The 67302-nt window shown below is 49.0% G+C and overlaps 9 protein-coding genes, 1 non-coding gene and 2 pseudogenes across 11 annotated transcripts in view; 5 read left to right on the forward strand and 7 right to left on the reverse strand.

Annotated features, from left to right (window-relative positions):
* Positions 1-6807: 6807 nt before the first annotated feature.
* LOC111257104 (sulfated surface glycoprotein 185-like) lies at positions 6808-8279 on the reverse strand. Its single transcript, XM_022826181.1, has 2 exons — positions 7497-8279; positions 6808-6966 (listed from the first exon to the last, which is right to left on the reverse strand). The coding sequence occupies exons 1-2, from the start codon at positions 7795-7797 to the stop codon at positions 6902-6904; spliced, it is 366 nt and encodes a 121-aa protein (XP_022681916.1). The 5' UTR covers positions 7798-8279; the 3' UTR covers positions 6808-6901.
* Positions 8280-9467: 1188 nt separating this feature from the next.
* Positions 9468-11659, forward strand: LOC101761219 (eukaryotic translation initiation factor 3 subunit G). The gene is made up of 2 exons (XM_004964473.1): positions 9468-9990; positions 10903-11659. Exons 1-2 carry the CDS (start codon positions 9654-9656, stop codon positions 11439-11441), a joined length of 876 nt encoding a protein of 291 aa, XP_004964530.1. The 5' UTR covers positions 9468-9653; the 3' UTR covers positions 11442-11659.
* A 3688-nt stretch (positions 11660-15347) lies between these two features.
* LOC101761607 (uridylate kinase) lies at positions 15348-18647 on the reverse strand. Its single transcript, XM_004964474.3, has 7 exons — positions 18413-18647; positions 17761-17908; positions 17604-17657; positions 17294-17385; positions 16603-16829; positions 15839-16015; positions 15348-15733 (listed from the first exon to the last, which is right to left on the reverse strand). The coding sequence occupies exons 1-7, from the start codon at positions 18583-18585 to the stop codon at positions 15588-15590; spliced, it is 1017 nt and encodes a 338-aa protein (XP_004964531.1). The 5' UTR covers positions 18586-18647; the 3' UTR covers positions 15348-15587.
* A 343-nt stretch (positions 18648-18990) lies between these two features.
* On the reverse strand, positions 18991-25709 carry LOC101762019 (carboxypeptidase SOL1). Of its 2 annotated transcripts, XM_004964475.2 has the most exons (15): positions 25538-25709; positions 24838-24895; positions 24629-24724; positions 24064-24094; positions 23926-23982; positions 23192-23287; positions 22684-22806; positions 22464-22568; positions 22327-22373; positions 20972-21097; positions 20775-20877; positions 20620-20682; positions 19985-20068; positions 19810-19873; positions 18991-19465 (listed from the first exon to the last, which is right to left on the reverse strand). In XM_004964475.2, exons 1-15 carry the CDS (start codon positions 25638-25640, stop codon positions 19167-19169), a joined length of 1455 nt encoding a protein of 484 aa, XP_004964532.1. In that variant the 5' UTR covers positions 25641-25709; the 3' UTR covers positions 18991-19166. The 2 variants fall into 2 exon arrangements, with proteins under 2 accessions (XP_004964532.1, XP_022681898.1); XM_022826163.1 differs by lacking the exon at positions 24064-24094 and having other exon boundaries at positions 23926-23963; positions 25538-25620.
* A 109-nt stretch (positions 25710-25818) lies between these two features.
* TRNAG-GCC lies at positions 25819-25889 on the forward strand. The gene has a single exon. It is a non-coding gene; the product is annotated as a tRNA-Gly (tRNA).
* A 160-nt stretch (positions 25890-26049) lies between these two features.
* LOC101762438 (translation factor GUF1 homolog, mitochondrial) lies at positions 26050-31496 on the reverse strand. The gene is made up of 12 exons (XM_004964476.2): positions 31065-31496; positions 29936-30674; positions 29600-29756; positions 29439-29493; positions 28962-29029; positions 28786-28890; positions 28616-28687; positions 28418-28531; positions 27794-27934; positions 27442-27501; positions 26516-26792; positions 26050-26406 (listed from the first exon to the last, which is right to left on the reverse strand). Exons 1-11 carry the CDS (start codon positions 31374-31376, stop codon positions 26618-26620), a joined length of 1998 nt encoding a protein of 665 aa, XP_004964533.1. The 5' UTR covers positions 31377-31496; the 3' UTR covers positions 26050-26406; positions 26516-26617.
* Positions 31497-32691: 1195 nt separating this feature from the next.
* Positions 32692-34557, forward strand: LOC101762835 (annotated as a pseudogene).
* Positions 34558-37778: 3221 nt separating this feature from the next.
* On the reverse strand, positions 37779-39420 carry LOC101763247 (pectate lyase). Its single transcript, XM_004964477.2, has one exon. The coding sequence runs from the start codon at positions 39265-39267 to the stop codon at positions 37951-37953; it is 1317 nt and encodes a 438-aa protein (XP_004964534.1). The 5' UTR covers positions 39268-39420; the 3' UTR covers positions 37779-37950.
* A 6606-nt stretch (positions 39421-46026) lies between these two features.
* On the forward strand, positions 46027-48587 carry LOC101764053 (anthocyanin 5-aromatic acyltransferase). The gene is made up of 2 exons (XM_004964478.3): positions 46027-46996; positions 47705-48587. Exons 1-2 carry the CDS (start codon positions 46265-46267, stop codon positions 48404-48406), a joined length of 1434 nt encoding a protein of 477 aa, XP_004964535.1. The 5' UTR covers positions 46027-46264; the 3' UTR covers positions 48407-48587.
* A 1820-nt stretch (positions 48588-50407) lies between these two features.
* LOC101763653 lies at positions 50408-52181 on the forward strand (annotated as a pseudogene).
* A 352-nt stretch (positions 52182-52533) lies between these two features.
* Positions 52534-54386, reverse strand: LOC101764459 (anthocyanidin 3-O-glucoside 6''-O-acyltransferase). Its single transcript, XM_004964479.3, has 2 exons — positions 53501-54386; positions 52534-53413 (listed from the first exon to the last, which is right to left on the reverse strand). Exons 1-2 carry the CDS (start codon positions 54239-54241, stop codon positions 52700-52702), a joined length of 1455 nt encoding a protein of 484 aa, XP_004964536.1. The 5' UTR covers positions 54242-54386; the 3' UTR covers positions 52534-52699.
* A 10773-nt stretch (positions 54387-65159) lies between these two features.
* Positions 65160-67302, reverse strand: part of LOC101762450 (AP2-like ethylene-responsive transcription factor AIL5) — a 2274-nt gene continuing 131 nt past the window's right edge. The window contains exons 1-7 of the mRNA XM_022825885.1: positions 67108-67302; positions 66919-67001; positions 66722-66819; positions 66231-66304; positions 66044-66094; positions 65637-65931; positions 65160-65564 (exon numbers count right to left, since the gene is read on the reverse strand). The exon at positions 67108-67302 is cut by the window's right edge and continues 131 nt beyond it. Coding sequence (XP_022681620.1) covers positions 65160-65564; positions 65637-65931; positions 66044-66094; positions 66231-66304; positions 66722-66819; positions 66919-67001; positions 67108-67302 — 1201 coding nt within the window. The remainder of the gene's footprint in view (positions 65565-65636; positions 65932-66043; positions 66095-66230; positions 66305-66721; positions 66820-66918; positions 67002-67107) is intronic.

Here is a 67302-nt window from a genome sequence, read left to right on the forward strand (position 1 = left end):
ATTCCAGGGTATGGCCGTATGGGTTGCACCTTTTGTGACGTGCCTCTGCCTCCTCGATGGGCAAAGCACTTGCCTACAGGCTACAGCCTAGCCTAGCTGCCTGCAAGCTACACAGTTCTCCCTCAGGCCTCGTTCGTTTTCACCGGATTGGCCCGGAATGAGGTCCATTCCGGGTGGTTTGAAGTGGCCCGGTTTGAAACCAGATTTGCATTGAAAGTGTTGTTCGTTTTAGTCTTGCCTGGAATGAAAACCGACCTGGATTGGAATCCTTCTACATTAGATGGCCCGGATTGAAACCATACCTCCTCACCCCTGGAATGAATCCTGGCCGGATTGAGTGACACGGGTGGAATCACTCAAATCGGATCTGGAAGTAATCCTGGCTGGAATCCAATCCTGATGAAACGAACGAGGCCTCAGTCGTGCTTCATATCAAAGAGGTCGATATGCATAGAAAAACTATTTGCATAACAAATAGATATGCATACACAGTTCTCCCTCACTCGTGACTCTGCCTCCCTCTGCTTATTACTCACATCCTGCAAAGAGTGTCCTTTAGGCTTATCCTAAGTTAAACTATTTTAAATTTGATCAAGTTTACAATAAAGAGTCAATATTTATAATACTAAATAGGTATGCTATGAAAATATATTTCATAACAAATCTAATAAAATTTATTGGACATCAAAAGTATTAATATATTTTTATATAAATTTGATCAACATAACATGGTTTGACTTAGGACAGAAGGGACCCTCTTCTCGGAACGGGATTGCAAGCTGCTGGATATGCAGAGATATTTTGCTGCAGGGTGCGGTGTAATGCGACTACTGCATGCGAGTGTGTCACTTGTCGCTGCCAACAGCTTTCATTATTCCTTGCGAGGTTGTGATGACGATCAGCGAGCATATTGCTGCGTCTGTCAGCCAGGGCCCATGACGATGGGACTAGTGTTGTGGCCAGTGACGACCCGGTCTTCTCTTTCTTTTCTGTTGCCGCCGGCCGGGGAGAACTGGGCAGGCTCGATCCTGTCAGCTGGCTGGAGAGCTAGCTGGGGAATATATACGACGACCTAGTACAAAGCAGAGGGAGTGAAAGGGGAACGAGATGACGGTGCAGGTAGGCTTACAGATCGACCAGACGGACATCGCGCTCATCATGGCCTGCCAAAGCTTTTTCATAAACAATATCGCGCTCGGCCCAATGGAGAATGGGCTCTAAGCAAGATGGCGAGGAGAGCACAGCCGATCGATGTGTGGACCTCCGTATCGGGCCGGGCCGGGACTTCGTTGGCACTGGCTGTGACATGCGGCCCATTTCGGCCAATCGGCCCCCTTTCTCTGTGAAGATTGATTTGCTTGACCGATTAGATTGCGGACGTCAAAACATACGTGCATTATTCATTTCTTGTAGCTGATGAAAAAAAAATCTCAACGTATTTTGTCAAAACATACGAAATTCCCCTTTTGATACAGCATCACCTCAAGTAAATAAACATATTCAAAATAAACCTGGTAGAAAGAACAGTTAGCATAATAACAGTACTACATGCAGATAACAAGTGCCATGGAGGAACACTACGGATAACTAAGCTGGGTTTGATTACATCGCATCATCAGCGGGGAACAACCAAGTTGGACGCCACAGACCACCACGATGCTGCGGCACAGCTACGCCCTCTGACAACAGGGGTGTGATGATCCCATTCCTCATGTTGTACGCATCAGAATCATGAAGAGGATCAACAGGATGGTGACGTTAGTCGCACATGAAGTATATACAGTCCTCTTGAATCCCAGTGCACCCTCCAGCAGGGAGCGACTTGGAGCAATGCTTCCCAACAAAGAGCGCTTGCTGGCCACCCAAGTTAGAGAGACATCTCCATCAGCCTGGTTTTGTGCTCAAATCTGCCTCACAGACTTCAAATGTGGCGGTTCTCACATCGGACTCAATCCATCGCGTCACCATTAATAGTCTACCACAACATTCAACTAGATAGTTCTGGATCAAGTATGACTTCCCACCGGAATAGGTGTTGGGAAAGACAACTCTTTTACTAGGTCTCTAGTTATGCATTCGACGCCTGATATCTTTAGTTTACCATCAAGGCCATAATTCATCTCAAATACTGAGAGTTGCGTGTCCGTGTGCTTGCCACTACCAAGACCATACATCTTTCCATTGAAGAAGGCGATATCAGCAAGCATGTTGAACCAAGATAGGTGCCCCGTCCCTATGGACAAGCTGGATGCAATTGTTGGTGGCTGGCACATACGAACTATCCCACCATTGACCAAGATCATGGCAATAGCGATGATTCCGGTTCTAGGGGCGAGGAAACCACCATCTTATGGAAACTAGAACCAAACATGGGGCTTGCATCGAACCACTTGACGCTTACCTTGGGAAGGTCCAGTGTGGCCTTGGAGAAAGGGTTCACCAGTGAGCACCTGCCATCACCATGCACAAAGAACAACGAGCTATCAACGGAACCGCAGTAGAAGGCACCATCTGGCGCCGGCATTTTGATGAGTTTCCTGTCGGGGATGCTTAGGGAGGTCCCGTCGAGGAGGGAGAGCCACGGTAGCGGAGGGGGCAGCGCTGCAGCCGAGCGTTGGAGCGCCATGATCGGCACACTGCCCAAAGTCGAACACGGTCGATTAGGGAGGGAAGCCGCAGGAGGACAAGTCCCAAGAGTTCTGGCTGGAGGTTTGGCCAGGACGAAGATCATGCCTGCCTCTTCATCGTGCAAATTGCGCGCAGGTAGAAGGCGCCGAGTAGGATCAGGGTGCCCGGAATTAGTGCCCCCGGTGGCTCGATCTTCTCCGGCGACGGTTAAAGTGCCGAGGATGCGTGGCGCTTGTCAGACCTTGTGGGCTTCATGTTGGTCTAGACTAATACAACACCATTCCTTCGATATATATAAAAGCGGAGCCCATGTACTCACCCAGCTAGGACTAGGAGTCCTTTCTCTTATTTGCCTTCCGTGTCTGGCGGCTGGTCCGGTTGGGACTTCTTCAATAGTTCGGTTTCCTCCTCTTCAAGACTTCTTCAAGGTTCTCATAGAGATTTCCAATCGGTTCTACAACAGCTAGTACATCCAAGTCTACCGGTGAAAGTTGCATCCATTGTTCCATCACCAATGATCAGGAATTTCCGTCACTAGCAGCGATGTTTCTGGTAGCATGTGTGGATGAGAAATCAAGTACTAAAGAAGTTAAAAGTGTAGGAGGACAATCACAAGGATGCTTTTATGCAATTCTGGTGTTTTAGAAGGCACCCCTGCGAATTTTGCCTCCAAGGTGAGGTTAATGGCATCTACACCAGACCTGAAAGAGACCCATCTCTGCCACAGGTTATGACACAACACCTCTGAAAATGGCAAAGATATCAGCTCGTGCAAAGTTGTTCACCAATAAAGGGTGCAAGTAGTATGTATGGAGCTTGGAGAGAATCAAAGTGCTAGCTACTGATGGCGATGATGAGTAACTGAGTTTTCTTCCACAAAATCTCAATTTCTCCTTCAATCCATAAGTCCTTGCCACTATGACTACAAAGGCTGAAACAGGTTCCAAACCTTCTCATAACTGCTCAGCTCTGATAATCAATCTCACCATAGTACTGGGGAAATAATATGGCACACATCACAGATAATAAGCCACGAACCATAAATAAAGTGGTTCTAAGCATGACAATCAACAGATTGAAATTGCCAAAGAAAACATTAAGGATAAAACATTTTGATTTCAAGAGTTACTGAGTTTACATGTAACATGTGAATGAAAAACAAAGCATATACTCAGATAAAAGATGAAACCTGATGTAAAGCAACACTTGCCTAGTAAACTATATATATGTAGATCCCATGCGGATCATACTTGTCTTTGAGGCATATATATAGTAGCATTTGACAACTAATCACCAAAACACAAAGAGGCAGCCTCCAATTCAGAATTATATTTATGAGAAATCCGAAATAACAAATTAAAGCATATTTCAACGGACAGCATATTACATAGATTCAGTTGGGAAAAACCATGTTCAACAACTCGGTCTGACTCCTTGTGTCTGCACCACCACGGTCTCTGGCAACAACAGGGTGATCGTCCCATTTCTCATATTGAACACACCAGAATCATGGAGAGGATTTACAGTGGGAGTTGACTCGTCATAGTGAGAAATGAGGTAGACACAATCCTCCTGAACCCCACATTCAGCAGCAGGAAGGGACTCGGAGCATTCACCAACAAAGAGTGCTTGGCCTCCCAAGGTACTGACACTTCTCCACTTCCGGCATGAATCTGTTGGCACTTCCGGCATGAATCTGTTGGTAAGGTCTGCCACCTCAAAGATGTCAAATGAATGAGTACGCGCACACAACACATGCTCAACTGGAGTCAAGTATACATCTGATGGCTGATATTTATGACTAACCTTTGTGACCTTTGTCAATCTCCATGACATATAGATGTGTGTGTAAGTTGAGAACATACAGCTTTCCATCAAAGAATGCAACATCAACAATGTTCTTAATATCTTTGTTGCTGACTGTGTCAGTGGCAAGTGGGGGCTGGCAAATGCAAATTGTACCAAGAAAAATGATATCCGTGATCAGCCCCACAACAAGGGAATCTGGTGTCAAGCTCACTAATGAGGGTACCACAACTTATAAAAGAGTGAATCTCTAGTGTAGGCATACTTCATCTCATGATGCCAAGTAGTGGTCAGGTTAGGAAGCTGTAACGCAGCCTTGGAGAAAGGATTCATCAATGTGCACCCATCGTCATTGTGCACGAAGAAGAGCCAGTTGTCCATGGAACCATGGCAAGAAGCATCATCCAGTAAAGGCATGTGATGAATCTCACCATCTGCAATGCTAAGAAAGGTTCCATCAAGGAGGCCCACCCATGTAGGTGGTGGGGGGCAGGGGCTCAACTCGAGCATTGTAGCGCCATGGCCGGCATAATGCTCGGAGTCGAACATGATCAGCTAGGGAGGGGAGCCTCCTGAGGACAAGGCCCAGAAGTTCTGGTTGAATGTCTGGCCAAGGTGAAGATCGTGCGGTTGTCATCATTCAAGAATGCATGCCTAAAAGGAGGTGACATAGGATTCAGATTTTAGAGATTTAACAAATGTTAACAGTAAACAGCAAAAGATACCATTTTTGTGTTACCGGTTTGGTAATAGTTAAGCAACAAACACAATTAGGCAAGGCAATTGCAGCTACACTTAGGCCCAGTTTGTTTGAGCTTCTGCTTTTGGATTTTTGGTTGGAAAGCTGGCTTTTTGGTTGCTGACCTTTTACTATTGGCTTTTGTAATAAATTTTTATCTTCTCAACACACCAAAAGCCAGGAAAAACTCCTCTCAACCAGCTTTCTACCTTTCAGTTCATTTTTGAAGCGTCCCCATATAAGTAGAGACTAAATGTGATACAAATATCAGTCCCAGGAGGCTGATAACACATTTATTCAACAGATGGTTAAAAAACCGTACAACTCCCGAAGGAGCAGGCGGGCAAGCTACATCCAAAGGATAACTAAACCAACAACGATACAGATCCAAGTTGCAGTCCAGTCGGACTCTGGGCTGCAATCGGAACTAAGCGACAGTGGAAGCATTCTCCAAAGGCCAACACCACAGGCAGCGTTGGGTGCGGAAACGACCTCCTACTCGAAATCCTCGGCGACGAAGTCCGGGCCTTCCTCTGAAGTAACAAAACAAGGGTGGGTACAGAAGTACTCAACAAGTCCAACCCCAACCATGAAGGGGAAAATAATCAAGAATATGCACAGGATATATCAAGGATAAGGTTAAGGTTTATTTGCAATAAAGCTAGATTTTCAACACATGCAAGGGTTCATTTTTAAAAGAGTTTTCGCAAAGCATTTCTTTTAGTAACCGAATCATTAAGTGGGGTTGATCCTACACAAAGGATCCAAGTTTTAATGCTACCGGACTCCCCGTCCGCAGTAGCTCACGGCACAACTGTCGGACACTTCCAAAATACAGCACACGCCATAAAAATCATCCATTTCGAATTACTAGTTATGTGACCAAGCCGCAACTCGTCCAATGCCGTGGACATGGCTACCCGGATAGGTTTTAATTTTGCAGAGGTTGTACACTTTTCCCACAAGTAGGGTACCGCAACACGATCCCCTTAGTGCCGGTGCAGATCCTAACAAAGCCATTACCCACCTTAGCTAAGACTAAGTAGTCAACACGGAAGCAACCAAGGGGTTAACGACCTACCAACGAGGTCTTAACCGGGACCTAATTCACAAAGATCTTACTCCTTTTCCATGGTCTCCCGCTGCTCACCAGCTCTTCTAATGACTAGCAGACTAGCTAGTGAGATTCCTGCTAAGCCGTTGCCGCATACAACGGTCGAGTGGTTGCACGATGGTTGGGTTAGGCAAGATGACACAACAACTTGGTCCTTAATTTGTAACAAGATGGATATCTCCCAACCTTGCTCAACCACAAAGGTACGAGCCCAACTTATTGGCATTTCACACAAGAAACACCCATCCATCTCATCTAAGCATGTCTTTCCTTCATTTCCGAAAACCTATTTTCCCTTTTTAAAACACTCACATCTTTATTCTTTAACAAAACACATTGTAGTCATGGTTGAATTGAGTAACAAGGTCCTAAGCATTCCAGCAGTAATTATCATCCAAACAGAGCAAATCATATTTAGCGATAATTATAGGACAAGCAAGGAATAATCATAACCATCAAGGGGTGGCTATCCAACCATGTTTCAGCAGTAAAACAATATACGATTGATACAACAGGCCAATAGGTTGTGTTTGAAAATTTAGGATAAATATGCATCAAAGGGCGAGATTGGACTTGCCGTCCTCAAAACCTTCCGGGAGTTCCTGCTCGCGGTGCTAGTCCTCGGGCTCGAGCTCACGGTCAAACTCTTCCTCGTGCTCCTCCTCGGGTACTCCGCGATCTACGGCACACACAATCGAGCACACAATGAATAAAAGAAAATTAAAGTTTTACCCGTTGAGCTTCGAACAGAGAACGCGAACGGAAAATAGAAGGGATGAATATTTTCATGAAATTTGGAGATGATTCAGCGGATGTATGTTGGAGGATGCCGTGGTCGAATTTGGGATTAATTGGAGGAAGTTTGGCGCATGAAATGATGAGATAACCGTGTATTAGGGGCTTAAAATGAGGTTTAGGACTAAACTGCGAGAACCAGGGGCCTATTTGTAATAATTTTTGGGAAGTGGGAGGGCTGATCTGTGAAAAGAGTTTGAGAGAGGTGGGAGGGTTATTCCGTGAATAGGAAGAAGTAGGGGGTTAGATCGAAATTGAATGGAAGTTTTCCCTTCTTCTTCTTTGACTCGGTACAGGAGGTGTGTGTGTGTGTGGGAGGGGGGGGGACGGCCGGCGGCGGGCCAGCCGGCCTAGCTCGCCGGCAGTGAGGCCGGGCGGCGGGGGAGGGTGTGGGGGACCCATTTTGGCCCTCACCTTGGGCGGATGGTGATGGGAGAGGGGGTGCCGGCGGTGGACAGGGAGGCGGTAGCGGCGTTCCTGGTGGCGGCGCGCAGGGGTGGTGGAGCAGGGGGCAGCAAGCTGGGAGGGCGGCGTTGGTGGTGTGGAGGAGCGGCGGGGGCTCTTCCCCTTTTATAGCCGGCGGGGGCTCGATGGCCGGCGGGCCTTCAATGGTGGCCGGGAATCTCGACCGGTGGCATGCCGGAGCGGAGCTCCGCGTGAAGGGCATGGCGGGGCCGGCTCGATCAACGAGGAGCACAAGGGCGACGACCGGCATGGGGAGGCGCGCCGGGGAAGGGGCGGCGTGCAGCGGCCGGCGCGCGGTGCGGGACGACAGCGCACAGGGGCCTGGTGGTGTACAGCAGGGGGCGACCAGGCGAGCGATGTGGGGTCGGGCGGGCCAGCGGGCGCGCGGGGCCGGGTGCGAGGTGGCCTGGGCGAGCGGCGCCAGGAGATGCGGGCGCAGGGGCGTGCGCCAGAAAGAAAGGAGGGAAAAGGAGGAAGAAGGAAGAAGGAGAAGAGAAAAAGAAGAAAAAGAGAAAGGGGAAAAGGAGAATGGGAAAAAGAAAAGAAAAGAGAGGGAGGGTCGGCGAAAAGTGCGGAAAGCAGTTGGGCACGCGTGACAGATTTTGACGGGCACGCGGCGAAATTTGCGGAGGGAGAAAAAGATGACTGTCGGCGTTGGGTGTCGGGACGGCGGGGTCGCCGGGAAGGAAAAGATTTTGGGGAGCTCAACGGTTGAAAGATTTTTGAAAATAAATTTTTAGTGGGTGATTTGAGTTAGTAGATTTTACGAACGTTACAATTTCCTAAGAAGCTAGCTTTCCAGCTTTCCGAAAGCCAGTTTAGCAGTTGGACTATTTGTTTTAGCTTTCCAGCTCCTGGCTACCAAAAGCCAGAAAGCTAACCCGAGAAGCTGAAACAAACAGGATTTTAGTCTTCTGTTAAAACTTAGGGTGCATGATTAAATAAAATTGTGACATAGGAGGTGCTGGTGTACAGACTTAGGATCTTGTTTACTCGAATTTTGGGCTTTTTTTCTTTATATAAAGATATAGCTACTTCTTCCTAGGTATTCTCGTTTTATTTGACATAAAAGGGGGATTATATTGACAAATCAGTAGCAGAAGGGCAAGTTTAAAGTTTACGGCAGTATTATAAAAGAATTGGCGTTCTTTTCCCATGTTTGTGATGTATTTGGGGCACTGGAATTTTGCAAGATCCTTAGAGGATTTCTACCTTTTTCTTGAAGAATTAGAATCCCATCGAAATTTCTATGTTACAGACAGGGATTTAACAAGTAATGACCTGGATACCCAGCAGTGGTATACTACGCCTAATATCAGGATTTGATATCAACCGATTTAAACTTTCTTTCTTTTTTCAGAAAAATACCGGAGCAACGAGAATTGTCGTCCTATGTCAATCAAACCCACACCAAATTAATTAGATGAACTCAGAAGGAGACAGAATTTTCTAAGGAAGGAGAAGGGAGTAGGGGCTAGGACTCGGGAGACTGACAGGAACACGGGGAAGGGGGAAACCGACTCGTAGAGACCTGCCGCGGCCGCGTGCTCGTGGCTGACTGTGCAGCTGCCTAGAGAGAGTTTTCAAAGGACAGGTAGACGGCCGTCGAGGAGAAGCAGGGTGCCGGATCGGAGATTCGATGACTTTCCCTGCAGGGATGGCAGTCGGGCGGGTTTGCAACTGAAACCTGTGGGTTTTGGACCCGGCAGGAGCGGGGGCGGATTTATTTTTGCACCTGCAAGTCTGCGGGCTCGGGGACCCGAAATAGGGTGGGGTGGGGCGGGTTTTAACTTTCCCCCGCGGGTGCCCATTGGGGTCCGAAGTTTATTTCTAGCCCACTGGAAATGCAGCCCAACCCACGTAAGAAACCTAAATATATAAACCGGAACCTCCCCGTCTCTCCCGTCTCCACCCCGCGCCGCCCCCGCCCTCTCCCTCGGTTCCTCTCTCCGCCCGCGGCCCGTCCGCCCCCGCCCCCTCCCTGTGCGGCCGTCCGCCGGCCCCTCCCTCTCCGCCCGTCCCCCGCCCCCTCCCCGCACCGCCCCCTTCCTCTCCGCCGGTCCGCCGCACCCTCCCCGCGCCTCCCGAAACCCTAGCGCACGCACCATGGCGGCGGCGGCGGCGCAGCAGAAGATCCGGTGGGGGGAGCTCGAGGAGGACGACGGCGGCGACCTCGACTTCCTCCTCCCTCCCCGCGTCGTCGTCGGGCCCGACGAGAACGGCTTCAAGAAGGTCATCGAGTACCGCTTCGACGACGACGGCAACAAGGTCAAGGTCACCACCACCACCCGCGTCCGCAAGCTCGCCAAGGCCCGCCTCTCCCGCAGCGCCATCGAGCGCCGCCAGTGGCCCAAGTTCGGCGACGCCCTCAAGGAGGACGCCGGCTCCAGGCTCACCATGGTCTCCACCGAGGAGATCCTCCTCGAGCGCCCCCGCGCCCCTGGTATGGATCCCCCCTCCACTCCTCGATCCGCCGCCTCCATTTCTGATCTGTTGCATCATGTTTTTGTTCGTCACCTGTTCTTTCTATTGCTAGCAACTAGGCGCGATCGGTATCTCGAATATTTCGATTCATTTCTTAGTTCTGTAATTGCAGATAGATGCAGTTGCTGTGAAATTGGGGGCCGTTGGATGGCTTTGTGTACATGTTCGTCTATTCTAGATAGACAGGGTTCGCGGTGTCGAACATTTCTAATTAGGCCTTGTAGGAGCAACAAATTTCGTCATGGTTCTATTCATCCCATTCCAATCACCTCTTGAGTGATGCGATAATTGTGTCACGGAGCACTTAAAATTACCATTTCATTCTGGCTGATCATCTTTGTCATACTGGTGATTCCTGCTGTTGTTTTAACTGAGCTACAATTAGCAGCCATTCAATAAAATTTTGGCAGATCTATTTTTGTTTCATATCAAAGACTCGAATTGCATTCCATATTTCATTGATTGCGATCTCCATTTGATGCAGTTGTACCACTGACTGCAAGTTATCTCAGTATGAAGAATTATTTGTTATGTTACAACTTACATGAGCTCCTGAATGCTCACATGCCGCAAAAATAACACACCATTTCTTCTTGATGTGCTTACTATTTCTCTTTCCAGCATTCACAAATTCAGGCATAGTTAAGTTACATTTGTCTATCAATCTGCCAAAGCATTTTTCAGCTAAATAGTGTACATCTTACGGTTACAGACCTGTCAGTTAGCCATTGTAAATGCTCTGCTTAATGTATTCATCATCTTTTTTTTTGTGGGTTATGGGGCCTCTAAACTCGCCTGTATTAAACTTTGGTAATCTTATTATCTTCATGCCTTGTGCTTGCATATTTGCTAACTGCCCACTCATTTGTAGGGAGCAAAGCTGATGAACCAGCTGCATCTGGTGACCCACTGGCTGTGGCAAGCAAGGGAGGTGCTGTTCTCATGGTTTGCAGAACCTGTGGCAAGAAGGGCGACCACTGGACCTCAAAGTGTCCCTACAAGGACCTTGCGCCACCGACTGAAAGTTTCTCGGACAGGCCTCCGACGTCCGATGGCCCTCCTGCTGCAGGCGGTCCTGCGAAGGGAGCATATGTTCCCCCTACCTTGAGAGGTGGCGCTGATAGGAGTGGTGGAGATTCGATGCGCCGTAGGAACGATGAGAACTCAGTCCGTGTCACCAACCTCTCAGAGGACACCCGTGAGCCCGACCTCCTCGAGCTGTTCCGCGCGTTCGGCCCTGTCAGCCGTGTCTATGTCGCGGTGGACCAGAAGACTGGGTCAAGCAGGGGGTTCGGCTTCGTCAACTTTGTTCACAGAGAGGACGCGGAGAAGGCGATCAGCAAGCTCAATGGTTATGGTTATGATAACCTTATCCTCCGCGTTGAGTGGGCGACGCCAAGGCCCAACTAGTTTTTTCGCTGCTACCTACTTACTAGAGTTGCATATTTTCGCAAAGAAGTGCTACATTGGTATGTTGTTTGGAATAGCACTTGTGTCATGCGCATATGCTGTGTCGTAAAAACCTGCTGTTAAGTGTTAATTTTGGTTGGACGTGGATAATTACACTCGCTGCTGTTTTGTTCTGCTGTCTCTGCTGTCTTTATTCATTTTGTTTGGTGCTCGGTGCAGTCAGAAAAAGGTTTGAGGATGGGCAAGGAATTGGTGTTCACATGACGGTGCCCGAATGCATTGCTTTCACTCTAGTTTCGTTTGGTTAGGATAGGATGAAGATAACTTTTGGTTTGCCAATACGAGTTATGCTATATGTGTGCTTCCAAATACAAGTTTGCATTTGGGACCAGTAGTAATCGGATGTCTTAGCGCATTCAGTTGTTGAGGGAACGCATAAAAAACATGCAAATAATAACATTCAGTTGTTGAGCGGATTATTCTTTGTTTTGGATAGTTTTTGACAGATTTCATCAGAAATTTGCTAAAACTTTCTACGTATGAACTCAACACAAGATGAAACAGGCAAGCCCCTGTAACCAGTATCATGATGCCTAATTAGAAGTGATGGTTGCCGTTGGTTCGGATCAGACAGCAAGACTGGCGAACTTGGCAGCTGAAAACTTGTCCAGTTACATCACAAATGGAACCCATCCGCCAATTGATCACAGTTTCGTGCCACGTGGAGATGCATCAATTCAAACATTCAGGTTCCAATCGTGCAAACATTCAGGTTCCATGTGGAGATGCATCAATTCAAACATTCAGGTTCCAATCGTGCAAACATTCAGGTTCCATGTGGAGATGCATCAATTCAAACATTCAGGTTCAGTAAGGAGATGATGAATCGATAATAGACTTTCAGGGTTCCAATCGTGCACCTGGAACAGCAACAGAAGCTGTTGGCCATAACCATACACAAATAAAATCTATGATGCAGGACTAATCACTCTCCTAAACTTGTGCTAAGTCTTTGATGGATCACTTAAGCATTTTTGGTGGCTTGTATGTGTTCTTGATGAGTCTTAATCTTCAATGCATCTCTAGACACTCCAGCAACTCCAAATGGGTGAGTGGTGGGGGTATAAATAGCCCCAAGGGCTCAAAGAGCTGTTGCTCCAACGGCTAGTGAAAAATTATACCATCGGATGTTCCGATGATATATTTTTTAGTCTGCATCGTAACATCCAAATTCTCCAGAAATTCATCCGACGCTTTATCCGATGCCCTCATCGGATCATTCGGTGCCACTGGCCACGTCACATAGCCATTGGATCCCCTGACGTAATTGCTCCGACACTTCCTCCGATGATGCCATCGGATCATCTAGTGATGAAGACATTCTAGCCAAAATCTTCTGTCAAGGATCAAAGAAAACATGTTTTGTCCGACGCTGCTTTTGTGCATACCATCGGATCATCCGGTGCTATTGTATTTTCTTTGTCTTCCAAGCCTGTCCCTCAGAATTCATCCGACGCTACTAGAAAAGTGACCATCGGAACATCCGATGGTTGACTTTGCCTGGTTTTCTCCGTAGCGTACCAATTACTCTGACGCTTGCTCCGACACTTTCTCTGGGGGGCCATCGGAACATCCGGTGCTGAAGATATTCTGGCCAAAACCTTCTGTCAGGGATCACAGAAAATATTCTTTGTCCGACGCTGTTTTTATACATACCATTGGATCATCCGGTGCTATTGCATTTTGTTTGTCTTTCAAGCCTATCCCTTAGAATTCGTCCGACGCTACTAGAAAAGTGACCATCGGAACATCCGATGGTTGACTTTGCCTGGTTTTCTCCGTAGCGTACCAATTACTCTGATGCTTGCTCCAACGTTTTCTCTAGGGGGTCATCGGAACATCCGATGGTAGATGGTACTATTTTCTTTGATTTATTTGTTTCCATGCAAGCACAAAAGATACCGTCACTTGGATATACCTATGTCTAGATTAGAAAAATCAAAATGAATAGTAACTTGTAATGGATGGAGTAGAAGGGAAGATAAGCATTTGGATGTGCGATAATATATTGGGATTGGGAGAGGAGCTAGGGCAGTAGATCAAAATCGAGAGGAGTAATGCCACTAGAGCGGCTGTATCGATAGAGCAAAATTGGTACAGGAGAAATCGTACCTGGAGCAAATTTCACGCGTGTGTAGAAGACGTGCATACGTGTATGCGTGTGGAGCAGCAGGGTACAGTGTTTACATATTTTTAATTACTATAATCTTAAAAATAAATTCTTTAGAGCTTTTCAAAATTGTGAGATGGCTAATTTTAAAAAACACCAGAGTGACCAAGCCACCATCTGTGGCTCTTTCGGTAAGTTAAGTCGGTTCGAGACCCAATTCGATGCTCAAAGCCCACGGAAGATCTGATGCAAGCCCATAAAACCAATTCGGGCCACCCTACCCATTTCCCAATCCCCATTTACTTCCACCGAGCTGCATCTGCCACTGACGGCCCATTAGACTCCCCTCACCGTCGAGCAGGGAGGGCAGTCGGGCGGGTTTACACCCGAAAGCCGTGGGTTTTGGACCCGACAGGGGTGAGGGTGGGTTTATTTTTGCACCCGCGGGTCCGGGGACCTGAAATGGGGCAGGGCGGGACGGATTTTGACTTTCCCCCACGGGTGCCCATTGGGGGTTTGAAGTTTGTTCCTAGCTCAATGAAAATGCAACCTAACCCACGTAAGAAACCCTAAATATATAAACCGGAACCTCCCTATCTCTCTCGTCTCCAACCCCGCGTCGCCCCCACCCTCTCCCTCGGTTCCTCTCTCCCCGCACCACCCCCTCCTTCTCCCTCAGTTCCTCTCTCCGCTCGCAGCCCATCCGACGGCCGCCCCTCCCTCTCCACCTGTCCGCCGCGGCCCATTCGCCGCCGCCCCCTCCCCGCACCGCCCCCTTCCTCTCCGCCCATCCGCCGCACCCTCCCCGCGCTACCCATCCACCGCCCCCTCGGCCGCGCGCGCCGGCCGCACCCCTCGCCCACGGGTGTCGGGGATCCGCTAGGTTTCGGGCACCCACGAGTTTTTGGGTCGAGGCAGCATTTCCACCCGATTGGTGTTTCGGGTTTGGGGTGGGTTTACTGTTCGGGTTTCGGGGGTGGGGAATCAGTGGAAGCTTCACCCGCCGGCTCCAATCCGCCCCGTTGCCATCCCTATTTCCCCGGCAAGGTTTACATCACCGAGGACGAGCACGCGCAGCGGGTGGCGAGGGCTGGTGGAAGGAACAGAGAGACTGTGAAAGGTATTATTGGGCCGGGCCGTGAAGGGTTACAGCCCAGTTCGTTGTAAGGACTGGCCCATGCCTCGTCCAGCTCACTCACCATCACAAAACCTGTTCAGTTTTGGTTGGATTCCAACTTCTTCCGTTTGCATTTCACATGCAGCATCGGGATCCATTAGTTTTCATCCCAGAAGGAATTCAATGCAAATCTGCAGAGAACTCAACCGAATTTTGGGACAAAAATCCCGTTTTCATGCTGTAGCTGCACAGCGTACCAGATTTAACAAACAACAGCTATGACTCTAGAAGTATACCGAGCAAAAAATCGTCAAAATTCATCTATACTATAAAGCATTAGTGTCTAAGAAAATGTTTTTCACCCAAATGAAATAACACGCACGCAACGAGGGAAAGCGATACGAGCAGATTACAAGAATGCATGCATAATTGCTCCCAAAAGGCAGAGATATCAGGAGATGCCAAATAGCAGCAGCATGACACTTACCGGACAGTCTCAGAATTGGCCATTATGATTGGTACCAGCAATTATATAAACTTGAATGTTTCTACTAGTTTGAGAAAGAATGCCACACTGAGCCACTCACCGGTACTAGGAGCTGTGAAATGGTTCTTCACGTGCAGCCACATGCAATCCTCATCAGATTTAGTTTTATTATGTGATCTCATTAAGTCTATTGTACATAGGATAGCAGCACTTGACCGTGAAATTTTTATTCGAGTGTCTTCTTCCAAGGTTACAACTATCATAATTTTTGTAGCTAATCTAGCCTAATATCCAGCACCAGCTCCCTAAAACCTCCTACACGTAAACTAAATAAGAAAAGAAGGGGAGCCCCAGCTCATGCAGCTGTTCAGCTCACACCTCGTTAACCAATCTTCTTTCTTCACCCATTGCATTGCCGTTTTGTTCCTGATTTCTTGTGCAACCAATAAAGGTACCAACCTTCTCACCAACAATAGCCTTTGCAATGTTTCCTGGCTTTTGCAAGTTAAACACGACAACTGCAAAATGACTTGCCAGATTAAAAATTTTAAATAGGAAATAAAATGCAGCACAAAGTGGAGGCTGGGATCTAAAATAGTATAAAAAAATGATAGCATCCTTACCAGGAATGTTGTTTTCTTGGCATAGTGTGATGGCAGTCATGTCCATTACCGAGAGATCTCTTGTAGTCACTTCATGATAGCTCACTGTCTCAAGAAGGTGAGCATTTGGGTTATGCCTGGGGTCTGCATCGTACACACCATCAACATTTGTTGCTTTAAGCACTACCTCTGCATTAACTGTTTGCATAATAGCAGGAAGAAAATGTCAGTCTGTTAGGTTAAACAATTTTTACTGAATGAAACAATGCTGTCCATCTAAAAGGCCAGTCTAGGAAAGGTAAGTTTAAGCTCACACTAATAGCATGTTTCTACAGGCAAACTAGACCTTGTGATTCATGATTACTTATGTAAATATGTGACACGCAACTCTCCTGCGGCGTTCGAGATTACTTATGTAAATATGTACGAGTTAATGAAAATACACTCTAACACAAGTTTTGTACAAGTCCCAGCTTGTGGCAGAAAACCGGCTTAAAATAGGTGCATAACTATTGCTTAACCTAACAGTTACATCCACTGTTTTCATTTTTAACTCAATCTGCAACTGGATGTTCATCATTATATAAACTAAGAGAAGAGAGGTAAGTAGGTAACTGCTGTTGCGAGAGTCCTTCTGAGTCAACTTACCTGCAACTGACTACAGCTTGACAGTAAAGCAAGAACTTATTTAGGAATGAAACAAATACACATATCTGCAAGCATATTTCTCTAGATTATTTTTAGCAAATGCAGTTCGTTTGATGAAGAATACAAGATGAACTCACTTTCTGCACAACGGAGAGCAGCAGCTGTATCAGTTGTAAAGAATGGGTTCCCTGTCCCGGCAGCAAATATAACAACCCTTCCTTTCTCTAAATGCCTGACAGCTCTTCTGCGTATATATGGTTCTGCAACCTCTGACATACGGAAGGCAGTTTGGACACGGGTAGGTATTCCAATGCTCTCCATTGTTGCTTGAAGAAATATAGCATTCATCACAGTGGCCAACATGCTGAATTAGGAAACATGATCAGATGTAGTGTTGAACAATTTTTTATGTTAAGAAATCATACTATTGCTTGTCACAATAAATGTCTTTCAAAATGAGCAGCAGAGACACAAATATTATGGACAGAGCACAAATAAAACATTACAGGCGATCTTCAACTTCGATAAAATTGCAAGTTTCTTAAAAGAATTGTTCATATTTCCACTCAGTCAACTATTTTGATGGAATACGCCAGCAAATTTAAATGTGGTTTGTATATCACAAATGTTGAACTGCTAAGAAATTAAAATAAATGACGTACAATGCATGCAACTACCAAAATGGGTCTGATATTGGGCTTAGGTTTCATTTCATTACCTGCTTTAACTACATCACACTTTATCGTATTTCAACTTATTTTAAAATGCCACATAAAAGCCGAGCATAGGATGAGCGAACGAAAATACATCAAGCATTGGACATATTACCCGATGTAATCCGCTGATGAGCGATCAAGCCCACTACATCCAGCCCAAGAGGCCCCACGGAAGATATTGCCCCCACCAACAACAATAGCAACCTGCAAGTGAACATTTTTAATACGCATAATATAGTTATACACTTATACTAGAGAAGACGAGATAATACAAGGCACTCGCTTCCAAGGCAACGGAATCTAACCATTAAATTAATGCCTACTATCAAGTATAATTATGTGCATTTTATTTCACTAATTCTAAATCTTGAAACAAGTATATACAATTAAGAAATAAATGAAAGACAGTAGAGAGGGCACACCTCTACACCTAGCTTGGTGACAGAAGCAACCTCTCTTGCAATTGCCATTGTAATCTGCAACACAGCACACAGTTAAATTAAATTACATGACCTGCGCATATTAATTGTTTACCGCTTAGATTGAAAGATGTTCCAGCTCCACCGAAAGAAGACTCACCTTTGGGTCGATGTTTTCGGTGCGATCTCCAGCAAGAGCTTCCCCACTTACTTTAAGCAGTACACGTTGCCATCTGTATGGCCTTTTCGACCTAGAAGAACCTTCATCAAGCGTAAAGCTGAACGGCGGCAACAGTGATGTTTGATTCCTGACAAATGGAAGAGGCATGAGATGCATGCTTTAGAAAAGGTAATCCAGAATTACTTCAGGTCTTCAGCATCAAAAGGAAGTACTACAAAATTGGCTGCAGATATGATGAAACTGATAGGCAAGCTGCCAATTACAAAGAATCCAACCACAATTCCGCACTTGAGGACCTCTACCATGGATATGTATAGCGCGAAAATTTCTATTTATGTCACACAACACTACAACAGTCATCAATCGTCATAGAAAAAACTGCCCTTTCTAGGCTACACAGCTAAGATTGCTAGCTTCCTCTGTGTTGTCCGTATGCCTCCTACCAAATCATGAGTCGGTAGGGGCGAGACCCAATCTTTCAATTGCGCAATTGTCGTCTAACGATCTAGTGCTTGAGGAAAACAAAGAGAATTATAGAAGCATTTCATCGAACACCTCAACCCCACCCCGTCGACCTGACCCAACAAATCACGTCAAACATCATGCATGGAGAACGTGAAGGTGTTCGTACCCGAAGTTGGAGGAGTCGGAACCGGCGGCGGCGGCGGCGGTGGCGCGGGCGCGCGGCTTTGCGGAGAGTGAGAGGGGAATGTTGATGCGAAGGGCTCTCGGGCGCGAGGGGAGCAGAGGAGACAGGGACGGTGGCGAGGAGAGAGCCTGCACCACGGCGGCGGAGGCGGCCATGGTTGGAGTAAGCAACCGTCGCCCCAGGAAGTGGGGGCACGCGGGAGGAGAAGATGATGAGGTGGGCCCGCGACTCGATACTCAGCAGCCGAGCTCTAGCGGAGCCTGCAACCTCAAGGCTCGAGCTCGTGAACGATTGCAGCTCGAGCCGAGCTCGATCCGAGCCTGAGATCTGACCGGGGCTCGAGCTCGTTCTCAAGCCAAGCCTCGAGCCCGACTCGAATAGGCTCGTTCGCAGGCATATTGTAGATGCTGCTTGTCAGCTTGAATACTTCAATCCAACAAACAAACTAAAGCGTCCATTAGACCACCGAGCATGATTTGAGAAGCGTTTTTTTTTTCATATGGGTGAGAAGCACATTTGAGCGCCTAGATGAATAATTGCAAATCTTTGTGTGTACGAGATTAGAATAACTTCAAAATAACTTCATCTACCACACGATATGCCTTGAGATTTGTGATATTCTCACAGTACAAAATTTTCCATCCATGCAAAACTTACACATCATTCAGCTTATACAACAGACCATTTTGGTGAGATTCTCTAAGTTACAAAACTGTCCTAGGGTGTAAAACTCCTCTTATACAGCAACAGGCCGTCTGGGTGAGTATCTGAATGCCAGCAACCTTGATGCCGCTTTTCTCTTGAAGACCAAATAGAGGGCCAGGATACCGCACACTACAAGAAGATACAGCCAGAGGTGAGCTTCTCGAACATGGAACATCTTGTCATTGTCGCAGCGGCAGTCGTAGTCACTACGGAGCAGCTTCATCTGCCCATCAACTCCGTCCGGGTCCAGGATGAAATCAAGGCTGACAGCTTCCTGCTCCAGCACAATGTGCGTGGACTTTGATCGGAAGCCTTCCATGGATGCCATAACTGCAAGAAGCATGAACAAATGTCACACAGTTGGATAGAGAAAGCGACCGTTTTGCTTTTCAGACTACAGGTTTTGTCAGTCTATATATACAATGGATGGTCAACTTGATCTTAGTAGCTAAACATGGCAAAAAGTTGGGGAATATGTTGTTTCGTATAGGTGGTAAAACTTGGCTGGTTCCTGCCAAGCACAAATTGATTTACCTCTGATTGATAGGCATACAAGTCGAAGAAAATTTCAGAAAACCATGTCAAGAGACATGCCAGTCTGAGGATTCCCAATTGCTTTTGCAATTGCAGGTGATATAACCATATACATAAATTCTGAGGAAAAAGTGACGTACCTTCGTATTTCTTACCAGGCACAATAATTCGGTGGTAATCTCCAAAAGCTCTGCTTGCTCTTACCTAAAAGAAAGAAAAAGTTAGGGAACTCCTGGAAACATATAACAAGAACTCCATATTTATCAATTCGTCTATTCTAACATAACTGAACTAATGCTACCAAAACAAACTAACCTTGGAATCGATGCCCTTTATCATCACTAAGCCAGGTATAGGCCTGCCAGTATCTGCTGCAAATATCCTTCCATGAACTCCTGACTAAAACTAGAGTTAATATGACAGAACAGACTGATGAACCAAGCCACAATGCATACAATGATACAAACAATGGGAATCGGAATAACTGTAGTATTGTTTGATAAACTCTGTTCTCTACCACATACGAGGAAGCATATCCCACAAATCCTGACTAAATAGGCAGTCGAGCTCTTTGGGTACAGTAATCCATTGCAAGCCATGAACATTTGTTGTAAAGGAAAAAGGATAAGCTTCCTAGTGTGCATGCCATTGTGGTGACAGTGAACACGAATTATGATAAACACTGATTGATCTTGTTCAGAACTCAGACCAACTAGCCAAAATGTCCCACCCTGAAACAGCTTCCTTTCTGGAAAAATATTGTGCCCGACATTTTCAATTATAGGCAGTAACTGGCTTGGTGCATACATTACTATGAAGCAGTTAGTACATGAAAACACTGGTATAAACATGAGCAGTTATGTGCCTCAACTCACTAACCAACTAACACCATTTCATTTCAATCAGTGCAAAAGTCACCCTTTGTAGTGCATAAGGAGACAATTGATTACCTTTATTAAGCTTGCAAGAAGATTAAGCATACTCATTCTATTGTGTTCCCAGATGACAGGAAGCTGTAGCAAAACAATAGAATAAGCAACAGAACAAAAAAAATAAAGATCTGCAAAACAGAAGCAGAACCATGGAGAACTCGATGCAAAGGTACCTCAGCTGCTTTTGGCCATTTTGTGTCACTAATCTCCAGAGTCAACTCAAAGCAGCCTCCATGTATATAATTCCAGTCTTGCATTCCACCATATATTGGATACCTGAATCACAAACAAGGATGTTGATTGATGCAAAGCCCAGACATACACAGAAAGTCTCATATGCAGTATGAACAAAATGCTACTGTTTGTTTACCAGAAGGCTCCATTTGTTATCCCTCCTTCAAATTCTTTGCTCAAGGACATGTTGTAGTGGGACTGACTATACACTGATGCCATGTGCCGGAATGTCTTATCATCAGGACATCCGTAATAATGTTTGCTGTGAGAAAGTAAAATCTTTGTTGAGAATGCTAAACTGTGAAATCAAGCAAGTAAAATTGTGGCCTTAAAGAGCAGAGGTGAAAAGCAGCAAAGAAAGAAACCACACATAGCATTGAGGAAATAGGTGTATCATCACATCACTGGATATTTTGAGAGGGAGAGAACATCCAATTGGTAGTGAGAACAGTGGTGGTTCTTGAGGTCCAAAGTGAGCTTTATGCACTCCACCCCCCCTCCCCCCCACCCCCCAACACACACACACACTAGAGAAATCATCAAAGAAACATTTCATTTCACCATTCAATTACAAATAAAATACTAATCTGGCCTCCTCTTTTCTTTGGTCATGTTAAATTGGCCCCCTCTATAATCCCGTCTAAGCTCCGCCGCTGAGTGACACACACACACACACAGAGAGAGAGAGAGCATCATTCATAGATGGCAATGTGTTAATCAGCTGCTCATAAGACTAAGTCATCCATGCAGCTAATCTGCCTTGACACTTGACGGTCCTTACCTTGACCATCGTACAAAATTCTGATCTTGTCCAATTTCAAGTCGTTTTACTAACACAAATTATTATTAGTCTAATTCACCACCAAATGATTTTTTTTTGTTTCTCCTCACACACATTATGTTTTAGGTTCAAGCTTTGTGGGTGACAACCGCCAACAAACCTGATGTTACAAAAGTATATCAGATCTTTTTGTGATTATTCATAGGTTGGAAGCCACTGATGCTAATTTAACCATCAATATATGAAAATACATTTTTCCCCAAAAAAGGTGAAAATACACGAAAAAGAACATGAAAAATTCCATAACTGTTTTTTTTTCCGATGTACATCTGATAAAGTTTGAACTTAAAACTCAATTTGAATGTGGATAAGCAAAATATAAATATGCATAAGGGGGTGAATGGACCCAGTTTAAAATAGTTTGGGGGAGTGTCAAAATTTTGGTCATGAGGTCAAGAGGACAGACCGACAGAGTGACTTGTTTGGGGTAGTAAAATGGAGTTTGTCCTATAAAGAATTAAGAAAACATAAACCAATAGCTGCAACATCACATTATAACAGATTAAAGCACCTATATGCAATCAAAACTTTAAATAAACCATTTGCAACCACAAGAATCCATTGTACATCCTCTGAACCATACACTACCACACTAGCAACACTATTAGTTGAGATACTTGAAAGTGAATTTAGGTAGAAGAAGGAATCACCCTGTATCTCTAGTTCCATCCCATGGATAATTGGCAACAAGAGCACCCTAAAAAAATTCAAATAAGATGATAATATAGAACCTCATTTCAACAAGATAAGTAATAGCAGATAACTGTGGGTAGGAGAGAATAGTTACCCCATGCAAACTAGCAGAAGCTGTGAAGTGTTCTTGCTTTACCCAGTTCATAATGGCTCTAGTTTCAGGTTGTCTGGAGTTGATATCGTTGTTAGCGGAGAAGAACTGTCAATTTCAGTTAGTGTCAATTGAATGGCTACAAAAAATAAATAAATAAAGGACAAAAGGGGCAGTAGAAGCTTCCATAAGGAAAAGAGGTGCAACGTAAAGGAATACTCACTTGGTCAGGAAAATCTCGGTTGAGATCAATATCATTTGCATTACCACGCCATCTAAGAGCAAATCCATCTGGGTTCATTGTTGGAAGTATATGAAGGTGCATATTCTCCACAATTAGAGTTGCCTACAGAAATTAGTTCACATGTTGAGTTTACCATATACTGGCAGCAATTTTCATAGATTAGAGAAAATACATGTGCCAAACAGCACAGTTACATTGAACATGGTATCTTAATGTTGAACAATATATTGGCAAATAAGTAAAAAAAAAGCATGCTTTAGAATTTAATTTAATTTAATTTCAAACTTCATATTTCAAATAATATTTCATGAATTATTATATTTTCAACCCTTTATACATGATAGCTTCCGTTCAAAATTACGATATCATCTGAACAACTCAAAAAATACTAAAGGTAGCCATAAAAAACCTAAACCACAAGGGGCAGGCCATTGGTAAACTGCACAGTGACCAAAGAGCAAGTAGCGACAGATGAATGTTTGATTACCAATGGATCCTTCAGATAGTTATCACACAGCCAATTCGCAAGATGCATAAGAACCTCTCTTCCAACCGGCTCATCACCATGAACATTTCCAATGAACTGCATGAGCAGCACAAATTACATCACAGATAAATTCAAGGTGCCTTTAACACTGGGATTAGAATAAAGAACCCCCGTCAATTCATCATCAATTGATAGTTGAATAAGAACAGAAGTATGAAATAACTAACTCAAGCAACAGAGCAAGCCAGCAGAATAATTGTTAACATGGCAATTTGTCACAGGAAAACCATGTGTTTAAGTATGGACCTAGTATAGGAGAGTGAGCTGAGTATTTGACAATGTGACATTAAATGATTAAATGTTCACTGCTACAGAAAAATGCGTGCTAAGTTTGAGCATACTAATAGCTTACTTTATGGTCTCAAGATATAGGGGAAAGAGTTAGTCCCCCATAAATTAATAACGAATGAAGAAGGAAAGCAAGGATATGGGATCATAGAAATCGAATTTAAGATTGAAAAAAAGGAATCGCATCATCATTGAACACATCCCACATGTGTGAATATGATTCTGGCACAGAATCCTTTTAGATCACAAGGGCTAGATGAATAAAATAATAAGATGAGATGATCATTCATTACAGAAAACTTCCAACCAAAATTTTAGTTGCATTCTCCAAATTTTGAAAAAGAACAGCCCCAGTTAAGAGTCATTAAGAAAATGGTACCACAAACCTTGAATGCTGGTTCAGCTTCTTTTTGCCTTGGCTTGTCTGATATTTCAATCACCCACTACAATCAGCACAGTTACCAGGTACATAAATTTGGCACTAAGCAAGGCATATGAAATGTACTGCAATTGAAGTTACGTACCAATGGAAAATCATTCACACTCTTTCCAATGCTGATAACAGGTTTGTGTTATCTCTCAAAGAGAGAAGAAATAATAGGTAAGTAAATTTTAACATATGAGAATACTGGAGGGAGGAAAGTAAAGGAAGAAAGAAAAAAATGCAATAAAAACTGAGATAAAGACAATATCAGAGTAGTATAACAAATAAACAGAAAAGATTCAAATCAAATATTTTATTATTTAGATAATGCTAAAAAAATCTGAGCATGTAACAACTTAATAGTATAAACAAAGACAGAATTATACAGGAATCTTATGAACAACTTATGTTCAGAAGTGGCATTTCATGATTAATTTTCTTTTGAAATCTACATATTTCATTGTAACCATTTGCTATTGCCCATCAATATGACCACATATGGATCGGTGATTCTCTCATGATCGGCAAAGACTTTGTATTATACCGTATACCATAAATGAATACCCACATGTGTACATGGCTTAAAAGAACTGATGGTCTTGTGGTTGTTTTAGAAGCTCTAAATATAATGGTCACAGAGAAGTAAAGTATTATACATCATGTACCTGTATATCCTGGAGATATTAGAACAACGACTTCCAAAGGCATGTACAGCAATCTCAAGCTCAGCATTGCTCATATATCCACGAGCCATTTCTTCTCTGAATTTAGTCCAAAATCATACACAACATGGTCAACCAATAATATCAAGCATTATAGACACACATTGTTTTCTTTCTTAAAAACAAAGTTAAAAGTTCTTATTTTAACATACGTGATATGAGGCTTTTTTTGAAGCAGGTTACGTGAAAATAACCCATGATCTCCATCATCTGTACATGGTTAAAAAATTAGTATATGTATCAGTAACTGGATAATAGAAATAGGTACCTATATGCAGAAAGCTATATCAAACGTGTGTGGACATGTACAGATAGATGCTGAGGCAGCCAATATAAGAATACATTGACTAGAATACTAGATCAGAGAAGGGCATGGGTATCGATACATATTGGATAGAACATGAACATAGCAATCCATTACAAAATTCCAGCTTCTTCAAGATTAATCCTTATGATTCCATCTGATGGCAAGTACGCCCATTTTTATATACCAGTGTTTTAATAAGCTGAATACATGATGGACGGTAGCCTTCAACAGTCAACACACTCATCACGTATTCAAGAGCATGCAATTTTTTATAATTCCAATTAGTGCTCACCATCACTGTGCAGTGTGCACTGTTCCTCCCCAATCAGAAAACACTCTAGTACCCAAAACGAATTGATCCAATCAAAGCAAAAACTCTATAAAGCCCCACAAAAATGAAACGAGCTACCGGATCCGGAGTCTCCGAAGATCCCCAGCTGAAACCAATCCCACCGCTCCCACACGGACGGGAAACGCTCCTCAATGAAAAGCACATACAAACCCGACGGCCCGACATCACACGGAAGGGAAGAGCAGGGAGAGACCTGAAGGACCGTGGCTGCCTCTCGCGGCAGCCTGCATGGGAAGCAAGGCGAAGGCGCGGAGCAGGAGGAGGACGAAGAGGGGGTGGAGGCGCGAGATCGCCATGGGCGCGCGAGGACGCCGCCGCCCACGTGGTGTGGTGGGGTTCGGGGAGTGACCCGAGTGGGCTTTGGGTTTGACCCGGTGAGGGACCGCGGGCCGATGAGACCGGGAGGGAGCACGATCCGCTTCCGACGGAAGAATTATAAATTAGAATAGAACCAGCTCGGCCATTAGCACACAAGCACCAGTGGTCTAGTGGTAGAATAGTACCCTGCCACGGTACAGACCCGGGTTCGATTCCCGGCTGGTGCAGATGTTTTCTTTTGTTTTGTTTTACGATTTCAGTCCTCGAGGTCTCGTACATTTTGAACCATTTCTTTTGTACGTTTCTCGTGTGTTCAGCCAAACGATCCTCCACCCTTCCCATCAAGGCGTCAATTGCAAAGAGAAGAGAAAGGCCAACCAGGCACGATAACACGATATTCTCCAGAAACATGAGATATTTTTATTCAATTCACTTCTTTTAACATGTACGGCATTGTTTCAGTGAACATTTGAGTATAATCTATTTCTTCTGCTCGAATTATCTAAACAAAACGAAGCGTAGTGTGATACGGCAGATGCTCGTATCATGTCAGAACAAGGCAGCAGCAAAAAATGGGTTCAGCAGGCACTCCAGGATGGTTCTCCATCAATCAACAAATACAACGACTGCGTCTCTACTGCAGTGCTTTCGGGATTTGTCTGCACCAGCTGAGAAGCCATATGTATTCACAGAAAGAACTTGCCCTCCGCAGCTCAGCAAAACAAGGCTGCAGCACTTGTGCTCCTGGGAAAAAAAATTAGCAGGCGCCATCATTATGTACTCAATGAAATAATTGTGCCAGGACCTGTAACAGGAGATGACACATGAGACTCAAAGTTGAATAAAATCTCACCTTTCAGAAGACGACTAGAAGGGGCTGCCAGTCATCACCACACAGCTACTTTTAAATTTGGACAGCTACAAAAACTATAATTGCAGTGGTCAGTGGATTCATCTATTTTGAATTGGAGACCTTCAGTAGCTCATGGAATGCTTCTTGAGGAATGTCGACAGATCCCACACGTTTCATGCGCTTTTTGCCTTCCTTTTGCTTCTCTAGCAACTTCTTCTTCCTAGTAATGTCACCGCCATAGCACTTGGCCAGCACATTCTTCCTCATTGCTGACAGGCTGGAAAGAGAGGAATATAAGCAAAACCCATGTGACAGCAATGCATGTTCAACTATTTACCTCCTAACTACATGGCTTTTCAGATACAGTTAGTTAACCTGATAATGAACAATATATTTAGTTGTTTACTGTGCAGAAGAACAATGCTGCTAAAACTAGGGCAGCTTCCTACTGGTTGAAACCTGAACGTTTTTGGTGGCCAAGATTGCAGCTGATTTCCCAAGGCTGGCTGGTTAATTTATATATATACTTTACAGGTAGATCTTTTAGGCCAACAGAAAGGCTTACTTGGAAAGTTTTTGAAAGTGTTTCCAGCTGTTGTTAGTTGCTATTAATTTGCATTACTTTCTTACAGAAAATGCTAAAAGATAATGACTAAAATATTCTGTACAAGTAAGCAGCAATGCTGTTATAAACTCAGTGAAATGAACATAATAACTTCAAAAATGTGTTGATAGAAAAAATAATCTTCAATCAAATCAAAACGGTAAAAAATAGTAAAGAGAAATGCACTGGGGTCCTTAAACTTTTCCTTGATTCTCACCAAGGACCATAAACCCTAGGTGAGAATCCAGGAAAAGTTTAAGGACCACAGTGCCTTTCCCTCAATGGTGATTTAAAAAACTAATAGCAGCTTCGAGTATCTTACGTTTCCCTAGCGATAACCTTTGAACCAATTGCTGCTTGTATGGTGATCTCAAACATTTGTCTGCATTACCACATACAAAAGTAAGGAATAAATTATGTTAGACTGCAGAAATGTAAATCATGTCGCCCTCAACATGAGCCCATAGCAAAATTCTGTTCTAAGCCTTGCAAAAGCCACCAAAGAGAAAAATGCCAAATATTTTATTCTCAGTTAAGTGTTTAATCCCTTTCCAGCAAATTACACAACTTTTTGGTGTAATTTATATATTGAACTAAAAGTAATGTGTTCAGAAAGAGATATTCTCATGTCTCAGGCACAGTTCACATGTCCAAAAAAGAAGGTTGATGAATACCTTTCAATAAATTTCTTAAGCTTCTCCACTAATTCCCTTCCAACCCGCTGAGCCTTCTGGTTATGCACTATAGTTGCCATAGCATCAACAGGTTGACCATTAAGAAGGATGTCCATCTTAACTAGATCAGACTGTTCGTATCTGTCAAGGAGAAAAGGGGAGGAGATGAATAAATAAACTAAACAAATTTTTGGTACTTTTTTCTTCCTCCTATCACCCATTTTACTATTGAACAGATTTTTGCATGCCACTTTACGAGTAAGTTTCACAAAATGCAAACTATTTCAGATATTAATGATGCTTGCCCTTAATAAGTCAACAATCCCAGATCTGATCAAAAGAATGTTTCCAAAACCTTGTATACATAAGACAAGCACTTTCTGTTTGTAAACACTAGACATGTGCTAGATTTCAAAAAGAAAGTCCACTCAAGGAGTTATACTGATCAGAAAGTTGTACTGACAACTTTAGAATATAAAGCAGTGAAAATAAAATATATAATAATAATAAAAGCATATGAGGAAGTGAAATAAACAACATAATATTTTTCTCATCTGCAAATTCCAAAAGGAAAAACAGTGTAACAAGACTATGCCTTGTTACTGCATTCACAAAGGGACTTACTCGGAATCTTCATAGTCAAAAGTAGCATAACCAGACGTGATGCCTTTCAACTCATTATAAAAGTCCACAATTATCTCCTTCAATGGTAATCGGTACTTCAACATAGCCCTTTGGCTGCATAAAAAAAAATAGCCATGAAAAGCAAAGAAAAGAAGAACACTTGATAAAACAGAGAGATTTGTAGGGAAAAAGGTTTACGCATCAATAAATGTATATTCCAGCTGCTCGCCCCTCCTTTCTGAACAAAGCATAATGACAGGTCCAACATACCTGAAAAGGTGATTGAGCATGATAATAAATTACTACTTGTAATGCTCAAATATCCCAAAAAAAAGTAGAAAACAAGTGCGATAGGAAGCAGATCTTACTCACTAGGGATAATGATTGTTGCAATAACTGTGGGCTCCCAACAGGCGGTTATACGCTTTCCAGGATTAGAAGCCAAAGCAGCAGGGTTCTCAACTTGTACCTTGCTGGGAAATACAACTTAAGTTTAGTTTTCTAGCAGAAAACAAATATAGCAAATACAATTGTGAATGCACACCTTCCATCACCGTATTCAAAAATATAAGGTACGGTTGGTATGGTCGATATGACTTGAGCTCCATATTCCTAAATAAACCCAGTGGCAGAATCAGAATCTCAAGGCAATTAGGTCACACAAATTATTTACATTATATCACATCTGATAATTTCCTCTTTTTCACATTATATTCCATTTTTCCTCTTTATAAGTTCAAATGAGCAGAAGAGTTTCTGGATTGACACAGGTATTCAATGCACTTAACCTGATGATGAAAGATATTCTCTACCTTTTTTTCTGCTGAAACATTCCATACTTCTAAAGGCATCCCAAAGAGTCAAAGTTACAAATTTCCATGAGATACTAGCATACTAGTTAAGAACGATGCTCTTTAAAACTAATTTTTAAACATCAATTGGTGTATTATGTATCTTGAGCACGTATTATGTGACTAAACATAAAAAAATCAATGAATCAGAATTATGGGAAAAACTATACTTGCTCAAGCCGTTGGTGGAATACATCCATGTGTAGCAATCCTAGGAAGCCACATCTGTACAGAAGACAGTCATAAGAAAATCAACAATAGATTACAGCAAATTCCACACTCAGTGTAATGAAACTATAGAGAACTAGTTCACATACAGAAAATCTGGTACCTGAATCCCATGCCAAGTGCATTGCTTGACTCTTTTGTAACAGAGACACTGGCATCATTACATGTTAGTTTCTCAATCGCATGGCTAAGAGCTTCGAAGTCAGAACCATCAGCAGGATAGAGACCAGAGAAGACCATGTGTTTTGCAGGCTTGAAACCTGAAAGGCTATTCTGTATGATGTCGCACCGCACGCAACCAAAAACTAAGGAAAGAGAACACGAAACATGGCTATGGAACTGCAATACATCATGCATGTTCTTCTCAGGCTAAATCGGACTAAATAAAAAGTGAAAATACATGAGGACATAAATTTTTTTCAAGAATGGGACTCCGTACCAGGAAGTGGCTCAACAATGCTCTTTGCCTGGTGAAGGGTATCGCCAATGCGTGCTTCTTTAGTTGAACGCATTCCACTAATAACATACCCAACTTGTCCAGTGTAGAGCACTCCAGTAGGTGTAAGCTCAGGGTGCATAATGCCAACATCCAGAACTTCATATGCACGGCCAGTTGCAGCTGATGCTATCTTATCACCTTTACGCAGAGCACCATCAACAACAGCAACATGGCAAATCACTCCTTTGTACTCATCATAGTAGGAATCCAGAAGCAACATCCGTACAGGTGAATCACATTTCCCAGGTGGGGAAGGTATGCGTTCAATTACAGCAGGTAATACATGTTCAAGGCCTTTCCCAGTCTTGGCAGAAGTGAGCAGGGCTTCACTTGGATCAATATCAAATAACCTCTTCAATTGATCCTTTACATTATCTGGATCAGCAGTCGGCTGATCAATCTTGTTAATCACAGGAATGATGCTCAAATTTGATTCAAATGCAAGGTAAAAGTTTGCGATTGTTTGAGCTTGTACTCCTTGTGCTGCATCAACTACTAAAAGAGCACCCTGGCAAGCTGCAAGGGACCTGGATACCTCATAGCTGAAATCCACATGGCCTGGTGTATCAATCAAATTAAGCAAATATCTTGGTGCATCTGAGTCCTGGGATGCAGTAGTGTTCCTATAGAACATAGTTGCTGTTTGTGCTTTGACTGTAATTCCCCTTTCTCTCTCAACCTGGTCATCACATACATGGACGTTACAACAGAAGACATGCAATATCAAACTACACATCAAGGCCTGATACAATGTCAAAGCAATTTTCTGAAAGCAATGTCCAGATCAGAGTACAGGGAAAAAGGAGTTAAGGTTGTGGAAATAAACATTCTTAGCTAAATGTAGTTGAATCATATAACATTAAAATCTAAACGTAACAATTATTCTAAAAATAATGCAGTCATCAATACAGTTCCAGAATCTAATCGTGAAAACAGTAAGGAAATGGTGGTTTAACTGAACTAATCACCAATCACCATCCAATAATTGAACGGTAAAGGGCCAACATTTCGCTAATTTCTCTAAGTTATCTAAGAAAGGGGGAGTGAACGGGGAGAATTGGCGCCGCACTTGCAACTTGTCGAGGTACTGGGGCTGGCCATGGCCCTTCTGGATGGTGCCGGTGAGCTCCAACAGCCTGTCCGCGAGCGTCGACTTTCCGTGGTCGACGTGGGCGATGATGGAGAAGTTCCGGACCCGCTCCGGCGGGTACAGCGCCAGCTCGGACCCGGACACCGCGCCGCGCGCGCCGTGCTCCGGCGACGCCTGCGACGAGAGGAGGCGCTCGGGCTGCTGGAGCGCGTTCCGGGACAAGGAGGGGGCGGCGGCGATATGCCGCGCAATCCCGCGAGCGGATCGCCGGAGCACGGCGGCGCCGGCCATTCCGAGACGCGGGCGGGGGCGGCCGGCGGCGGGGGCTAGGGTTCTGGGGGGGGATTTGGCGGAAGAGGAAGATGGGTTGCGTGGAAGCGGTCTATGGACTGGAGACTAGAGAGCCAGACCATGGAGGTGTCCGTGCGCCTGTGACGTGCCAATGTAAGTTCCATCGTGGTTGCGAAAGGCATTCGATCTGCCATGGATTTGTAAAAAACTGTCACGTTTGTGTGGTGCTTGGCCGGTGCAAAATGTCCTTGTAGTGTACAGCTCGGATAGAGTTTTCTTTTTTTTTTTACTTGTACACTTCTTCTAATAAATCTACTTTATTATGAACTGCTTCAAAAAAAAGAAAAATAAAGGTAAAAAGATTGTCTTTGACTCGCTGGTGCTCGTCATTTACGATTACGAATGTGACCATCCATCTTTCTTGGTTGGCTCACAAGTTGAGCTTCCTTCCTTCGGATCCGTGACATATAACATAACCTACTCAAATCCTACAAGCATAATGTGGTTGAGCGCGCTAGCATATGCCGATGGCCATACATATTCCTCACGTGAATTGGCCTACCAGATGCTTCCCATGATAAAGGCAACGCATTCAAATGTGCCACCGGTCATAATCACGCAACTACGCAAGTGTTTGATACTCTTTTCGTTCCAAATTTATACATCTAGACATATGCTATATTTAGATGCATAATAAAAACTATGCAAAAAAACAACTTATAATTTGAAACGGAAACGGAGGGAGTACAGCTCTCAATCAATACCGAACCGAGAGTTTCATTAATGCATAGTAGCCATCTGAGCATCAGATCGAGGGGCATCGTACTTATTGTAATACAGTCATCGGTTAAGTGCGGCGCCGTTACACATTCTCAATCCAATATGCTAGCTTCGCCAAGGTCGTGCCGATCATCAACCCATCGCCAATTTGCCTTCCTCTCCATCACCACGGGATAGAATGAATCACCAATCGCTTGCCATCTTGAGCCATTCGGCCATTCCCCAAATGGCCAAATGCTCCCCGGTTCTGCCCGTCCAAGCCCTGCAATGCAAGCGTCCACGTCCATCCATGCACGCGCAATCGGCAACCGCTGGCTGAACGAGCCCCTCCCCGTGTCCCTCCCCGCCCACGGCCGTCTCGCCGCTTTCCCTGCCAAAGAACGCTCGCTCGCCCATACCCGGCGCGCCCCCGCGGAACACGGCGAGACGCACGTCCGCCTCCTCCGCGGCCGCGCCGGCCCCCGCCCCCGCGCGCGCTATAAGAACACGCCCTGGAGCGACCGCGAGCGCCTCACCGCGCCGGCTCTCCCCTTTCCCGCACCTCGCCCATGTCCGTTCACCCGGGAGGGCTCAGCATCCTTCGGAAGGACTAACACTTCTTCCCGAGACCTGAGCCCGTCCCCGCGGTGACCAGCCGAGCCGGCGCACACGTCGCCTCCGATCCCGGGGCTCTCACCGCCGAGCCCCGACCCAATTTAACTAACTACTAGGATCCATCGGTAGTAGCAGCACCGTACCACTAGTGCGGAGCACAATGGCGGGCTCCGCCGTCGTGTCCGTGTCCATCCTCCTCTTCGTCCTCCTCGCCACCGCCGCCGCGGCCACGCCGACCGACGTCGCCATCGACGAGGCGTACGCGCACCTGGTCAACGTCACCGGGGACCAGGAGCACTGGGCGGAGCGCGCCGAGGTAGCTCGCGCGTACAACCGCGCCGCCTACATGAGCGACCCCGTCGCCGTCATGGACCGCTTCGAGGACGGCGGCGTGCGCACGGACGAAGCGGCGACGGTGCGGTCCCCGTCCCTGCCGCGTAAGTTCCGGGCCGGTGCACGGCCACCGACCCCATCGACCAGTGCTGGCGGTGGTGCCGCGGCGACTGGGCCCGGGACGACCGGAAGCGCCTGGCCAGGTGCGCCATCGGCTTCGGCGGCCACAAGGCCAACGGCGGGCTCGCCGGCGAGTTCTACGTGGTCACCGACCCCACCGACGACCCCGCCAGCCTCGTCGCCCTCCAACCGGGGCAACCTCCGGCACGCCGTCGTCGAGGACCGCCCGCTCTGGATCACCTTCGCGCGCGACATGGTCTGATGGTCATCTAGCTCAGCAACGAGCTCATTGTCACCAGCGACAAGACCCTCGACGGCCGGGCCGCGCAGATCACGCTGCAGCACGTGAGCAACGTCATCCTCCACAACCCTCCGCATCCACGGCGCGAGGCCGCGCCCGGGGGCGCCGTCATCAGGGACGGCGCGAGGCCGCCACTTCCGCGCCCGCGGCGCCAGCGACGGCGACGGCGTCTCCGTGGTCGGGTCCAGCAACCTCTTGATCGACCACGTGTCCATTGCACGGCTGCGCCGACGGGCTCGTCGACGTCATCGGGGGATCCACCGCCGTCACCGTCTCCAACGGCCACTTCACCAGGCACGGCCGCGTGATGCTCTTCGGCGGCAGCGACGACAGCCCGCGGGACAAGATCATGCAGGTCACCGTCGCCTTCAACCACTTCGTCAAGGGGCTCGTGCAGCGGATGCCGCGGTGCCTCTACGGCTTCTCCCACGTCGCGAACACCGACTACACGCACTGGCAGATGTACGCCATCGGCGGGAACAAGAACCATCATCAGCCAGGGCAACCGGTTCAGGGCCAGCGACGACGGCAGCTTCAAGGAAGTCACCAAGAGCCGTTGCCCTGATATGGAAACCTCTTGGCAAGAGAGAGCACGCGACCTACAGCGAGTACAAGGACTGGGTGTGGAAGTCGCAGGGCGACCTGTTCCTGAACGGTGCCTTCTTCAACCCCTCCGGCGGCCAGAACGAGCGCCGGTTCGAGAAGCTCGACCTCATCCAGGCCAAGAGCGGCCAGTACGCCGAGTCGCTAACCAAGTTCGCCGGCGCGCTCAACTGCCGCGTCGTCAAGAAGTGCTACCCAGCCCGGATGACGATGTAGGTGATTGATTGGGTTGGCGATCGATACTTTGGTTCAGGTTGAGTAGAGCTCTTGTGTTTGGATGATATCTGTAATGGTCAACCACTGCTTGCCAGCTGCCAGCATGGTCCTTGTGACACATACGGCTTGGCTTTTTTGTGGTACTCGTGGTGGTAATACCGAGGGTGTGGCAGTGCTTCGCACAACTAAAATCATGTGTCCATCGAAATCATAATATGAGATTGTGGATTTGTGACGAGGTAAAAGAGGTTATTTGGAAAGTAGCGATTGACATGTTCTTTGGGCTTGTTTGGATATAAAGGGATTGGAGTGGAACGAAGGGGACAGAATCCAAAATAAACTAATTTGCCCTCCAACCCCTCCCATTCCACTGCTATCCAAACAAACCCTTAGTGGGGACTATCTCTGGGATCCTAAAAATTCGTCGAAACCGAGCCTAAGGGGATGCTTGTTCATGTCCATAACTTGTCACGCCACAAGTTGGACGCACCACAAGTTATGTCGGGCATGGTAGTGCTTTGCACAACTAAAATCATGTGCCATGTGCTGCATGTGAGCGGTTGTTTGAAAAGTGATGATTGATATGTTTTTAGTGTGGACTGCAATCCTAAAAGTTCAAATAAACTCGGACTAACTGTTGGGGATCTATAGGTAATATATAGGCTATAGGTAATATATGGGTTCCTTCTTTGTATGCACACGAGTGTTTTAGCTTTTAGGTGCTCTCAATGTTTGATTTTTGAGCCATCCATCAGCTTAGCTTTGTAATAACAAAAAAAGAGAGAATGTTATTAGGGGGTTCTTACACCTTAAAATTTTAACTGTAGTATTGAAAAAACCCACCACACTAGTTTTCGAAGAAATTAAAAACACATTCATTTGGAGGATTTGAAACTAGCAATTTGAATCGGAAAAACAGAGGGAAAATTGCACTATTCAATTTAATGATCATCTAACACTCTAAATTGAACCAAAAGTCCACGCCAAATACACGTGATATATGACTTAATTTAGAATTCAAAATACCGAAAAACAAGTAAGCAAGCCTAATTATTGGGGATCTATGGTAGTTTGATTTTGATGTGCACTTAAGAATTATATATCACTCATATCAAATTTAGCTTTGTAATGATAAAAAAACAATTGCTATTGGAGGGTATTACACCTTATCTATTTTCTTAACATTGTAGTGTAAAGAAAAGACACCATGTTCTTCTAGCAAACTAACCACATCAATGAACAAAAACAAAAAAAAATCTAACATTTTATTTTAAATATTATTAAACTATCTAAATTAAACTCAAAATTCTGTACAAAATATGATTAATGTATAGCTAAATTTGAAGAATACAATAACATAATATATAGAAATATATAAGATTACAATTCAACTTGTATTACAAGATGATTTGCTTTCATTTATCAGTGAAGACTGCATGCATATGAGCAACTAAATCAATCTATTAAAGTAGTGATGTAAAAGAAACATGATCGAAGTTGCAGAGACTTAAATAGGGGTATTTTATGTGTACTCACATCAATACCTATGATTTTATATAAAAAGTTTAATATGTATATAATATAGTTGATAAAAAAGAGTATATGTTCATTTTTCATTCTTATTGGAATTTATAAGAGTGCAATGAGTTTCCATTATTTTCATGTTGATATTTTTGTATTATTATTGTATTAAACTTAAAAACATAATAACGAACACCCAGGTCCAAAAGACTAGTTATGCCACTCATAGGTTGGGTAAAGTTGTAATGGTATGAAACGATCACCATCAGATCTATATCGTCGGACACAATCAATTTATAATTATTTTTTGGTCAAAACTTCGCATAAAAAATGATCTTTGAGTCTAAACTAATTTCTTACAATTTTTGTATGATGTGCATATATGTTGATTATCATTTTGTTGAAGCACAACAAAATAGTTGGATAATTAGGATGTGATTAGAAAAAAGAAAGCATCTTCCATGGTGTGTGTAATAATGTTTATTATACATATTTAAGTAATGTGTCGCATCATCATTAAATTGAAATATATGTGTCCATGACTAGATTGATTGACAAATATCCTTGGACCTTGCTTAGATAGGAATCAGAAAGTACATCATACGAAGCACAGAGATTTACAAAGGTTCGGGTCCCTAATGAGTTAACCCTAGGACATGATGTGTGTGCATCTTGTATATATGATTACCATCGTTTATGGGCACATTGATTATCATGATATCTCTTTTCTCAATCATAACGAGATATCTGGAACCACCATACCCTTGTACTCGATAGATATTTTTCAACACATATTATATAATATCTTTCAATTAGAAACATTGGGCTTCTCATAAGAAATGCAGTAGTTCAAATAGTCTATTATTTAACTCCAAAACTGTATATTGTCTCGAGATACGTGCAAATATTCTAGCCAGTTTTTGTTCTTGAGTAACATTTTGAGCTAGTTGAACAGACACTTGTACTAGTCACGTAGATTAGTGAAAAATTCAAATTCTAGTCGGTTTACTTGCTATTTGTTAGTTTGGTTGGCGCCCATGACTGATGGTTGCCATCTTGCATTGGTGCACACAGCATACACCTAGCTACGTTTCCTATTGGATGACTAGGTACGTCATGCGATCTACCGGTTCGAATGCAAGAAATATCTTCCTGCTGCCTACTTGGCAAATGTCTTTGGACCTTGTGCCTGTGCACCAAGCTAGCTGTATTTGGGTTCACCAGGACAGGCCCTGAGCTTGCCAAAGTGAGGGATGGAGGGAGGTGACACTGTAGTAGTGATATGTTTTTTTGAAAGAACTGTGGTAGTGATATGCTGGGTCCATCAGTTGAGATGTAATAATTGGAAAGAGAAGCAGGAAGATTAATATATGGAACCATCTGAAATATTGGGCTACCACTGATGTTTCTTTAAACCGAAAAATTGGTAGTAATGTATAACATACTTTTAAAAAAACACTATCTGAATATTGAGTTACCATTGATGTTTTTTTTCACCATGTTGTTGACTTTAGACATTTGTGCCACCTCCTTCTTCCTCGTCTCTACGATCTATTTCCACAGTGCCATTTCCCACTCGGTCCTCTCTTTCCCGTCTCCACCATTACCTAGATCCACTAAGACGATTTCACCTAGCCAGCGCTGCAAAGCCCCCAATGCTATCATCACCATGCACTATCCATGGCAATGGCGGTGCCACCAACACCTCGCCGCTCCGTTGGAGCTTGTCTTGAACAGAGAAGAAGGCTAGTTGGTTGAGCGCGAATCACTAGATGCCTAGATGCGATGGAACCATCCAAAATTAGGTGTCTTCATCCTCTGTTCCATTGTTTTTTGGATGAAGGAGCTGAAGCAGGGTATATGCGTACTCAGGGACGATTCAAGCAAAGCAAAGCAAGCAAGCACGCATACAGTTTGTGTAAAAATCAGCGCTAAAATGTACCAATCGATGTATAAAAGGCCATGCACCGCATTCCATCCTTTGCACACACAAATTCCAGAAACGGCCATATAATTAATTACATGTCCATCCAGAACCTATATGTGTATATGGTTTGGTTTCTCTCCTGTGTAGTCCTTGATCCCACAAATGCAGAGTATGGCGGCCTAGCACGGCTTGCCGGCGCGGCAGTTGAGCGTGCCGGCGAACTTGGTGAGCTCGCCGACGTAGCTTCCGTGCCTTGCCGGGATGAAGTCGAGCTGGTCGTACTTGCGCTCGTTCTGTCCGCCGGACTCGTTGAAGAAGGCCCCGTTCATCATGACGTCCCCCTGCGACTTCCACACCCAATCCTTGTACTCGCTGTAGGGCGTGTACTCCCTCTTGGTCACCTCCTTGGCGTTGGGGTCGTCGGGGGCGATGAACCGGTTCCCCTGGCTGATGATGGTGGGGTTCTTGTTGCCGCCGATGGCGTACATCTGCCAGTGCGTGTAGTCGTTGTTCACGACGTGGAAGAATCCGTAGCGGCAGCGCGGCATCCGCTGCACGAGCCCCTTGCCGAAGTGGTTGAAGGCGACGGTGACCTGCATCATCCTGTCCTGCGGGTTGTCGTTGCTGGCCCCGAACAGCATCACGTGGTCGTGCTTGGTGAAGTGGCTGTTGGAGACGGTGATCCCCGTGGACCCGTTGACGACGTCGATGAGCCCGTCGGAGCACCGGTACATGGACACGTGGTCGATCCAGACGTTGCTGGACGAGAGCACGGAGATGCCGTCGCCGTCGCTCCGGGTACGCAGCCCGTAGTGGCGCTTCGAGTCCCGGATAATGCCCCCCGAGTGCGGCGCCGAGTGGTGGATGTGCACGTTGTGGATGATCACGTGCGACACGCTCTGCAGCGTGATCTGCGCGCCGGTGATGTGGACCTGCGCGCCGCGGCCGTCGATGGTCTTGTTGTCGCTCACGATGAGCTCCTGACGGAGCCGCACCACCATGTCGCGCGCGAACACGATCCACAGCGGCCGGCCCTGGATCACGCCGTACCGGAGGGTGCCCTTCCGGGGGATGATCATCTCGTCGTCGCTCGCGTCCGTGACGATGTAGATCTTGCCGCCGGCGCCGCCGGTGGTCTTGTGCCCGAACCCGCGCGCGCACAGCGCCAGCCGCTGCCGGTCGGTGGCCCAGTCGGCGCGGCACCGCCAGCAGCTGTCGATGGGGTTCGTCGCCGCGCACGGGCCCTGGTACCTCCGCAGCGACCGCCGCGTCGTGGCCCGGAGCGTCTCCGTGTTGAAGCGGTTCATGGCGGCGATGGGGTCGCTGACGTAGGCGGCGCGGTTGTTCGCCCGGGCCTCCTCCGCCCGCTCCGCCCAGTACTCCTCGTCGGAGGTGACGTTCGACGCCGCCGCCGCCGCCGCCGCCGCGACGGCCGTGGCGAGGACGTAATAGAAGAGAATGGACAGAAGGGGGCTCCTGATTATTAGGGCCGCCATTGTAGTGTGTGGACGCCGGCCCGGCAGCCGCCCGGCGCCTCGATCGCCGCGGGGGAAAGGCTCAGGAGATGTGTATGGTGTAGAAGGTTCCTGAGCCCTCCCCAGCGGGTGGACGGCGGCGTGCGGCACCGAGGCGCGGGTCTGAGGTGCGCACGGTTGCGGTGGCGGTGTGGCGGTGGTTCCGGTTGCGGGTATATATAGCGGCTGCAGGCGTGACGCCCCCTGGGCTTTGGCTGGACGTCGTTGCGGCTGCTCTGTTTGGGAGTTTGGGGCGCGAGGAGAAAGGCCGGCCACAACCCACAAGTTCTGTTTGGTCCTGTGACCTCCTGCCATTAGTTAGGGAAGAAATGAACCGTCGAATCTTGGCAGGTAGTCAAGGTCAAAGCTCTGTCCCAATCGAAAAAAGGAAAGCGTGAATTTGCTGCCATTCTTGTGATTGGAAAGCTGGCGACATTCGTGCAATCAACGGCGAGCAGCACCCCTTCTTTTCCGGCTCGTGACAGCACTGTGTCATCTTCACCATCGCCGACGAGAGCTTCGCAGCCCGGCGGAGACGCGAGGCTTCCGAGAAAGGACCGTGGGCCCAAACACGATAGGACGCTCATTCACATGCAGTCCAGCCCAGTAACCAGACTTCAACGGCCCGTGAAGCCACGCGCTACCCTTGCCGGCTTCGCGCCATCCGAAAGATACGCATCCAAGTCCCGAGTCCGAACTCGACTCATCCTTCACGACCAGCAAACGGATTCCGATCCTTCCCCGACTCGAACCAACCATGATCCCCGACCATCGATAAATCCCCACGCACGGATGTGCCAACCACAAACACGAGTAGAGTCATCCAATCTTTCCCTTCGCCCTCGCTCGCTCGATCAACAATGGTGAAGTTTGACGTGGACGACGATGGAGACTTCCTCGACCAGCAACCAGACCAGGGTGACTGCAGCTTCATGTCCGATGATGACGACGATTACCTGGACGGGCAGTCGGACCAAGGTGAGGACGGCTTCATGTCCGGCGATGACGACGATTCGTCTCTCCACGAGCAATCATCATCAGACCAAGAAGATGACTGCAGCTCCATGTCCGACGATGCCGATTCGTCTCTCGACGAGCAATCGGACCAAGAAGACGACGACGACGACTTCTTCGACCAGGAACCGGACCGCCAAGCTAACATCTTCATGAAGTTCCTGATGGGGGCGATCCGCCGCTACACTGACCGCGGTTTCCACTCGCCCGCCGGCGCCGGCGGCGAGGACGGTCCTGCGGGCACGTTCTCGCAGCATTATTACGTTGTCAACTTCACCGGCCGACGAGTACCACGTCTTCGCATTCGCAGGTTCCCGGCCGCCGAAGATTACGCCGTTGAGCTGGACGAGGACGACCCGTTCCCCGTGCAGGCGCCGCCGGTCGCTGCGTCGGAGGCAGCTGTCGCAGCGCTGGAGGCAGCCGAGGAGCCAGCCGACGACTGCTGCCCGGTCTGCCTGCAGGATGGTGCGGCGCCGGGCGCCGCGTGGACGCGGGTCGCGCCGTGTGGGCACCGGTTCCACGCCGCATGCGTGGCGCAATGGCTGCGGGTGAAGCTCAGCTGCCCGGTATGCCGCCGCCCGGCCGCCGCCGCTGCCGCTCCCACCGCGTGCCGCCGTGATGACGTGGTGGAGGAGCCCTCACGCTCGCTCCCGATCCCGGACATCGTCGAGGAGATGTTCTCGATTGGTTACGAGGAGTCTTTGGTGTTAGAGTGCACCTCGCGTTGGATGGAGTTCATGGGCACCTTCCGCCTGCCGTCGACTGGGAATTCTTCGGGGGTATCAGGCGGTCCAGCATGAGCCTGGATGTTTTCTGATCTACGAGCGTGTAAGCCATCGATCGAGAAATTTAGCATATGCGTCCAGCATGAGATCTTAAAATCTATGTAGAAGCAGAATCAGTGGAGACTTGCACAAGTGTGACGGATCCACTTCGGATTAGCTTGATTAAACATGGTTAAGTCGCCTAATACACGACACTCATGCCTTAACCAAGTCAACACGAAGTGCCGTCGGATTTCATCCGATTTAACCACTTGAACAGGACCGAATTAGCAAACTCACACGAAGGTGAGCGGTTCCAGAGAATACAACAAGTCCACTGAGTTAAACAATTTTGGCTATTTTAGATCAATATTAAAACAATCATCAGAGTTTTACAAGGTTTCAAGGAAAACAACAGAAGGTAAAACAGGCGGAAGCTAAATGTAGGGGTCGGACGTCCTTGGTGAGGCTTGCCAAGACATCAGTGATCCCTCTCCTCGCCGTCCGAGGAGGGATCCCACTCAACCGTCCAACCCGGAGGGAGTTGGGGCGGCCAAGTGCCAACAGAAGAGGGCTCGAGAGCAGCAACTTCACCTGAAAAAGAAAAAGCCACAACAAGGCTGAGCTACTAAGCTCAACAAGACTTAACCGACAGGAGTACTACTTACTCCACCACTTCTAGACATGCAAGGCTCTTTGGCTGAGGGGTTTGTTTGCCAAAAGCACTATGTAGATCCCTATTTTTAAGTTTTAGCTCAGGTTCTAAGTTCATTATCCGGTCTAAGTTAGCAACTTACTCTAAGCAAACATAGAACCAACCAAAGGTATATATATAACATAATCAAGACCATGTCATCATCAGGTTCCTTTATTACTCAGGGTAGCATAGCGATCAAGCAGTCTCAAACTGTGAGAAGCAGATGAATCGATTCGAGTTCTTTAACCATGCATGGTGAACCTAACCTCACAACATCCGCGCACCACCGAGGGTTTCTTCCTGTGTCGGCCTTCTCCATCAGTCCCCTAACCCGTGTCGGGCCCATTTCCTTTGGTGCAAGGTTCCACAGACCCGGCCTCTGCCGTTCTGTGACCACGCTTGCCATCACGTGCGGCCGCAGGGGAAACTCCGTTCCAAGGACAATGGGGCGACCGCTCACGTCTAGGTTCGATCCGGTACTCGGCTTCCTCATCCCATAATAAGTATGAGGTTAGTACCTTCAAACACTTGATTACGAACACCACCGCTGTCGGGCCTTAGCAAGTTTTCATAGACAGACGGGGCGATCAGCCGACCACCAAAGAGTTACCCAAAACCTTGCCTCGTCCATCGTCCTTATAGTTGCAACAGAAGAGGAACAACCAACTCCTACAACTCGCGAGTGACAGGAAAATCACTCGGCTTTTACCGTTTCCTATTTAAGCAAAGCATCTACTCGGTCCAACAGCTAGTGTCCAGATCAAGGGATCTAAGTCATGCATCTACGGTTCCAAACAACTCCTATATGTAAATGCACAGACAAGATGAAGAAGGCATGCGCAAGTTTGGGAAACATAGGGGTTTCATGCATCCGGGGCTTGCCTTCGAACGAGGAGGAAGGGAAGGGATCTTCTGCGGGGGCGGCTTCGGCTTCTGGAAGCGGGAGCTCTACTGCAGCTTCATCTTCGGGCGCCGGGTACAACTCGTAGATACCGTCGGCGAGATGCAACTCTACACGAAATGCAATGCAAGGGTTAGTACTTTAGACGGTTATTTCAACAGCAACACTTGCAAGTTTTTAGCCCAGAAGGTTGTAGCAAGGCTACGGATAAGGTGAGGAAGTTCACTTGAGTTGGAGAAGAACAAGGTAAAAGGGTCGGATGGAAAGGAGCTTATGATCTGACCCTTAGACTAGAGGAATAGATGGGCTGGGGGTCCTCAGACTTAACGCAGAGAAGTCCCCGAGTTTTACACATGTACCCTCGGTTCAAGGAAAAAGATACAGCCGAGCCCTCGGGCGAGGCGGAGAAAGGGTCGGCGAAATAGACAGGGTCGGGCGAGACGGAACAGGGGTCGGGCGGACAAAAGGGTCGAATGAGATGGAAAAGGGTCGGACGAACAGAAGGGGTCGGACAAGATGGACAAAGGGTCGGCAGCTTACCTTCGTCTTACAGGTGAAGCTTGGGGTCGGGAAGAAGCAGACTTGGGTGGAGGGACTAAGGCTTTGAACAACGGCGAGGTCTGGCGGTGCTCCGGCGGCGGCGGTGCTTCTTGTGGACCACAAGCAAGCTCTTGCGCATCACGGAGGAGCAAGCGGCTAGGTGGATTGGGGATGGCGGTGTGGAGCGGAGAGGAGGGTTCCTCCGGGACTTAGGCGGTAGCGCTGCGAGCACGAAGCAGAGAGCAAGGCGGAAGGGCAGCGATGGCGAAGGGGAACTCCGGCGGGGCTCCGGCATTCCCTTTTATAGCCATGCGGACGAGAGAGAAAGTTGGGGCGGCACGAAGACCGGAAAGAAACGATGGAGTGCGCTGCCGGGGCGGCGATTGAGCAACGAGGGCGGTGGAGCTGGACTTCGGGGATGACACCGGCGGTCATTGGGCACCGAAGACAGGGCGGCGCAGGCGCGGTTTTGCCGGTGGTTGAGATTTGGCGGAGGCGGGCGTCGTCGTGCGGTGGATCTGATGGAAGTGACCGGGAAAACGGCGCTAGAAACGAGGTTGCTCAGGTGAGAAGACATGCGGCTGCGGTCGCGCGGGCGAGCGCGGAGCAACAGATTGTCGGGGGCGCCGCTCTGACAGGGCGGAAAAGGAGCGGTCGCTGCCGTGGTCTGGGTTGGCGGAGGAGGAATCGTCGCGTAGCGCGGACCGGGGGCGGCACGACTGTGGAGGGGCGACGGAAAAGACGGGTGGCATCGGGCTCTGCAGCTGGGGCTCTGGCGAGGTGATGATGGGCGCGGGCGGCGAGGCGCTGCAGAAAGGGTTGCAGAGGGCTTCCGCTGCGATTGGGGAAGGGGGCACGAGAATCCATCCGGTCGCGGCCGGCGACGGGGCGGAGCGGCGGGTGTCGGAGGAACGAGCCACGCGGCGGAGAAACTCTGAAGCGGGCATGCAACTCGAGTGCTTCTGTCGCGGGAGATCTGGGGGAAAGATCTTTGCGGGTCCACTGGTCAGTCTCGGTTGGTCCACTGCTCAGATAGAGAGATAGATTGCTGGGAAGACTTAGAAGGATTCGGCGGGTGAGTTGGGGTCGGCGGGGTTGGGACTGGGAAACCAGCGGAGAGGGGTCGGGTCTCAGGGTCGGGACCGGACTGGAGGTTGAGCACTTAGACTTGGTAAAGTTGAGACAGGGGATTAGGAACTCAGATTAAGATTAACTCGAGAGATTTTTAGGTCGGTCGTTACAACAAGACAACCAACAGGAACAAGCCTTTTGTTTTGGAGATAATTTCTTATTTGATACCAAATAAATAACCCATTCTTTCCTTGGTTCTCAAAAAATTTTAGTTCTCTATTTGACACCGAGTTCAACTTTCATTCCTTATACGACACTCTGTTGTATTTTTCATCTGGGAACCGTTAAATACCCTGCGAAAAGATGATTTTGCCCCTGTGGGTCCCACCACCCTTCTCCATCCTCTCCTCCCATCCTCCCTCCTCTGCTCCACACTGCACGGGCCTTCTCCCTCCGCCTGGACACGCCGCATGGCCGTCCGTCTCAGATGCAGCCCGTCCTCCGCCCACGCCATCCATGTTGCGCTCTGCTTCCTGGACCGTCACTGCAGCTCGTATGCCCCGCCGGCAACGGCGACGGCCAGTGCGTCACCCCCGCGCCCGCAAGAGAAGGATTTGCAGCGGCGTAGGTTCGGCAGCGTGGAGCTGGCGGAGCCCGAGGGGCCACCTCCGACGGCAGCGGCAGCGTTGAACAGTCAGGAGAAGAGGGAGCGGATGGAGGAGGTGGACTTGCGGCTCGACGTGGCGGCCACAACGGCGGAGGCCTCGAGCCCGGCCAGGCACTCGCAGAGGCAGGCGGCGCAGAAGCCCGTGAAGGATTCCCCGGGGTCGTACACCTCCTGCACCACGCATCCCCCCTCCTGCTTCCCCGCGTCACACTCCCTCGCGCTCACCCTCTCCCTCGCCCCCTTTCCCCACACTTCTTGTGATGTCGCCTCCTGCCGCATGGTCCTGTCCGACCGCCGCCTCGCTAAACGGCGCGCCTCTTCGCGCTGGCACCGCTGCATCTCTGCCCTGGCAGCGTCCGTCTTCCCTCCGCTCCACGGCCTTGGCTTCCTTACTGCCCCCTCCCGTGTCCTCTGCCTCGCTGTGGGCGCCGGCCACGCGGTCGACGCGCTCCGGTCCACGAGAGTGGTGGATGTGATCGGAACCGACCTCGTCGACTTCCCACCACTCGTCCACTGCGTTGACCCCCACCGTCTCCCGTTCTCGAACGCCGCCTTCGACCTCGTGTTCTCGGATGACCCCTCGGCGATCTCCAGCGCGGAGGGAGAAGGCCCGTGTGGTGTGGAGCAGAGAAGGGAGGAAGGGAGGAGAGGAGGGAGAAGGGTGGTGGGGTCAAGGGGCAAAATCATCTTTTCGTAAGGTATTTAACGGTGGTTGGATGGAAAATCGAACAGATTATCAATTTGGGAACGAAAGTTGAAGTCAGTGTTAAATAAGAAAGGAAAAAAGATTTTGAAGGCAAAGGAAGGAACAGGTCATTTATCTGGTGTCAATTATCTCAGGTATGTTTTGAGGTAGTATAACACTAGTCCTGGTAGGAGTAACTCTACCATCACCAAGCTTTTGTAACTTTCGTTTGTGATTGTACTTTCGATCTTATTCATCTCGCTTTACTTGTTGATGAACACGTACACTTGCTGTTGGTTACTTGGTTTAGTTGTCTGTTAACTCTAACTGAAAAAAACACCGGGCACCTTTGGAGTGTCACTGACATTTTGGACCATCTGAGCTTGATTGTGAGCACCACAGTTCACCTAATCCAGCACCAGTCACTGGTCAAAGCTGGGATGATCTGAATTTCTGAACACAAGGATTCACCTAATACAGTACCAGAATACCAGACACTTGACTGAGATTCTAACCTAAACACCACAGTTCACGTAATTGCAGTACTAGATTATAAATTATCAGAACCTTGTCTGAAACTCTGAACCACTCCAACTAGCAAACACACTAGCTTCATCACCACCGGCACCGCCGGACCGCCATGAGCTCCCGCGTCCGCGTTCTCAGCGTCACCCATGTCCGTCCCGCCGAAACACCCAACCCGCCGCCGCACGACGCCGACCACTCCATCAAGCTCTCGCTCTTCGACACCTTGTTCATCGCCCTGACGCCAATCCGGCGCCTCTTCTTCTACGAGGGCGACGACCTCCCTCCCTTCCCTGCCCTGGTCCGCACGCTGCGGTCCTCCCTCGCCGCAACGCTCGCTGTCTTCACCCCGCTCGCCGGCAGGGTCGCGGTCTCCCCGTCGGGGGAGGACGTCGCCATCGACTGCTCCCCGGGTACCGTCTCCCGGGGCGTCAGGTTCGTCGAGGCCGAGTATGCCGGCACCGCCGACGACGTGCGCCGCATGGCCGGTGCCGCGGAGCACGACGCCGAGGCGTACGCGCAGCTCGCGCCGGCGCTCGAGGTCAGCGCTCTCCCTGCCCCCGCGCTCGCCGTTCAGGTCACGAGGCCCGCCGCGGATGTCTCGGGCGGCGACGGCGGCGGGGTCGGAGCCTTGGTGGTCGGGGTGTCCGTGAACCATGTCGTGGCCGATGGCCGGGCGGTGTGGGAGTTCATCCGGGCGTGGGCCGCCGCGGCGCGCGGCGGCTCGACGGCCGGAACGGGGTTCGTGCCGCCGACGTTCGACCGCGCGGCGATCAACGGCTGCCACCCGAAAGCGGAGGAGGTGGCGCGCAAGTTCCTGCGCACCTTGGCGCCGGCATTGCCGACGGTGAGTGCCTTCATCGTGTCAGCCGTCGTCGTGTCGGACTTTGAAAATCGTCGGACGAAGGTGCCGTTTGGTTCGCTTGGCTTAGCACATGTCACGTCGAATGTTTAGATACTAATTAGAAGTATTAAACGTAGACTATTTACAAAACTCATTACACAGATGGAGGTTAAACGGCGAGACGAATCTATTAAGCCTAATTAATCCATTATTAGCAAATGTTTACTGTAGCAACACATTATCAAATCATGAACTAATTAGGCTTAATAGATTCGTCTTATCGTTTAGTTTCCATTACATTCGATGTGACGGGTGCTAAAAATAAGCAAAGGAACCAAACGAAGCCGAACAGTGTTGATTGTTGTCACGGTGGAAAATTACAACTTTTCCACATCAACGTGGCCACAAAAGTCAGATAGTGAAGACAACAGAGTTCAGTGTCAGCGTCACAGTGAAGTCTGCTCTCACTGTTCTCGGAGACTCTGCGCACGGGAGAAGACGACGAGGATCAAAGTTGATGGAGAGCAACCTGACATAAAAAAAGAATTTTGGTGCCCTGGATTTTCCCGACTAATTTTTCAGTTGAATTCACTTTTAAGACGTCAAATTTGGCTGCCTTCCATTTTCAATTCAGTTCCATTTCTTACGAGTTTGAAAACTTCGAGTTTGCATTGCAATCACATCATTTCATCACCGCATTTCCCTGCACAGCAAGATCCGGATCAGCGCCAGGCCAGAAGAACTTACCTGCTCAGCGCCAGCCAGATCCGCTCGCTGAAGCACCGCATTTCCCTGCACAACAAGGGCGCCGCCGCCGCCACCGCACCGGCGTCCGCCGCGAATCCCCCTACGACCAGCACCTACGCCGCCGTCGCGTCCCTGGTCTGGACGTCGGCCGTCCGCGCCAAGAACGCCCTCAACCACGCCGGCGACGACGCCTACCTCATGTTCGCCGCGGACTGCCGCGCGCGTCTGCACCCGCCGCTCCCCGGCGCGTTCTTCGGCAACTGCGCCAAGGCGTGCTACGCGAGGGCCACGGTGGGCGGGCTCCGCGACGGCGGCGGCGAGGCCCTCGCGCGCGCGGCAGCGGCGGTGCGGGAGGCGGTCCGGGAGCAGCTGGCGGACCCGGTGGCCGACGCCGGGCAGTGGCTAGAGCGCCATCGGGCGCTCCCGCCGGACAGGACCGTGCAGGTCGGGGCGTCGGACAGGTTCGCCGCGTACGAGACGGACTTCGGGTGGGGCAGGCCGGCGAGGGTGGAGCTCGCGTCGGTATTTGTGAAGGAGTTCGTGGCGGTGGTCGGTGCGCCAGATGGCGCGGTGCAGGTGTCCGTGGCGCTCGATCGGGACCGCATGGACGGCTTCGAGGCCAACTTCTTGTCGCAGTTGCAGTTGCAGTTGCAGGCTTCGTCATGACTCTGTGCTAGTATCACTGTCTTTCTACGTGATTGCACCGTATTTGACAAATAAGCGTTCCAACGTTTGTCTTTTTTTCATTACAAATCCCGACGCCTTCCTCTTCTCCACTTTTCTTCACATGGTTGGCAGTGTGCTGAGGTCCATGTTTGTAACAAAGAAATACAAAACATAGGCAAAAGGAGAAAATGCGGGAACATGAACTAACTGGAGTGGAGAAAAATAGGGTAGGAAAAAATGCATGAATCTTGTAGGAATGGGTGTTTGGAACAAAGGAGCGAGAAGCTTATAAGAAATTTGGAAAGTGGACGTTTAATCAAATCTGTTTATGCATCTTGCTTCTCAATCTCGTTTATCGAGCTTTGCTTCCCACTTCTAAACAACTGGCATAGGTTCTGTTTGTTTTCGGTTCTCACGACCGCGCGGGCGCGGGAATCGAACGCGTTTCGCGTTTCGCGTTTCGCGGTGCTCCGTCGTAAATGATGCGGGTTATGCTGCGCGCGGCGGCCGCCGCCACCGCGGTCCCAAACAGGGCCATATGGTCCCGTTTGACTGCTTGATCCAAGTAATGAGCATGGGAGCGTAGATTGTTTCTTTCAAATTGAGTCATCGCCGGTGATGTATCTGCATGTATAAAAGTATTTTTCTTGCTTTTTCAGTACAATGTGAAATTTCCATGGTGCTTAAGCAAGAGTTTGCTTGTGTCCAACCGCAGGAAATTTTTCTTTTGACTTTAGGTGGATGTTTAATTTCCTCCAAAACATACATGCGGTGAAAACCTTCGAGACAAAGGATTTGCTCAATTCTTTGTTCCAAATACCATGACTAGTGCTAAAAATGGAGGATCCCTAACTCATGTTCTTTTCTTTTGTAATTCCTTCAATCCAAAGGATTTAGGGTTTTTGTTTGTGTGTGGGTGTGAGTGTAAGCCATGAAATTGGATTGGGTCAATTTCTAGACCAAATTTGATTTTTAACAAAATAATTAGGGGTGATCTATTCTATAGAGCAAACTTGAGCATTGGGGGCATCCCCCCCCCCCCCGCCTTCCCATGGTGTTTGTAGGATAGGATTGAAGGAACCGACGCTGCGAAGCCTGCTAAAGGAGGCTATTACCAAGGTAGGGCCGGCCTCACTGGCAAAGTAGTATTTCGTGGGAGGAGGGGTCAAATTGTGTTGCACGAAAATGGAGCTTTAGGTCCACTCAAGAAAAAGCTTGCCCACCATTTTGGAAGATATAAAAAATTCTAGCCATGACATCAATACAATGAGATTCATATAGATGGATCCTTTAATACTCCCTGTTATTACAAATATAAATATTTTTTGTCCAAAGTCATATTTTTACGTGACTACCAATATGTAAAAGTTTATATAAATTGATGACACAAATTAGTATCATGGGATTCATTATTAAAAATATATTTATGATATATACTCCATTTGTTTTGAAATGTAGGTTCTGTTATTTTTGTTTTAAGTTAAAGTTCACTAACTTTGATCAAATTATAGAATAATGCACCAACATCTATTTGATCAAATAAATCAGGAAATACATCTAGTAACTGCTAGTACATTTATTTGGTATTGCAGATGTTAATATGCTGCATCAATTCCAGAATATAGCCACATTTATATTTTTCAAACCTTTCTAAACTTTGACCAACAATATCTTTAAAAATAATTTATTTTAAATAGAAAAATATTATATATTATAATTGTTGGTTTCATGTTAAATCTACTAACATTATATTTATATAATTAGTATTTATGATTATTTCGTTATTCATAGTGTATTAGTGACGAATTAGTGAATGATATAGCTTGGGTGGAAATGTAGAAGTAACAATATCAAAGGTGGGACCAATAATATTTTTGTGGTGGAGAACATTATTCAAACGTAAATTGGGTCATTTTCAGGCATCCGAAAATTCCGTGTTCGAATTCTTTTCTTCCATCCAAAGCAGCTGATCACCGTACGTAACAAATTTCGGTGGCTGCTACCCATCCATATCCATACAATTTTTGGCAAGAGCTAGCACTCGCCAACCTTGTTCTTGACTCCAGCTTCCACCATGAGCCCACGCGTGCGAGCTCTCAAGATCACCCATGTCCACCCCGCCCGAACCGGCGATCCGTCGCCGCCGTGCCACGGCGAGCACAAGCTCTCATTCCTGGATCTCGTACAGATCACCAAAACCCCGATCCAACGGTTGTTCTTCTACGACGGGCCGGACCTCCCGCCGTTCCCTACCATGGTCGCTTCCTTACAAGCCTCCCTCGCCACCACGCTCGCTGCCTTCCTCCCCCTCGCCGGGAAGCTGGCGTTCCGCCCCGCATCCGGTGACGTCGTCATAGACTGCTCCCGCGCCGCCGTGTCCTCGGGCGTCAAGTTCGTCGAGGCCGAGTTCTCCGGCGGCGCCGACGAGATGCGCAGCCTGGCCAGGGCGGACGAGCACGACACGGAGGCGTTCGCGCAGCTTGTCCCGGAGATCGAGGCCGCGCAGCTGCCCGCGCCGCTCCTCGCCGTCCAGGCCACGAGGCCCGCCGGGGAGGACGGCCACGGTCGCGCCGTGGTGGTCGGCGTGTCCATGCTGCACGCGGTGGCCGACGGCCACGCGGTGTGGCAGTTCATGAAGGCGTGGTCAACGGCGGCGCGTGAGGGATCGCTCGCCGCCGCAGGCCTCCCGCCGCCGACGTTCGACCGCGCCGGCGTTCGGCACCCCAAGGCCGACGAACTGGCCGCCACGGTGACATGCGTTTCGCGCCAGCCTCCCTCTGGTAGCACTGCTGTCACTTCCTTTGATCGTGTCAACAGCTACACACTTGCAAGAGTCAGGAGTAAAAATTTCTCAGTTCACTTTCTGATTTTTTCTTACCTGAACCACTTCTCATACATGGGCGCGTGAACTAATACGCAGCTTAGGCCACGTTCGTCGCCTTCCGCACTGGACGTCACTCAGCAGAGCAGGAGAACCTTCGTGCTCTCTGCCGGCGAGATCCAGTCTCTGAAGCAGCACATTCACCAAGGGATCAGAACCAACACCACCGGCGTCGAACCGTCGAAACTGCCGAGCACCTACGTCGCCATCTCCTCCCTGGCCTGGACGTCCATCGTTCGCGCCAAGCCCGCCGTGCGCGACGCCGACGACGCCTACTTCATGGTCTCCGCCGACTGCCGCCGCCGTCTGCGCCCCCCGCTCGGTGACGGCTTCTTCGGGAATGCCATCCTGGCGATCTTCGCGCGCGCCAGCGCGGGCGACCTGCGCGGCGAGGGCGGCGCCGGGCTCGCGCGCGCCGCCGTGGCCATCCAGGACGCCGTCCGCGAGCACCTGGAGGAACCCGAGGAGCCGCTGCTCGGCATCGAGCGGTGCATGGCGGTGTACCTCGCCATCCCGCCGGGGGCCCTCACGGCGATGGGCTCGTCGCACCGGTTCATGGCGTACGCGACGGACTTCGGCTGGGGCGCGCCGAGCCGCGTCGAGCTGGCGTCCGTGTTCGGCGGGGAGCTCGTGACGCTGCTGGACTCGAGGGCCGGCGGCGTGCAGGTGTCCGTGGCGCTCGACCGGGCGGTCATGGAGGCCTTCACGGCAAACTTCGTCGTCCCGGCTTCCGGTTCCGGCAGCGACGAGTGATTCCGGCCGTGGTCAACGATAGGAGAAAAAATCAGAAGAAATTCTGCTCAGAAATAGAGCAGCTGTTTTAATTTTCACGATAGAAACAGAGCAGATGGTGAAGAACGAAATCCCGATGCAAATTGCCATGTGGATTCAGTAGCCACATTGCCTCGAGCCCTCGATCATGTCCCGTTCGCTCGTCCTGGAAACTGCCCGGAACGCCATGGCGGACGGCCACCGCGGAGCGTCATTGCGCACGCGCAACGGGCCAGGCAGAGGTGGTGCATTGCCGCGGCGGAATACCTCGCCGGCGATCTGAGCGCTTATTCTAGAGCGGTGTCCTGTTGCTGGCCACGATTGCCGGCTCGCGGCTTGCCGGCGGGTGGACTTGCCGCGGGACACGGCAACCGGGGGGTGGACGGTATCTCATTTAGGTTGTATTTGGTTGCAGATGATTCTAATGCGGTGGTTCAATCAAGCGGTGTTCAACCAATTTGATCGTAATATGTGGTTCGCTCTAATTAATAGAATAATATATTAAATGGGATGATCTCATCCTGAATACAAATCACCTAACCAAATAAAAGAATCATTTCATACATGAATCAAATAATACAACCAACAAAACACACCCTTAGCGTCCGGGATGGTCATTTACCGTCCACGCCCAAGGCAGCTTAGGGCCGTCCAATCCGCAACCGACGGCCGTCCCCTCGTCCTGAGAACCTTCCGAGGTTGGATGCGAACGCCTCCATGTGCTCCGGACGGAGCGTGGCGGTGACCTGCACGCCGCCGTCCTGGGCGCCGAGCAGAAGGACGAGCTCCATGGCGAAGAGCGACAAGAGCTCCACCCGGGACGGCGCGCCCCACCCGAAGTCCGTCTCGTACGCCATGAACCTGTTCGACGACCCAGTGAACGTGAACCTCTCCCTGACCCTCGGAACCGTGCGCAGGGACTCGAGCCAGGCCTCCATGGCGCGCACCGGGCACTCGGGCTGCACGCGGATGGCGTCGCGGATGGCCGCGGCGGCGCGGGCGAGCCCGGCACCGCCGCCGTCGAGCAGGTCACGGACGGCGGCCCTGGCGACGCACGGCACGACGCAGTCCCCGAAGTAGCGCTCGTCGATGGGAGAGCCCAGGCGGCGGCGGAAGTCCACGGGCACCAGGAAGTTGGCGTCGCCGCCGGCGAGGTCCCGGAACTTGGCGCGAGCGACGGATGTCCACACCAGCGACGACACGGCGAGGTAGGTGCTTGGAGGCTTGTCCGCCTGCTCGCCGGTGGTCTGGCTCTGTGCCCGTATGTGCTGCTTCACTAATTGGATCTCACCAGCGTGGATCAGAAAGGTTCTCCTCAAACAGTCTGGTGGCAAGCACGAAGACGACGAGCTGATCTGGTCAATGGTTAGTTCAAATTTACAATCTCGCTTCGAAAAATTGTCGGGAAATGTGGTGTGATGGGAGTGAGGGAGAGAGATTACCACGGGCAGCGCCGGCGCAACTGTACGCAGGATCTTGCGGGCAAGCTCATCGGCTTCGGGGTACCGAAGTGGCGTCCGGTCAAACGCCGGCGGCGCGAGGTCCGCCCCGGCCCGCGACGGCGAGACCTCCATCCGCGACAGGGCTGCCCACGCCCTCATGAACTGCCACGCGGAGTGCCCGTCCGCCACGGCGTGGTGGAGGGCCACCGCGACCACCGCCGCGCGCCCGACGGCCGGCCTCGTGACCTGCACGGCGAGCACGGGCGCCGGCAGCCGCGTCGCGTCGAGCTCGGGCCCGAGCTCCGCCAACGCCTCCCTATCTCCCTCGTCGCTGCCGCCGCCGGCCACCCGGCGCATGTCTTCGATGCCGCCGCCGTACTCGGCCTCCACGAACTTCACGCCTGACGACACCGCGGCGGGGGAGCAGTCCACGACGACGTCGCCGGCGGCGGCGGACGGGCGGTGGGCGAGCTTCCCCGAGAGGGGAGGGAAGAGGGCCAGCGCGACGGCGAGGGAGGACCGCAGGGAGCGGACAAGGCACGGGAAGGCCGGGACGCCGGGGCCCTCGTAGAAGAAGAGGCGCCGCATCGGCATGACCCTGTTGACGAACAGGACCTCCATGAATGAGAGCTCGACGAGGCCGTCGTCCGGTAGCGACGGCGGCGGCGAGTAAGCGGCGGCTCGGTCTCGGTCCGGGAGGACGTGGGTGAGGCTGAGGATTCGCAGCCGTGGTGAACTCATGGCGCGTAGGCGGTGGGTGAGCTTTGGGTTCTTGGCTTCGGTGGCTACAGTGCAAGAAACAGCAAGCTGGCCAGCTCGCCGACGGCGGAGCTGACGTTTGTAGGGTGCAGGTGACTGCTCATCGACATTTTATTTGTATTGATGATGAAGGACTCGGGAGTGATGAATATGGGAATGGGATGATGCTATCTCGTTTTTTTATGCGTCTCGTGAGCCATGATGACAATGACATTGGCTTGTTTTGTTCCCCAGCTTCAGCGAGTATTGGGCTATTTGCCGGCGGTGCGCGCGCGTGAAACGACAAACGAGACGATGAGGCCCACGGTCGTCGCCCGTTCGCGAATTTATTTTATTTTTAGATTTTTTTATTTTACGCACAAATAAATAGTTAATCGAAAATTTTTCAGAAATGAACCTACGCCGAAGCGGCGGTAGCTCCACTACCGCCAGTTAAAACGACGGTGGTAGGGCGCCACCTCTACGCAGCCTTCTACCACCGTGTGAGATGGCGGTAACCTAGTTCCGCCGTTTCGTACGGCGTTAGCTGGTCTACTGCCATTTCAAACGGCGGCAGGTTCCAAGCACCTCGTTTAGCTGGGTTTATTTAGGTTTAACCTGGTTTATTTGGGTGTTGGATGCAATAGTCGTTTGAACCGACTATAACTTTATTTTAATTTTTTATTAGTTATTTTTCGTATAATTTTGTCTGATATTTTTAAAAGTGACAGATGTAGTTTCATTGCAATATGTAACTTCGTAATTTCAGAGAGGTAGAGTGATTGAACCAAATAATTGAAAATGACTTAACTCCCGACCATTAAATACATAGCTGTTTCCAGCGAGATTACAACGACTCTAGTGCGAACAATTAATTATATATTGCAGTGGCATGTGCGGTACGGATGCAATCCTAAACCAAGTGCCACATGCCTTAGGTAATTGAAATAGCTAGGAAAAGAGCCATACCTACTTTCTAGTAGAACTGGCTCTACGAGGACTGCGACGGCCCAGCTCCATAGTAGCCAGCACCCCCAGAGGATGGCAGAAACGGGGGGCGATCTTTGTTGTGGTGGTAGGGACACTTGCATCATAGATAGGTACAAATCAAGTTACCTGCGATGTCAACCGGCCAAGGATTTGCGTCAACTTCGGATTGAAGATCCTTGACCTTATGCTCCAGGTTAAAAATCTTGCACTTCAAGTAGTGTATGTACTCCTGGGTTGGCTCAGGAAGTGGTGGATCAACCCACTTGGCATAGCAGCAATTTCCTTTATCGAGATAAGTCTGAACGTAATGTTAGTTTGTAGCACGAGAAGCTCAGAAAGAGTAATGAAGTAATAACTTGACTCACCAATCCATACGGGCATCAAAAGAAACGACAGCTTCCATCACCGTAGCCGTCATAGAGCTGGACGACACAAGCCACGCTATGGTGACACATCGGCCACGCATCATGGCGGTCGTCATAAGGCCTAAGGGAGTTTGGAGGGGCGTAGTTAGCCTTGTCGTCTAGAGGGAAGTCGTCGAGGGGTGTCTCATACTCTGTTGGACTAAAAGAACCTGGCCAAATAATAGTTGGAATAGGAGCACCCCCTCCTCTTCCCCTGCTCCCACGACCTCTCTCTCTTGCGGATGCCATAGCTCTTACTCATGTTGAGTGGCGTGGAAAGATATGGGAGTCTTACTCGTTCTCAGTGGCATGGAAGATATGGGAGAGGGGGGTTCAATATAAGGAGTGATGGGATGGAGATGCATTGCGCCCCATGTGCTCAGTACCCAGTCGTGTTCAATCATCCTGAGAAATGGTACATATAGGCTTTGCAGATGCAGGGATGTAGGTGTAAGTGTGGAGTTCCATCCACCTGAGAAGGCTTCGCGTTGAGGGTCCTTGCCGTCTATAGTGTAGGCTTTTCAGTGAGGGTTCACGTCAACAGTTTATAGTGTAGGCTTTTCAGTAAGGGTTTACGTCAACAGTCTATAGTGTACGCTTTTCAGTCAGGGTTCACGTCAACAGTCTATATTGTACGTTTTTCATTGAGGGTTCACGTGAACAATGGAAACCACAATTTCAGTACCGTACTGGCCGCAGAGCATTGTAACGGGAATAGTGTGGAACTCAGTACTCAATGCATGAAGACGAAATGTTATAACAGTACAAGCAACAGTACAATGGCATCCGAGGCGCCCAACATGACAAACTTAAAAGAGCACCTTCGCTAGGATAAAATGCCTTAAGTAATGTAAATCGGTGGAGGACAAGTAACGTTCTACTGGGTGAACTGGGGAAGTTTCCCCTTCCTCGCTATTTTGGAGGAACATTCTGCCTCCTGCTTCTTCACCTTATTCTGTCGTTCTTCTTCCTGGAGGAGCTACGCCTAGAGGTGGTAAAGGGCTCTCTAATTTAGCCTAGCAAATTTAAGGATCGAGCTCAATAAGGACCGAGCCATCAATTTATATGATTTTGAACTAAAAATAGATAGGGCTAAGTTGGATTGTGAAGGAGGCATGAGGGTCATGATCCATTACCACCCCTAGCTATGCCTGACGAGCTTCGAATTCTTCCTCCTGCCATTTCAGTGCTGCCTCTCGAGCTCCTAACTGCTTGCGCCGTCTCTGTAGTTGATCCTCCTTACCCTTCAAATGGATTTGTTATTGGCGGACGTGTCGTTCTTCCTCGAGCTGTGCAGTACGTGCCGCGTCTTGAGCTGCTTCCATCCTTTCATAGTATTGGGCTTTGGTCTCCAGCACCACTAGCCAAATGGGCACCCCCTATAGGTCTAGCGTCGATTCATTCCATGAATATGCATGCCTGCATGTTCATTTATTATTAGTTCAAGGAACCGGTACATGTAGAAAACATATGTAAAATGTTTACGAACGAATAGGCTGACTTTGAAATCATCGTCAATGTCGGGACACTTGAAGTACCTACACCCCTTCTTTCCCCTAGGTCAATATTCGCGAGAAGAACAAATGTACTAACTAAATCTAATAATTCCAACTAGCCATGAAACAACTACATTTTGAATACCTATACATAATATAACCCTAGCATTGCAAATAATATTCATCTAAAATTAATCTACATAAATCAACAAACTAATTTTACTGTCAACTAAATACCAAACTAAAATCCACTAAACCGACTAAGCTACATTTTCCTATGTCTCAAATCCACTAGACTAACTAACCCAACTAACTAAACTAACTGCTAGATCTATCTACTACTAGATCTATCCACTAAACTAAATAAACTAACTAAACTAGGGGATTAGAAAAAATATCTCTAACGACACGAGGAAGGGGCCTTCAACCCTCCCCTCCTTCCTCCCTTTATTTCTTTCCCTTCTCCTCCCTCCATTTCTTTCTTTCCCTTCTTCTCCCTCCCTTCTTTCTTCTGTCCCTCCCTCCCTTCCTCTTCTCGTTGGCACTCAAGCTCGCTCGCTCTCAGGCGCAAATGAAGGGGCAAGCGCCCTCGGTGGCCGTGCGCCTGGTTTTACAGGAGAAGGCACCGCCACCTCATTTGGCGGAAGCTTCCCGCTTCCACCATTTCAAAAGGTGGGGCATACTACCGCCAAATGAGCCGACAGAACTGCCTCATCCCCGTGCCGCTCGTTTTTGTGTGCGGCTCGCCGGATGGGAGAGTGGTAAGACGGCAGTAGCTACCCTCACCGCCGGTTGAGACGGCGTTATCCTGCTAGCGCTATTTCGTACGATGGCATAGGTATATTTCTGCAAATTTTTCGATCCACAATTTATTTCTGCAAAATCGTAAAATAAAAAAATAAAAAAATTCCCAGTTCGCCGCCACCCGTTGTTTTCATTCATGGGCCAATGGTCGGCCTGTTTCGCTAAGAGGTGGCCCGCGTGTACCTTCCTAGCAGGCTGGCAAGCTTAGCCCACCAGCACAGTTTCTGACGAGCCGCATTCTCATGTGGCTCTTCCCGTAAAATTGTCGCATATTATCCCCTTTTTAGGTATTTTAAATTTGAATCCCTAACAAAAAAATTCTAAAAATTGACCCGAATCAAAGCCATATGTTTTGGCAGTGCGACACCATTATAATGTGTCTGACATGTAACCGATCCAAGACATCCATTAAAACGGTGCTATGTTAAGAATTTTTTCCTTTTTGATAAAGGAAGTTTTAATTCCGTGTTTGTTTCCCTTATAGATTATGGTCTTGTTTGGGAGGAAGGGGCTAAATTTTAGCCTGGGCTAAAGTTTAACCCCCTCAAATACAGTGCTAAACTTTAGCCCTTTGGGGTGTTTGGGAAGGAGGCTAAAATTTAGCACATGTGTTGACAAAAGACTCATTTACCCTGCTTTCTCTCTCTCCTTTACCCCTCCTCTTCCTTCTCAACTCCTCTACGCCGTCCGCGAGATCTGCCACTGGTGGTCCTGGTGCTTGCTGATTCTCGCGCTCCGAGTGTGCCGAGGTGCAGACGGGGCTCGCGCCCTGCTACCGCTACACCGCGACAGAGGAGAGAGAAGGGCGTGGGGGCAGCTGGAGCGGAAGCGGATCCAGGCGGAGGTGGCTTGTGCGGCGGGGCCCGACGGATGCGGCAGCGGGGGCTGGTCGGAGGTGGTGGAGCCGGCGGAGGCCTCGGGGGCCGGCTGGAGGCGGCGGGACCGGCGGAGGCCGCCCCGAGACGGCGGGGGTCGGCCGGAGGCGGTGGAGCCGGCGGAGGCCGCGGGGGCCGGCTGGAGGCGGCGGGATCGGCGGAGGCTGCCCCGAGGCGGCGGGGGCTGGCCGGAGGCAGCGAAGGTCGCGGAGGCGGCAGGGGTGTCGCGGGGGAGAAGGGTGTCGCGTGGAGAGGAGAGAGGAAAGGGGGGTAGGGGTGGAAAATGGTCCTGGGGGACCACTTTTAGCCCCCTTTAGTCCATTTTAGCACCCCTTGGAGGGGCTAATGGATTATGGGGGCCTAAAATTTAGCCCCTCCATTTTAGCCCTCTTGTTTGGCATGGAGGGGCTAAAATCTGGCTAAAATGGGAGGGCTAAAGTTTAGCCCCCCCTCCCAAACACCCCCTATATAAACTGGATTATGATCTAAAGATAGCAGGGTAAAAAGTCATCATGGGACCACATATTGAAAGAGACATTTAGGCGAGAAAATATTAGATTGATTATACAGGAGCACAGGCTACAACCATATATAGGCCTGGGGGACTAGGCGTAGGGGTAGCCCCTTGACTCACTAGAGCCGGCGGCACCCACAGACGGGCTGCCTGCCAGCTCATACACGTAGCAGGGCCCGTAGGCCCACTAGTGTACATACAGGTAAATACAATCTAACACCCCCCAAGTCGGAACGTCAGCGCAGCGAACGTTTAGACTGGACCTAAACTCAGTGAACACTGAAGACGGTAGTCCTTTGGTGAAGATGTCGGCGAACTGTGAGGACGTCGGTACGTGAAGGACGCGGACGTCGCCAAGAGACACGCGTTCCCGAACGAAGTGCAGATCAATCTCCACATGCTTGGTGCACTGGTGATGGACCGGATTAGATTCCATGTACACCGAGCTGAGCTGATGGTGGGGCGCCCAACTCGAGCAAGAGTTGACGGAGCCAGGTAGCCTCAGCGATGGAGTTGGCGACAGCATGATACTCGGCCTCAGCACTGGAGCAAGAAACAGTGTGCTGGCGTTTGGAGGACCAAGATACCAGATTATCGTGAAGAAAACCGCGTAGCCGGAGGTGGATCGACGAGTGTCTGGACAACCTGCCCAATCAGCATTGGAGTAGACCACAAGCTCGGAGGAGGAGGACGGCCGAATATGGAGACACAGAGTAGCAGTGCCACGAAGATAGCGCAGGATGCGCTTGAGAGCAACCAGGTGGCGCTCCCGAGGATCGTGCATATGCAAACAGATCTGCTGAACGGCATAAGCGATATCCTGTCGGGTGAAAGTCAGGTACTGCAGTGCACCAGCGAGACTGCGATAGGCAGTGGCGTCCTGGATAGGAGGTCCGGCATCAGCTTATAGCTTGGCGCAGGTGTCACGGGGGTGGCGCAAGTCTTGCAATCAGACATATTGGCACGCTTCAAAATATCCAGGGTGTACAGATGCTGAGACAGAAACATACCGCTGGCGGTGCGCTGAACATGAACACCGAGAAAGTGATGAAGATTACCCAGATCTGACATAGAAAACTCCCGCTGCAAAGCTACAATAGAGCGCTGAAGAAGACCGGGAGTAGAGGCAGTGAGGACAATATCATCAACATATAAAAGTAAATAAATGATGTCTGTGCCTCGGCGATAGATGAATAGCAAAGTATCCGACTTGGCCTCATGAAACCCAAGTGATAGCAAATAGGAAGCAAACTGACTATTCCAAGCGCGCGAAGCCTGTTTAAGGCCATAGAGGGATTTGTTGAGCTTGCAAACAAAACCCGAACGAGCTGGATCCTCAAAACCAGAGGGCTGAGTGCAGTACACAATTTCAGACAAAGTCCCATATAGAAAAGTATTCTTAACATCCAACTGATGAATTGGCCACTGTCAGGAGAGGGCTAGAGATAGGACGGTGCGAACGGTGGCTGGCTTTACAACCGGGCTGAAAGTTTCATTGTAGTCGATGCCAGGACGCTGTGTGAAACCCTGAAGTACCCAACGTGCCTTGTACCTTTCCAGTGAACCATCAGCATGGAATTTGTGTTTGAACACCCATTTACCTGTGATAATGTTAGCTCCAGGAGGACGAGGCATCAAGTCCCAGGTGTGATTCCGAAGCAAAGCATCATGCTCCTCCTACATAGTTGACCACCAATGAGGATCAACAAGAGCGCTCCGAAAGGAGGTGGGCACCAGCGACAACGCGACGGTGTGAAGTAGAGTCAGGAAGTGATGGCCGAGCTTGGACCGAGTCTGCATAGGGTGCTTATTTACCGCTAGAGGGCATGGCACAGCACCCTTCGGCAGAGGGGCGGGCGGATTGACGAGAGTAGGTGCTGGAGCACGCGACGGCCCACGGATGTTCGGCGTGGTCGGGGTTGGGGCGCCAGGCGCGGTCGGGGTCGGGGTGGTTGGGGCGGCGTCCAACGGCCCCCAACGCGTCGACAGTCCATGGGTGCCAGGCGCGGTCGGGGTCGAGGCGGTCGGGGTGGCGTCCAGTGTCCCCCAACGCGTCAACAATCCATGGGCGCCAGGCACAGTCGCGGTTAGGGTGGTCGGGGCGGTGTCCAGTGTCCCCCAATGCGTCGATGGTCCACGGGCGCCAGGCGCGGTCGGGGTCGGGGCGGCGTCCAGCGTCCCCCAATGCAGCGACGGTCCATGGGCACCAGGCGCGGTCAGGGTCGGGACGGTCGGGGCAGCGCCAAAAACCGGCGCAGGACGGGAAACTAGCGCACGGGCCCGCGCAGGCGGCACCCAGGGAGCGGCAGGGGCCGGCGCGGCATCGCTAGAAGCTGGCGCGGGCCGGCGATGTGCTGGACGGGGAGGAACCTGCACATGGAGAAAATGGTGACAGACTAGCAGAAGTCGGCACCGGATCAGTAGAATCGTCCAGGAAGTCGAACGCCGTAGGTGAAGGTGTAAAGGTCGCGGAAGCGAACAGACTCATCGAAGACGACATGCCAAGAGATGATGAGACGATTCGAAGAGAGGTCAAGGCAGCGGTATCCCTTGTGATGCGCCGAATAGCCGAGGAAGACACACAGTGTGGAGTGAGGTGCGAGCTTGTGCGTGGCTGTGGCGGATAGGTTGGGGTAGCATGCTGACCCGAAGACTCTAAGGTGGTCGTACGTGGGTTCGGAACCGAAAAGTGCAAGGTGTAGTGTACAAAACTGAAGAGTCGAAGTGGGTAGGATGTTGAGGAGGTGGGTGGCGGTGTGGAGGGCCTCAACCCAGTAGGATGAAGGGGCACTAGCCTGGAAGAGGAGGGTCCGAATGACGTTGTTGATGGAGCAGATCATACGCTCAGTGTGGCCGTTCTGGGAGGAGGTGTAGGGGCACGGCATGCGAAGGTGAACTCCATGGGAGAGGAAAAATGTGTGCGTGCTAGAGTTATCGAACTCACGACTGTTGTCGCACTAAACAGCCTTGATGGTGGTGCCGAACTAGGTGGAGATAAAAAGCGAAAAAGTTAGACAACGTGGAGAACGTGTCAGACTTAAGACGCAAAGGAAAAGTTCACAAGTAGTGTGAGCAATCATCGAGGATGACAAGATAGTACTTGTAACCAGAAATACTAAGAACAGGAGATATCCATAAATCACAATGTATAATGTCAAACTTATGAGACGCTCGAGAAGTGGACATAGCAAAAGGTAGGCGAACATGTTTGCCTAACTGACACGCATGACATAAGGAGGCGCTTGGTGAGGGAGTAGCAGCAATCGATGACTGGGCGAGTCTGGAGAGTATGGCGGCGCCAGGGTGACCAAGATGCCGGTGCCAGACAAACGCGGAGGGAGGCCCGACCTGGAGAGCGGTGGCAGCATGGAGGTGCAGCGGGTACAGGGGTCCGGAGCTATTACACCAAACGATCTCTCTCCGGGATGGAAGATCCTTCACAGAACAGCCAGCGGGATCAAACTCTACAGAAACATTATTGTCAGTAGTGAACTGGTGCACAGATATAAGATTCTTAATAATGTGGGGGGAAACCAAAACATTGTTAAGACGAAAAAGACTAGGAAGATGTGCAGTGCTAGTGAGAGAGACGGGAAGCAACGTGCCGTTGCCGATAAGGTTAGATTAGATTGATTATACAGGAGCACAGGCTACAACCATATATAGGCCTGGGGGACCACGCGCAGGGGCAGCTAGGGTTCCTTGACTCACTAGGGCCAACGGCGCCCACAGGCGAGCTGCCTCATACATGTAGCAGGACCTGTAGGCCCACTAGTGTACATACAGGTAAATACAATCTAACATATATAATCTGAAATAAGCTACCTAACACTAATTTATTTGAGATTATTTATGGTCCAATGTGGTCCCAAGTTGATCTTTTACCATAGTACCCATGATCCATAATTCTGCATATATAATATAGATGTATTATAATATCAAACAAATAGGGCCTTTTTAATTTCAAGATTGTTACGTCGAGTTGATACAAAATTCTTGAAATACTCCTAATCTCTGCATATCTAGGATGCACATTGCCTTACAAAAAGAGACACAAAGAAACCGGCACACGAATGTCACTCAATTCGGCGACTAGACTGCCACCTACGTGTGAAAAAGCTCCTTGGTCACCTGCGCCGAGCATTGTGATGCCGCAAAAACATATGGTGCAATGACACTTGATGAAACAGTTCCTTGTTATGAACATAAGCCATTGTGACCGTAACAAACGATGCCTAATAAACAGAATGAGTTAAGGATCGAAGCAAGCGCAACATGGACATCTTGTTGCTGGCCACTCTGGCCAGCATGTTGCTTGGCTTAGGCTCCTTTTGGTTGGGTTTTCCAACCTGCTTTTATTTTTTAAAAGTCAAAAGCTAACTAAAGGATCTAAAAGCCACATATGCTTTAGATCAAAAGCTGCTTTTGCTCTAGTACAAAACTAAAAGCACCTTCCCCCTACTTTCAGCTACTTTTGGGGCAAAAAATTACCCACCTGCCACTACTTATAAAAGATATCGGTTATAAAAGATATCGGTTCGTTCTTTTTTTTCTTCTTCGTTTTCTATTTGCATCCGTCGTGTGTGGGCTCTCGAGCAGCAGCAAAGGAAGCTGGCGAGCGCGAGCCAGCAGAGGAAGCTTCGTCACGGCTATCGTTGGGCGCAACCACCACCGCGGGCGCGGGCGCTGCTGTGGGCACGGGCTCCGCCGCCAGGCGTGACCGCCGCCATGGGTGAGAGCTCCGCCGTGGGGTGGATTGGCCAGCGGGAGGAAGAAGAAGGGGACCCGCTCGTCAGTGAGAGAGCGAGGGAGAAAGTTGAGTGGGGTGGACTGTGGATGACATGCAGGATCCACTCGATAGTTTATTCAAAAGACACAGCACATCAACCAAACGGCCTTGTGATTTTTCCACAGCTACTTTCCACAACTGCTTTTCCACAGCCCACAGCTCACGACAGTTTTTTTTTAAATCACAGTTCAACCAAACAGACCCTTAGCCCACTCGACCCGACATAGTTAGTGAAGGACTGCACGACGGCGCAACCATCCGTGACAAAATTCTATAGAGCTAAGTGGGGCACATGCCCCAACTCAAATTTGGATTTCTAAGGATTTAAATCTCACTTCGAGAAAAGCTACAAAGCCGTATACTTTGGCACACGCTCACTTAATTTTCAAGCTAGGTTCGTCCCATCACGCACCATGAAACTAAAAGCATGGCATGTTGCGCAAGATGGAATTTTAGCTTGGTTTGTAGCTAGCAACATTATTTCCATACATGTTTGTGTATATCAATCAATTGTGTTTCTCATGCATCTGAGTCACTCCCGGTGTAGCTACGGGAACACTAACACTTGCGCTGACCAAAACTCGCTCGAACATGAATTCTTCACATATGCATGTGGCCACATGAACTATCTGTATCATTTATTTTGAGATCAACGGTGAGATGAATCATGTATGTAGATGAAAAATTCAACAGTTTGATGAATATTATGTAAGAGGAATGAAGGGCAAGAAAGCTTGTGGAGCCACATTTTCCACACTCCCTCACAACAATTCCATTTTCACACATCTCCTACCATGCTACTCCATCTAACTACTCTATGTGCGACGTGCATACACACCGCCGCCCATGGCTATCTCCAGGAATCCGTGCTTCTCTCTCCCCGTTTCTTACAGAGCTCGAGTTCCTGTAGCCATGCATAGCCATTAGCCACACACCTTTGATCTCGTATAATGATGCACACGAAATTACGCAAAACCCACTACGCTTGTGGCGCGCTCGGTGGTTATTCGATCGATCTCATCAGCCGTTTGATCAGATCCGTCAGACGGTCACTGTGACAGGCAGTTCCAGAAGGATTGCTCGATGCGCGCGAAGCTGTCGTCGATGTCGTACATGGAGCACGCGAACGCTTCCTCCGCCGCCCCCGCCGCGCCGTACATCTCCTCTCCGATCTCGCCCTCCTCGTCCGGCCGCCCGAGAGGCTCCTCGTGCTCGACTTTGGCGTCGAGGACGACGTCCGATACCGCCGCGCCATGGTCCCCGGGCACGTGCTGCTGCTGCTGCGCGGCGCCGGCGTTCCGCGCCACGAGCTCCTGAAACACCGAAGACCGCAGCAGCAGGCTGAGCGCGGTGGTCGACGAGGACGGGGATGGCCTCCCGCACACGGCCGTCGGGCTGGGCCCGGCGGCGTAGACGGAGCCGACGTCGTCGAGGCCGGAGAACGAGGACGCGCCCTGCTGCGCCGCCGCGAGGTGGCCGCGGTAGAGGTCGACGTCGACCTGCAGCATGCCCGCCGCGGCGCCGGCGTGCGGGTGCTGCAGGAGGCCGCCAGCGGCCTGGAGGCACAGCGACGGCGGTATGTTTGGCTTGACGCCGGACGTCGGGGTGCCGCCGTCGTCGCCGGCGGCAGCGGCGGGCTTGAGCCAGCGGATGTAGGTGCTGAGGTCGAAGTTGGTGACGGCGTTGATGCCGCGGTACTCGATGGCGGCGATGTCGTAGGCCCGCGCCGCCTCCTCCTGCGTGCTGTACGTGCCCAGGTACAGGTACTTGTTGCCGAACACCCGCCCGATCCGGGCCTCCCATCTGCCGTTGTGGTGGTGCCTGCGACCGACGACCCAAAATCACTAGGTTTTTAGCCATGCCAACGATCAGAATTCAGAAGTTGCATCGGCGGCTAGATCAGACAAGCTGTCCATAATCGATCCGTGCGTACCGTGCGACGCCTCTGTACTTGGAAACTCCGCGAGAGAAGCCGTTGCTCTTCCTGCTTGGAACAGGTCAGCAAAAAAAAAAATTTGGATCATTCAGTCTTGGATTTTTGTTCATTTCACTGGTTTCTGAAAGGACGAAACATTTCCCAGAAAAGAAAATTCTTGGTGCGTAGGGTTTTGTATGCTCACCTTCTTATTGAGGCCAGGTACTCTTCCTTGGACACGTTCTGCATCACTTTGAGCTCTTTCTCGTAGTCCACTACCTGACGGATATAGGAAAAAGGATAAGTTCATCATGCTCTTAAAAGTATTTCATTTCATGATCTATTCATTCAATCAAGTGTGGCGCATACAGTTGCACATGACATGATTCATATGAACATGCAAAAAAAAGTTCTGTAAAAAGACGTTGTCGGATTTGCAACAGTTCCTGTGCTGGACAGCGAACCACAACACGGCGCTTGCATCCCTACGGCGCACAGGCGCAACTACAGTCAACAAACAGTCTACCAGTTATTGAGTCCAACAGTTAAGAGTACAGATCTTGCATTGGTGATCTAGGACAATATGGTAATTATCTAAAATTTTAACACAATTACTCTTCTTCTTATGTGTTTCATGGAGGGCTAACACGTATCATACTAGTGACTTTGTGTTCCAAACTGCATCAACAAACATACCGGAAAGTTGGTGTAGGTGCTAGGTCCCCAGTACTTCAGTGCTGCCAGATCATATGCCCTTGCTGCAGCCTCTTCCTCGTTGTACGCTCCAAGGTAAACTGTTCAACATCGTGTCATGCACACACATACAACGTGAGAAACACATAGGCAGCTTGTTCATGCTCTAGCTCATTGGGTGGGTACCCTGTACGACGTACCTTGCTTTCCTTTCTTCTTCTGCGTAGGGTTCCACGTCCCTTTGTCCCATAGGTGAGCTTCGAATCTGCCCGTCCAACGATGCCTGATTGCAACAACGTTCCAACACACGTTCAGATCGACATGGAAACCTACAGCTTGTGTAGTTGTAGTCAGATGTGTAAATGAGCACATGGAGTTTAGCCGTTTACCTGCTTACGCCTCTGAACCTTGAGCTCCTCTTGGCCGCATTGCTACCCGCCGCCTTGTCGCCACCGGCGGCCTCCTCCTTGCCGTTGCTCACCGTCACCACCGACGACGGCTCCCTCTTCCTCCTCTTCACGCTCTTCACAACACCATCTCTGGCGCCGCCGGTCATCATCGCCGGTGCCGCCCTCGGGGTAGCA

This window comes from Setaria italica, chromosome IV (genome assembly GCF_000263155.2).
Source record: "Setaria italica strain Yugu1 chromosome IV, Setaria_italica_v2.0, whole genome shotgun sequence".
In the NCBI taxonomy this organism is placed as follows: Eukaryota; Viridiplantae; Streptophyta; class Magnoliopsida; order Poales; family Poaceae; genus Setaria; species Setaria italica.

What these genes read in the sequence shown, in the direction of transcription:
- LOC111257104 (XM_022826181.1), bottom strand. Translation starts at nt 7,797, where the DNA reads ATGCCGGTCGTCGCCCTTGTGCTCCTCGTTGATCGAGCCGGCCCCGCC. An exon ending in CCCATCACCATCCGCCCAAG is followed by an intron (nt 6,967 to 7,496) that starts GTGAGGGCCAAA and finishes TGTGTGCCGTAG; the next exon opens with ATCGCGGAGTACCCGAGGAG.
- LOC101761219 (XM_004964473.1), top strand. Translation starts at nt 9,654, where the DNA reads ATGGCGGCGGCGGCGGCGCAGCAGAAGATCCGGTGGGGGGAGCTCGAG. An exon ending in CGAGCGCCCCCGCGCCCCTG is followed by an intron (nt 9,991 to 10,902) that starts GTATGGATCCCC and finishes ACTCATTTGTAG; the next exon opens with GGAGCAAAGCTGATGAACCA.
- LOC101761607 (XM_004964474.3), bottom strand. Translation starts at nt 18,585, where the DNA reads ATGGCCGCCTCCGCCGCCGTGGTGCAGGCTCTCTCCTCGCCACCGTCC. An exon ending in CCGAAAACATCGACCCAAAG is followed by an intron (nt 17,658 to 17,760) that starts GTGAGTCTTCTT and finishes GCTGTGTTGCAG; the next exon opens with ATTACAATGGCAATTGCAAG. An exon ending in CCAAGAAAACAACATTCCTG is followed by an intron (nt 15,734 to 15,838) that starts GTAAGGATGCTA and finishes GTCATTTTGCAG; the next exon opens with TTGTCGTGTTTAACTTGCAA.
- LOC101762019 (XM_004964475.2), bottom strand. Translation starts at nt 25,640, where the DNA reads ATGGCGATCTCGCGCCTCCACCCCCTCTTCGTCCTCCTCCTGCTCCGC. An exon ending in AATATCTCCAGGATATACAG is followed by an intron (nt 24,095 to 24,628) that starts GTACATGATGTA and finishes ACCTGTTATCAG; the next exon opens with CATTGGAAAGAGTGTGAATG. An exon ending in GTGTGAATGATTTTCCATTG is followed by an intron (nt 23,983 to 24,063) that starts GTACGTAACTTC and finishes TGCTGATTGTAG; the next exon opens with TGGGTGATTGAAATATCAGA.
- LOC101762438 (XM_004964476.2), bottom strand. Translation starts at nt 31,376, where the DNA reads ATGGCCGGCGCCGCCGTGCTCCGGCGATCCGCTCGCGGGATTGCGCGG. An exon ending in GAATATACATTTATTGATGC is followed by an intron (nt 28,532 to 28,615) that starts GTAAACCTTTTT and finishes TTTTTTATGCAG; the next exon opens with CCAAAGGGCTATGTTGAAGT. An exon ending in AAGGTTATCGCTAGGGAAAC is followed by an intron (nt 26,793 to 27,441) that starts GTAAGATACTCG and finishes CTCTCTTTCCAG; the next exon opens with CCTGTCAGCAATGAGGAAGA.
- LOC101763247 (XM_004964477.2), bottom strand. Translation starts at nt 39,267, where the DNA reads ATGGCGGCCCTAATAATCAGGAGCCCCCTTCTGTCCATTCTCTTCTAT.
- LOC101764053 (XM_004964478.3), top strand. Translation starts at nt 46,265, where the DNA reads ATGAGCTCCCGCGTCCGCGTTCTCAGCGTCACCCATGTCCGTCCCGCC. An exon ending in TGGCGCCGGCATTGCCGACG is followed by an intron (nt 46,997 to 47,704) that starts GTGAGTGCCTTC and finishes TTCCCTGCACAG; the next exon opens with CAAGATCCGGATCAGCGCCA.
- LOC101764459 (XM_004964479.3), bottom strand. Translation starts at nt 54,241, where the DNA reads ATGAGTTCACCACGGCTGCGAATCCTCAGCCTCACCCACGTCCTCCCG. An exon ending in TTGCGCCGGCGCTGCCCGTG is followed by an intron (nt 53,414 to 53,500) that starts GTAATCTCTCTC and finishes ACCATTGACCAG; the next exon opens with ATCAGCTCGTCGTCTTCGTG.